Below are 72,089 nucleotides of genomic sequence, written 5' to 3' on the forward strand. Positions count from 1 at the left end.
TCTATTTCATCCATGTTTACTCTTTTTAATAGACATTATCTCAATAGACAATGTTCAGGTCTAGTTTCCTCTGGGTTCTCCGGTCTCCACTACCACTAAAAACATGTACAATAGGTCAGGATGATTGAGAGTGCTCCTGGGAGACGATGGCTGGAAATTAGCCTGCCCCTACCAAATTTTCACATTAGTTACCATATTTAAAATGTATTTTAAGTTTTTGCTTAAAGCAGTACTAAGTAACTTAGTCCATCTGGGGGTAATACAAGTGTTAATGGGATGATTGGGGGGTGTTTCATCTCCCCCTGGTGTCTCTGGCCAGAAAACCACAATTGCAACTTTCCTGCACCGAGTTGGAGTCACCAATACACACTAATGGAATCACAAAGAAGAAGCTAACAGGGTAACTGGCAAAGCTAACTGCGGCCTAGTGCCAACAGTATTTACAGCCATGTTTGAGTGAAAAAAATGATCTCCATCGTGTAATTGGATGTATAATATCTCTCTCACCCTTTGTCTTTTCTGTCAGCGTAGTATTTACTCTTACAGACAATTAATGAGTAAAGCAGGCTATGACACCTGCAGTGGCGCTTATGGCCTCTAGGGGCATGAGTTACTTAGTACAACACTGGAACAACACGATGCTTAAAAGTGTAATAAAATGGTAATTGTAGTAGTTGTTCTCCTCATGAAGACTGCAAATCATCAGAGAACATGGTGTTTTCGTGGTTATGCTACGGAAACTGTGCATCCAGTCGTTCCTATAGTTACTTTGCTGTTTCCATGTTATTGCTGTGCTGTAAAGTAAACTGCAACCAAAAAGTCAATTAAAAAAAAATGTCAAAAAGTGGCAGCGAGGGGTGGATGTCAGATACGGCAATTTCCATGGAAATGCCCGGATTTGTGTCCGTTTCTCCGACTCCTAATCAGCACCGGGGTCAGCGGTCGCGGCGATCACATGATTGGAACAGGAAATCCGTGTAACCGCATGTCGGAGGGTAAAAAAAAGGCAGAGAGAAATGGGGGGGAGCAGATGCCCGTTAATTAGGCGCAATGTGACGGACACGATTTGATCAGCGAGGGGTACGGAGCGCGGCAGCTGTTGTGAAGGGGGAGCGCCAGGCGGGAGGTGCTGGTGGGGGAAGTATGTGAGTGTGCTCCATCCCCACAGGGCAGCGCCACACTTCACAGACCTGCCAGGATCCCACCGCAAGCGGGCCAGCCACGTGCCCTACGGAGACAAACAGGGCTATTTACGGCGCAGCGCAACCCAACTCATTACACTCAGATTAAGTCGTGTTTGTCAAGGTTGGCGGGGGTACTTGATTTGTTAACTGACACTTTTCTTTTTTTTTGCGCTGAAACTTTTGGGATGGGAAATAGTTTGGGTGGGAGAGAACACGCTGGGGTTAATTTTCTGAATTATATTTTCTAATCTAGTTTTGTCTTCTGCTGCAATTTCAAATCATGCATGCCGTTTCAAAAATGGAGGGATTCATATTCTTTAATTTGATTTCCGAATCTCAGAGGAAGGGCAGGGGGGGGGAAAGAAGACCCAGGCATCGTCATTTGTTTATTTGTCTCGACAGAGGAGGTGTTACACTTACTGCCCATTTTTGTTTCATGTGGACAGCCTCCAAAACTACTGAAAAATTAAATCCGGACGTGAAGATTACTTAAAAAGCAGGCACAAACATGGAGATAATGAGCAAAGTCCAGAGCTTTTCTTAAAGGTGCACTATGCAACTTTTTATGTGAATGACGCTCCAGAATCAATTGTTTTTAGGGGTTCGTACCAGAAACTGACCAGAAACCCAAAAACAATTGATTCTGGAGCATCATAAAGGCCGCTGTGAGGGAAAGCAAAGGTGCCACTCTGTACCCATAACACCACTGAGTCCCTAAAAGGTCAAATATGTGCAAATATCAAGGTTTTTTTTCACATAAAAAGTTTCATAGTACACCTTTAAGATATCTTTGATTGCACAATTCTCTAATATAATCTCACTTTGTCACCACATTGCTACATTGCAATATCCTGGCCAGACAAACTGCTATCTCTGGAAGTGCCAATGAGCAATGAGCCAATGTTCAATCAGAGAATATGTATGGTCTGTCCTGTCCACACGAAAATGGCAGCTTACCTGATACTGAAGATGTTGAAAATGACTGATAAAAATCACACAGACTGAGAAACCACCATTTTCTGCCAGGTCAACAGGGGAACCACTGAATCATAGACGGGAGAAGTTACTAAGTTGGATTTGAGTCTTCGAGAGAGATGCATTAGGAATGGACACTTCTCTTCCCTTCAATGTAAAGTTCATTAAACTCTAAACCCCCACCTGAACCGAGCAATCTGAAACCTTCGTCAAGGACCATCAAAACAGCGACAAAAACGAGGATGAAAATACAACAAAAAAGGGACAACGAAAGGCAACTAAAGAACGACAAAAACGTGCCAGAAAAGCAACAATAACACAATAAAAAAGTGATTAAAAAACACATGACTAAAAAGTGAAAAAAATGTGACGGAAACACAACAAAAAATACAAAAAAATCAATGAAGAAAGCAACAAAACAAGACCAAAAACAAAAAAGTCACAATCAGTTTTGCAGGTCTTAACTTTCAAATGAGGTGTTACACTGGACTAGAGGCTGTGAGCTCCACTCAAGCAGCTTTTAGATTTGGGTAAAGCCGAACTGGAGAAAATGGTGCTCGATTAAGGCGAGGGTTAAGAGGTTAAAGTAAAGCGTTCGTACACCTTGCATTCAGTCACTATCTGTCTTGCGAACTCCAAGTCTCTCCCAGGTTCTTCACGCAGCCTGTTTGTGGTATTTAAGCTTCTCTAAAAATAAATCTTTTTTTTTTTGAGAGTGCACTCGAACCCAACTCATTACCCTCATATTAAGTCATATTTGTCAGGCACGGCGGGGGAACTCATCTCGTTATCTGACACGTTTGTTCTCAAAGTTTAGTTGCGGGAAATATTTTAAGCGACAGAGAAAAAAAAACGAAAAAAAAAAAACCAACCTACTGGGACTAATTTTCCACGTTCAACTTTGCGATCGTGCGGAGTTTCCACAATCTCTCACTCCGCGCTAAAAAAAAAAAATTATGCATGCGCTTGTTTACGCATCAAAATATTATTCCTTGCCTTTCCTAGACACCGGCGCGCTAACTCAATCCACTTTTTCTGATAAGTTTGTCACCCCCGTGCCGACGTATAGGAATAACAAGCTGAAAATAACGCTACGCTCGACGACGTAGCTTTGATAACCGCTTGACCGAGACATTTGCCGCCGGCGTTTTTCTTTTTCCCGGCACCTCTTTGCAGTCTATTTCAGAAAGTGTCCCACGCAAGTATCTGTCAGAGTAGTCCCTTTTTAAGCAGCCGAGACAGTGGAGGTTTTGAGTGAGTAGCAGAAGTTCTCAAGCCCGTGTGTCTGTCAGTGCGTTGCGGGCTTGTATTTGCTCCGCGGTGTTCATGCTGTGGGGTCCCTTTGGTAACGCTCTTGTAATTAGCATGCGGCAAGAAACAGACTGACAGGAGGGGTTTTGACAATATTGACATAACTTATCCACGTATGCACCGAGAAGGAAGGGGAGGGGGGGGAGTATGGGGGGGATCTCAAAATGTTCCCAACGTAGCCAGAAATAGTGAAGCGAAAGAGGGCTGTTGGTTTACTGCAGCTTTTTATAGAGGGCGATTCGAGGAAACGCAAACCGTGAGTCGTGTGTTCAGACGCGCACACACTCACGTCTGATGAATATTTTAAATTCTTTCAAAAGGGATAGACAACACAATGCAGTAAAACTATCAATACAAATTAAATAAATAGACACACAAATGATAAGGCACACCTACAAAGTTAATCATGAACTGATAATGAATGCACACTGAACTTATTATGGATACGTTTTTTGCAGGAATTGACACACACTGCAACACAACATGCTCTTATTGACCAGCTGATATAGAACATGCTATGTTTTTGTAGTGGATAATCAAAGAATGGATTTGGATGAGGACCTGATCTATTTGGCTGCCTTCAGTCACATCTCCATGGAGACAATCTAGAGACGTCCCGCTCCGAGTAAAGTTAGACTTAAAGGGACGATACAGAGTTTAAAAATGTTAAAAATATGTATTTTCCTCCCCCTACATGTTCCAGCCATGTCCTAATGTGTAGAATGAGCCCAGACTTATCCACCACAACTGCCACTCAAAAAGGTGTTAATTCGGGTCCGAAGCGCCGTCATGCACGAGCTTAATATAGAAGCTGCAGTTACGCATAAGACCTGAGGTGGCAGTAGTGAGCATAAAATGACTAGCTTGCATCTAGGCCCTTTAAAGCTGGGGTACCTGATTTTTCCTTAGCAAACTGTGACATTTTTTGATTTGGCTCAAACTTGTTGTTAGCTCTCACAATCCCTCCTGCATGTCTAAATGTTCAAGCAAATTGATCATAGGCACGTTTTAAGCCCGTGTACAGCTTTGAGTGGTGGCAAAGTGAAGGAGGGGGGACCATCCCCTAAAATAAATGTCACTAATTTAGATTCTACTTCTATATTCCATCGCTCAATACAAACTTAGGTGAAGACAATGCAATAAGGTCTGATTTTTGCTGTGTTTACAGCAAACTCTGTGGTGGTAAAAACAAATGTACTTTACAGCATAAAAAAAGTCAGTTACCCCATCTTTAAAGGGACTATACGGAGTTTAAAAACGTATTTCCCTTCCCCTACATATTCCAGCAATGTCCTAATGTGCAGAATGTGCTCAGACCTGTTCACCACAACTGCCTCTAAAATCCTGCACTGTCACTCAAAAAGCTGTTACTTCGGGTCCGAATTGCCGTCATGCACGCACTTAATATAGAAGGTGCAGCTAAACGTATGACCTGAGGTGGCAGTGGTGAGTAGAAAATGGCGAACTTGCATTTAGCCCCTTTAAGTCTTAAGAGAGGTGAGCTGCTCACAGACAACACACGTGTGTTTGTTAATATTTTAGGTAATTTCAACGTCTAACTTATCTTATTTATTATATAAAAATGTTACGCATTGTGGCTTTAAAGGTGCATTATAAAGTTGCTTATTTAAAGTTGCTATTAGTGTGTAACACTCATACAGCCACTGGGTCACTACAAGGTCAAATACACACAAATAGCAATTGTAATTTCTGAAGTTAATAATAATTATAAAATAAGTATTTCTCTACAAATTTACTATTAATCATGAGCTAGATCAGTGGTTCCCAATGTGGGGGTCATGGGACACTGAAGTGGGGGTCACAAGATGATTTTGAGGCTATTGTTTTTACATTTCTGACATTGAATTTGATCTATCTATCTATCTATCTATCTATCTATCTATCTATCGATCTATCGATCTATCGATCTATCGATCTATCGATCTATCGATCTATCGATCTATCGATCTAGCGAGCGAGCGAGCGAGCGAGTGGTGGTGGTCGGAGGGGCCGATGGCGCAGACTGGTTGCCTCGCTTCCGTCAGTCTACCCCAGGGCAGCTGTGGCTACAATAGTAGCTTACCACAACCGAGTATGGAGTGAACGAATAGTGCAATGTAAAGCGTCTTTGAGTGTCCAGAAAAGCGCTATATAAAACCAATGCATTATTATTATTATTATTATTATCTATCTATCTATGTGGCAGTGTCTTGTAAAGTTCACTGGGACAACCTGGATGAATTAAATAAATGAGTAATAATAAGTTAGGCTGATATGCAACACTGGAAAAAATCTCAAAAATCTTCAAAAATCCACCAAACTGTTTGACATCTTGAGACAATTTCTTGGGGATTTCAAGAGTTTGCGATTAGCACTGAACTTGGTCCTGACTCGAGTGTAAGTGTTGTTCCTGTCACTAAATCAAAAGTGAATTGAAGTTCACTTTTTCAGTCGATTTAAAACAAGAAACCCAGCAAAAGCCGAGATCCTTTTGCCTATACTGTTTCTGTGACTGTATAACAACATCTAATAATCCCAAACTAACTGCTTTGTGTCGCTGTATTTGAATAAAAGTCCCACTTGTTTGTACAACTTTCAAACAGCCGTCATTAACTCCAATATCTCTGCTGGCTTTGATGCGCCTTGGCTGTTTTTATGTTAAATTTATCACTTCTTTGTTACAAGCCGAGGAATCTGGCAGGTGTAAAAACATTATCTTTGGTGGAGAAGTGGCGGCCCCTCCCCTTTCCCTCAAACACCCACATCACCGGCAGCCGCGGCACCTATTAAAACTTATCTTTCTTTAATCAATTGTTAAATGTCATAGACAATCATCATTTAGCGGCGTCTTCCTGCGTGATTCTTTTTAATCTGGCTGTAAATAGGGCAGCCCTGTCTATCACTGCAGCTTGTGCCGTACACCAGAGACTTAAGGTGTTTCAACAATAGCTTGTGAGCGAAAAAACAAAGACCTTTTTTTTCTCCATCCTTATTCCTCTTCTCCTCCTCATCTCAAATCCCCGCAGAGAGCACCAAAGGTATGAAAAGTGAAGAAATGAAAAAAAAAAAGAAAAGGAGAGAAAAAAATATGAGCAATGATGAATAATTTGAATGTAGAAATGAAGCTGTTTCAGGAGTGGGGGGGTTAGATATACCGCACAAGAAGCAGCCATGGGGAGCACACAATTAGGTCACCCAAAATAAAGCGCTATCCTCCAGAAAGTCTTTCTTGGAGTTGTCAAATTCAATACGTCTCACTGCCAACAGAATTCTTGATTTGGCTGCTCAGCGAAGGAAGTTCTGTTTGAAAGCACTGGATGCAGCCGTAAGACCACTTGGTTCATAATTTATGTAAAAGAGGATCCAAGGCTCAAAGAAGGACAGCATCTTGAGCCATATGAAGATAGATCTATGGAAACGCAAACAAGAGGGGCACGCGCCGTTGGAGAGAGCATGGGACGCGCAGTCGCAAAAACTTCGGGGAAAAGTTTCCAAGACAAAATTGGGTATGCTCTTGCATGGGATAGCGAGGCTTCTCCGGAGAGCAAGGTGTACCACGATGATAGCTTCAACATGGCATCCAAAAGTGTGAGGAGTGACAACACCTCAAAGCGCCATCGGTGCAAGTGAAATGAGCCACCGAGGTCTTTGTCCTTCCCCAAAAGTGGACAGCCATCTGATAATCAATACTGCAACAGCTCCAAGTCTGTTTGATCATTTATGTAAATATCTGAATTGTTGCAGTCAGAAACAGCTCGGGCCATCCGGAGACATGTGCTATGTGTAATAAAATCACAAGAGAAAGGAGCACTGTTGGAAATGTCGCTATGTGTTATGGCACATAGCAACAAAACTTTAGGGAAAAGTTTACAAAGCATCAAAGACGTGGTGACAAAAGTCAACAAACAGGCAGGGAAGCCATCTATTCCTCTTTTCTCTCCATCACCTTCTCTCTATGCCCCCCAAACGGGACGGCGAGGCTTCTCCGGAGAGCAAGGTATACCGCCGGAATGCTCGTCTCCAGGTGACAGATATGTCACCGCTCCTAAAACCCCCTGGCACAATTATGCCTATGTCGCTCAGAAGGAGAGGGGTGGGTGATGTGGGTGGGGGTGACGGGGGCGTTGTGGGGGGGGGGTGAGTGAGAGAAGTGCTGGAAGAGAGTGGAGGGAGGGTTGGGGGGGGGGGGGGTGCGCTGGATCCTTTACTCCCGGCTTATTCAAAGAGACAGCCCAAGGGATGCCTCCCGCTCTTCTAACAAAGCACTTCCACTTCTATTTTTTATATTTTTTTTTGCCTTTTTTCCAGGCTGGGTGCGCTCCAGTCAAATCCTGCGGGCCCCATACTCGTCTCCCCTCCACTCTCCTTTTACTCTGAGCCATTTGCCTCAGAAAAAAACTTTTTTTTTCCCGCAGACACTTGGGCCCGTTTCGGCGCTGATGTTTCAAATGAATTATCCAATAGGGCTGTGGCCAAGTGGAGGGTTAGTCAGAAGTGAGGATAAAAAGATGGCACTGTGGTTTAATGTTGCACTTACAGCTGAGGGAGTGTCACTTTACACACGACAGGAGATTTCAAAGCCAACGCTAACCCCAAGCCCTGTCCTTTTTCCCCTAGCGCGACGCCGAAACCCTGACCCCAGCAGTCTTGTCTCAGGGTAGTGTTGTTTGTGATGGACTTAATGTTTATAATTAGCGCACAGTTTCTATTAGCTCTTCGCGACATGTGACAACTTTGGAGTGCCGAACGGAGGCCCACGGCTTTAACAATGCATGAGCGAGGGAACGAATGTAGGGACGCACTCGCTCTCCAACTAGGTCAAACTGTCGCAGGAACAAAACAGAACAGACCTCAAGTTTGCGCAAATCATTACGGCAAAAAACAAACTTGTCACTCGCTTGACACTCCTGACTGTTTTGCTTTCCGAAGCAGAGGAAACAGATAATAATAATAAAAAAAAAAAAAGGGGAAGAAATCTCCATTGCAAATTAGGTGTGGATGGTTTGTGAAGTTCTCCTCTGTTTGAAATGCATATCAAAAAGCCAGGCAAAGCCACAACTTACCTTGTCGTTGACATCGGGGGACAGGCAGAAGAAACGCGCCTTTTCTCTTTGCAGAGCTGGTTTCCGATTGTATACACAAGCCTCACAAAGGAAGATAAACCAGAGGCGCACATTCATAAAATATACATTTGCTGCTTTGTCTTTCGTTAAGATCTTCAACAAATAGTGCTGATGCAAGAAGGACAAAAAGAGGGAAGGTTACGGGGTTTGTTTGAAAAATGGAACGGCGGCGACATGACTTAACCTTTATCTCACTGTACTTGGGCGGCGTGATGATACGAATACTGTTGATCACGAAGAAAGATTAATTTATGCTCCGCTCGGATTTAAAGGCTTTTCAGGCGCTATCAGCTGCACTTGGCTGCTTGGAAAAGCGCTAACTCAAAGGGGCCGTGTGTCAGATACTAAACGCTCGCGCTCGTGGTTGTCTATGGAGCGTTTGCTGGAGTCTGGAGTCGCACATGGAACAGGCTCTGAGCTACAGCTGAGCTATTCGGTACGTTCAATTTCTACAGTAACTACATTTTATAAGTTTGCAGCAACCAATATGGCCATGTCAGTCTGAGGTGGGACAGTATTCGGCAACTCTTGAACTTTACGACATAGCTTAAAGGCCCCACACAATCGGGCCTTCATAAGGTGGTATAGATACAGACGGCATATCGTCATAGAAGGGGGCGTGGCTTCGCCGAGGGGGGAAATATAATCTTCTGGGAAACAGTTTTTCACACTTTTTGGCCATTTTCTGGCGACATATAAACTTATTTATCAGATACAAATAAAGTCAAGTCTAAACCGGGTCCATATGGATGTTTATTCACAGCAGATTGTTCAGTAGAAGCGAAAAAAAACAGCAGTTGTAGCTAGTGCAAGCTAGCGTTAGTGTTAGCGTGATGCTAACATACAGCATCAAGTTAGCATTCTCCGTTATTTATGTATTTATGGGCTGTTGAACCACTTTGCTCCTCTCCATGTCTTTGTATCTTTATTGGGTAAAAAACTAAATAAATAATTCTGCATTATGCAAGTAGTTTTTGAATAATTAGAGAAAGTTTAGATTTTTCTCCAAGTTGTTTTCCCCCTTAACTGTTTTCAAACATGACTATATATGGGCGATTCCAGAGATGCCGTCTATGATCAATTTAGGTTAACTTTAACATTTTTTGTGATTTCTCAGACCTCCTTCTCCCCGGTCACCTCCTAATGCACAGAGGTTCCAACAAAGGGTTTTAATGAGACTGAGATCGTTCCTGCAGCATCTCCACGAACACCTTCTTTGTGAGAAACAATGAACACCAGAATAGACAAACAAATCTTTAGCCAATTTTTGTCATTCCATCCTAAACATTTCTCTCAGAAGCTTCTGTTGCTGTTTGCAGTTGACACCCCTTGTAAAAAACAAAAAACAAAAGTGGGACACATCACAGCTTTATCAACACCTGTTCGCCGAAATTTCTCTTCTCATCCATTCCGATTTCATCGCTGCCCAGTGAACCCGGAGAGCCTCCGCTCTGCCCGTGCCTGTGTGCGCCTGTATACTTGGGTATGTATGTGATTGGTACAGGAGGCAGAGAGGCAGGAGTGACAGTGCCCCTCCCCAAGGTTACGTCCAAGGAGAGCCCAGCCAATTACTATGCAGATGTGAGCTGATGGCGTTTAAGGGGATTGCTCCGATGCAATCACATTAGTTCGGCCAGAGAGGAGTCTCCAGGATGACCCCAATCACAGAGGCTGCAGCGCCGGGTCAGGCCGCACGGAGGACTGACGCTCATGTTTTCTTTTCACAAAACACTTTTTCCTTATCTCGAGCGGGCACGTGATTATCAAGCCAAACAAGCCTCCCCCTCCGCACCACCTCTACCCAGGGCTTCCTACATGCATGCACTTGCATATATTTGTTTTGGAATGCATGTGGACTGCAGCACGGACAGCACATAGGAATAGAGGGGGCCCTATGGGGCATGGTAATGGCAATGATTATATCTGGATGTACAAATGCTTTGAGAGGTGCTGTCTTAGTAACAATTAGTTGCTTCTATTTGACTATTATTAAAATGTTGACTTATACATCAGTGACCTAAGTTCATTGATGTTTGAACATGTTTTAGGGCCTAACTCATATACTTTTGAGCTGGTATGTTTCTCTGACCCGATCAGTTTCTCTTCATCAGTCTTTTTTTTGAAATACATATATGCAGAGATCCCCTCCTCGAACCGCTACCTTAAAATGGTGGAGGGGTTTGAGCACCCAAATGATTCTGAGGGGTATGTTCTCGGGGGCTTCGTGCTCCTGGTAGAGTCTCCCATGGCAAACAGGTCCTAGTTGATGGGTTAAACAAAGAGCGGGTCAGAAGCCCCTTATGGGAGACCAACAGGCCCGTTTAGAATCATGAGGCCGTCCTGGGGCTGGTCGAATGTGGTGCAGCTCGGACGGCTGCCCCCACAACCTGGCAACGGGAAATGGATGGATGGATAGATATTCAGGGATATATAATAATGGCTAAGAGGGCCAAGTTGACCAGGTTTTGCCTGTAGCTCCCTCTGCAGGCTACAGTGTAAAGAGTTTCTGCAAAAAAACAGGCGAGCAACTTCTTGGCACAGGGCGTTGATAATGCAGAGGACAGTTTCATGTTTCATCTGATGTATTATAATCATGTACAGATAGTAAAACGTCAGCTAAACCTCCGAAGTGACTCAAAACTGTGTAAATTAAGTGGGAAAAACTTAATGTGGCCTTCCTGCCTTTGTTACCCGGTCCTACTGTGCTTCTGCTCAGTGTTTCCTACATGCCCTTCACATCCGTCAGATCCTGCTGGCTGTCACTTCCAAAGAGAACCTCTTCAGCTTGTGTCTTTACCTCAGTGTCTCTAAACCACACCACGCAATTCCACTGCATCCATTTTAAATCATCATCACCTATTATCATTCACTCAGGTATTCCCCATTGCGCCTATAGGCCTGGTGTTTCAGTGTTGACCACAGTTATCTAAATCCAACCGGACAGACGGACGGACACATTTGCACATTTCCATTCTGGTACTCTCGTCTTTCAGGTGCGCGCTGGCTGTGAACGGCGGCGGTCTTGGAGGGCAGATTGCAATTTACTCCTTCCCCGTGGGTGAGGCGTGTGTCCAGGTTGTAAATATCCCTCTCCTCCCTCTCCTCCTGCTCTTTGTGGGGCTGTGCTGCTGTGGCCAGTAATGAGAGCGGCTGTGATCAGGTCGCCGCGCTGTTCCTGGAAAGATCTCACTTGAGCCACTGGCCCGTAATGGAATCTGCATCTAATGCATACATAAATCACACCTCTTTCAGGACATTTTCATATGCATAATGTCTTTCAACCCCCCTGCTTTTCCCATTCCTCTTTCTGCCTCTTTCCACCCAATGAGCTTTGTATGAAGGCAGGGGGGGTTGAGGCGAGGGGCAGAGCACAGAAATGGCACGAGAGAAGAAGAAAGAGGTGATGAGTTCCTTCCTTTTGTGGCTTTTTAAAAGGCAGATAGAGACCAGTGTGTAATTCAGTTCTGCTCATTGTGCAGAGATGATGCCACGATCGGGACGGCTCTCCTTGAGGTGGCTGTTCACGCCGCATCTATCCAGTGTGACAGCGGAGGAGTGGAGCAGGGAATAATGACCTGAATCCAAATGAAAATGCTTTAATGTGCATGAATTCAAGCCAATATATTGTTACACAATGATTTTGAAAGAATGAGGTTTTGGTACTTCATTAATGTTGTCGACTGACACACGACCGTTATATTTACAGCAGGCAGAGTCTTTGGTCACTTTCTTTACTCTGTGACCAATGAAAAATGAAATACAATCATACATAGAGTAAAACAGCAGTTAAAAAATGGACGACTGTGTATTATTATATACATTTTTGCACAAGATATTTCAGATACTATTGTGTGCTAGATGTAGTCCACCGATATTTGGGGATTTTACAATATCAGCTATCGGCTGATCCAAGATAATCTATATTAGAGATTACAGCTCTAAAAATGTAATATGTTTGTATTACATATTCCTGTTTTGGAAATGTAGCTGAGTTAAACTACTTTGAGTTACTTTTGAGTTACTTTTGGCAAAATATAAACTGAATATAGTAATAATGCCACCCAGCATATAGTGCAAAACAGAGATTTCCTTTTCCTTCGCTTTTCCCCATTCTCTTGTGTTTTGTTTTGAGGACATTAACAACAGATTGCAGATCTTATACACCAGTGTCCAATTTGATTTGGTGCTGCATTGTATTTGGGGGGAGTTTGGCATGTTTTCGTTCATACATTAACGCTCTTTTAACTCAAGTTACTTGAAATGTAATGACTAATATATTACCGTATTTTGTTACAGTCCTTAAAGTAATATATTTTTGCAACTAGTTACATTTGTAATACCCCAACACTGTTCACGATGAGTGCTGTGCTAAATCAGGCCTAAACTAAACTTGCCAATAGTATTACTTTGAAGTGTAGGCATCGACTACTGGAGGATTTTAACGTGAAGAAGACCCGGCGAGTGATTGTAAGAATATAAAGAGAGAGAGGTGGACGTGCCGCTGTGTAGCTCTGTGTACATGTCCTGACTGACTGACGCTGATAGATTGGGTCAGAATCATCCTTTTGGTGGCACGAGTTCCCGCCACTTTTATGTGGTGCGAATATGCAAGAAAGGCTGAGCGGTGAAAGGAGACATTAATGTGAATCAACAATAAAAGCGACAAAAAAAAAAAAAAAAAAAAAACTCCTTCTTTTTGTCAATTCTTGGACATGTGTGAGGAGGGGACAGCGGCTGCGGCCTAGCCCGAGCTCCCTCTTTTCCCGATCGGCGTCGGCTTTGTTATGCTAATGCGGGACGGATGTGGCAGATTCGCCGTGATTTTTCATCCGGCGGTGAGCGGAGATAAAAGGCGAGTGACGAGGTGTCGCTATCCACGCTCACTGTTCGCCTCTCAGTCACTAACAAGCTCCTGCATTGTACCCCTACCACACTTTTTCCTTTTTTTATTTTTTATCTTGCAGCCATTTGCATCCGCACGAGCGTTTACTTCCTTTTCCTCACCCCTCCTAAAACTTTATGCCTTCTCGTTAGGGAGGTGTTGAGATTAAAATGTCGGGCTCCGCTTTCAACCTGTGTAAATCGCGCCTACTGTATGTGCATGTAAAGAAGACATTAGCATACCGCGACCATGCCACTGAAGCTATATTTATTTATTTGAGTGCCTGCTTAGTACGTGGCGCTTTTTTCCCCCTCCCCTCCTAGGTGAATCTCCGGGATGATACAAGCTGCCATATCAGCACGGGCTAACCCATTCTTAATCACATTTGCATTTTTATTTTGAGATATTCCTCAAACGTTTGCATTATTGAGGATTTATGACGAGCTCTTCGCCTGATCCTCCATCAACTTCACTCATAAAGAGGATTCTCCATAACTCACGGCCGACTGGAATATGCTGTCGCCCCCCCTGAAGTAATTAGATAGCAGAATTCTGATATGGAAAGTTTGAATAAATCACTTTGTTTATGAGTGCTGAGGCCTTGAGAACAGGAGGAGCTGTATTTGCGCGGCGGAAGGGTAAAGCCTGGATTGGATGCGTGCACTTTCTTTGGTTGATATTTGAGACTTATCCTTTGGTATTATGTGCTGTTGTAGTGACTTGCTTTGGCTGTAACCAAGCTGTAATGTTTGATATCCGGAGTGAACACAATTAATCGTAAACTGAAATGGCAAAGGATGCAATTTTTGGTGCCTAAAAAGAAAACATCAGAGCTCGCCATTGGGACTGATTATGTGTAAAAAAAAAAACCTGCAAACCACGTTGAGCAGACCTCTCTAAAAAATGTCTAAAATATACAGTATACTCAAGTTATCTCTGATACTATTGTGTGTTAGATGTAACCTGCTGCTGTGTGCGCTCGAATCATTTCGAACTGCACAGCAGCCTGGGGACCATGGCCGAAATTTTCGCATGGATTTGGGAACCAATCACAGAACGAGGAGGGACGACAAGACGATGACGATGATGAAAAATATCGGCCGAATATTTCGGCATCGGCCATTAAAAATTCCCCAAAATCAGCATCAGCCGTAGAAAAATCCATATCCGTCCACGTCTAGTTAGATGTATTGACCAATCGTGACTCAGCCGTTAATTAAGTTGTAAAGTTGTACTGTTGTGCTCTAATGTTACTCTGTAGACATTGTTTAATGTTTGGTTAGTTACAAATAAAACTGCCAATTTTGACAGAAGAACCGAAACTGTCAGAGAGGTGTAGATTTGAAAAGAAGAAATCACCAAATACGCCAAACATGTAATTAAATGGGTTGTTGTTATTTAGAACTTGAAGGTCCATCAACAGTTACAGTATGTCCTGTTTATGCCTCTCTCTGGGAAATCCTGCTGGCTGATGATCAGAGGTGAGTAGAGTAGCCAAAATATTAAATTATTTAAAGGGTAAATACAGAGTTTAAAAATGTTAAAATTATGTATTCTCCACCACTTACTTGCTCCAGCAATGTCCTAATGTGTAGAATGAGCCCAGACCTATTCACCACAACTGCACGAGCTTTATATAGAAGGTGCAGTTACACGTATGACCTGAGGTGGCAGTAGTTAGTATAAAATGGCCAACTTGCCTCTAGCCCCTTTAGAGTAGCGTTACTTTAAAATAATTTTACTCAAATAGAAGTAAAAAGGAGTGGCCCAAATTTTTACTGAAGCAAGCGTTAAAAAGAACTTGGATACATTTTTACTTTACTAGTAGTGTGAGCACTGATTAACTGTTCTGTTGTAATATTTTTGCAGTGGATAATGAAAGAATGGATCTGGATCAGGGCCAAGCCTGTTTAACTCTCATTCTACTGACTTTAGTCGACGTCTCCATGGAAACGAGCTGGAGACGTACCCACTCCTGGTAAAGTTATAGTCATGTTTTAGCAGAGGCGACCTGCTCAGAGCAAAAGCACATTTTTTGTTTGTTTGAGGTATTTTTCGATGGTTCAATTTTGTTTTTTGGGTTGAAATCCTATGTGGTGTGGCTTTAAGTAGGCCTAACACGTAGGAGTGAAAACTTGGGTGAATGAGTCTGAATACTACCCACCACTGGAAATGATTGCCCCTAGTGTATTTGTTTTTATAGACAGCTATTGCTATCTGCCGATTTTTGTTTCATGTGGATAGCCCAAGGAATTACAGATATTAACCACTGACCAGGACAAAACATTTACAATACGACACTTAAAAGGCAAATCCTAGATTGCATTCTTTACATTAATCTATGCTCTAATTTGGTTGTGACATAACGTGAAGGCAACCTATTCCCCATTATTGCCTATATTCAGATTTCACTGGTTTAACAACATTAGGTCAAACAATAAGGGCTTTTTTCTCTTACATCCTGTGATATAATATCCCATAATAATCAGCACCATCCATCGTGCCATTAAACATAATTCAATAAATGCCCCATCGCTCTGCTGCCTCCCTCTCACCTGCACCAAAAAGATGAATGTCACGTCTGCGCTTAAATATTGAACATCTAACTTTGGTGCAAGGGGCCTTAGACCTCAGCAAACGCTACTGTTTCATTTCCCTCCTCCTTCCGCCGCTAAAAATTAAAACCGTGTTAGCTCCCCCGAAACGAGACCGGGCGTTTTCTCGGCAAATCTACGGGAAAATGGATCAAGCCGAGTTTTATTAAAAAAGGATTTGAATATTCAGATGAACGCTTGACTGATCTTTTGTTTAAGCTCTGCTCCCTGTCGCCAGTTATTAGCTCGAGAGGGTGAAAAGTTTCCGCATATTTTTGTCTCCTCTTTTTTTTTTTTTTTTTTTTTTGTGGGTTTGAATTTTCACCGGAGGGAGATTTGATTAAACCATTTATTTACATTGTCTCATTTCCATTTTGGCTGCCTACAGAAAGTTGGAGCTGACATTTTTCGAACAAACTTTATTTATTTTTTGTATTCTTATGAGCCTTTTTATTATAGATTTCTGATTATGCCAAAAAAAAAAAAAACCTTTCTTCATTGCGTGTTTACCAAGCAGTAATTGGCTATCGCGAGGTATTTCGGAGGGAGCGTGAACTTTTGGAATCTCACGCACACAGTTGTTTTCCCTTTTTTCTTCTTCTTTTTTTTTTCTTTTTCTTCCTCTCCAAATAGAAACGCGCTAATTATTGCACTCTCTGCGTCTCCGCGGAAGTGTGAAGGCATCGTACATGGGCGAGGATCACAATAATGACACATGAGGAGTGGATTAAGAAGCGGGGAAAGGGGTTAGGCACGAAGGTTGAGCGAGGTTTTTCGCCGGTAGGATTCGGAGCAGTCACACACAACAAAAAAAGAAAGAAAAGAAAGAAAGAGAAACAGGACGGGTTGCCCTCTGTTAAACAAACCGAGTAATAGCGGCAGACTTCCCATTAATTAAGCTTGAAAGATTCGGTGTCAGTCGTGCATTTGTTGACGGGGATTGCATACTTCACAGCCTCTGCCCCTTTGATGGTAGTTTTGGGACCAGCAAATTGATTGATGGATCGCTATTTGCATGTTTCTAAAGACGGTGGCTTCGCCATAAAAAAAAAAAAAAAACCCGATGCGGAGTAGTGTGTGTGGGCGGGTCTTTGCCGGGGCATTACAGGGCTTGTTAAACCAAATGTATTATTTTTCCGGCAGATCATAATGCAAGCGTATTACAGTGGCATTCGGCGCAAAACACAACCACACACACAATAAAAAAAAAAAACACATCTCACTCCGTTTAAGAGCTGATTGTGTTATTCCATTTGACTGTGTCCTATTGGAGCGTGCAGCAGTCACACACTCCCATGCATTTATTCAAACGCTTACACAATTATTATGTGGCACTCGCTTCCTTTGGCGTCTCACTGTATCCCAGTGTTTTCCAGCAAAGTTGTCAGTGCAAAAACCTTATATTTTACACGTGCAAGAGATTTCGTTTCCATCGGTTATTGTAAGAACTAAGAGAGAAAAAGGGTATAAAAAGTGTGTGTTTTGTATTTTGTAAACCGCATTGTGTAATAATTACTTTTCTTCCGAGCAAATAATTGATAGCTGAGGTTAGCGCTCTTGCCTTGCAGTTTAAATCCTGGATTACATTAAAAAGTTGTCTCTTCGTGTGGTTTACCTGTCCTTCCAGTGTCTCCAACCTCCAAAACGTGCATGTCATGTTGACCCATGCGTGCCCAGTCACAGGGCAAATCCCTGTTGTCCACTTGAACCTATATAAATGCTAATAAAGCGTTTTCCTTTTAAATGATTGAGTTTTGTTGTTGCTCAGTGATGCCCTTTTCAACAGCTCTTCAACATGAATGGTTCAAACTTGATTTTGTTTGTGATTTTTAGTTCAGTGAACCCTAAAACAAAGAAAGGAAGACAAGAAGAAGAAGTCCCACTGTACATTTGTATGACTTTCATAAAAAGGCTTGTCAGTGATGTGTATGCATCACGCAATATGATCATTTGTCTGACTTCAATGGAAAAACAATAATGTAAAAATGAGCTAGTCTTTTGAATGGCACCTTAAAGCTGCATTATGCAACTTTTCATGTAAAAAAAAAAAAAACTTGATATTTGTGCGTATTTGACCTTGTAGTCACGCAGTGGCTGTGTGAGTGGTCAGCATGGCGCCTTTACTTTCCATCACAGTGGTCTCTATAACACTCCTGGATCAATTGTTTTGTATGTTTTCTGTGGAGAGTGTCCGTCAGCAGTGCAAACCTTTCAAACAATTCATCCTGGAGCGTCCTAGAGACCACTGTGATGGAAAGTAAAGGCACCATGCTGACCACTCATACAGCTGCTGGGTCACTACAAGGTCAAATACGCACAAATACCAACTTTTATTTTCACATAAAAAGTGGCATAGTGCAGCTTTAAGAACTTAACAGGAGCGATTGGTCAGTTATCTCTCAACCCTCACCTGAACCGAGCCCATTTTCTCGTTTGGCTTTAACCAAATCTAAAAGCTTAAAATAAAGCATCAGAATAGCGGTGAAAACGAGGATGAAAATGCTTCAGAAATGTGTCAAAAACGCTGTGACTACAAAGTTATGATCACTTTTGTAGGTCTTCGCTGTCAAATGAGTATTACACAGTTGCTCTCCAGTCCAGAAGCTTTCAAGTTTTGGGTAAAGCCACTCGGTAACAGGGCGTTAACCTCTCAAAGTCACTCCAAGATCGAAATGTCCGATACAAGCCTCTGAGTCTTCATTTCATATTGGAGTTTTTTGTTGTTGTTGTTGTACCCGGACAAAACCTTTTCTGAATTACATGTTGTCTCGAAAATGAAAACTCGCCGCAATCTCCCCTTAAGGAAATGCTTTTGATTTCTATATTTCATTATTGATGAAGCAGAGTGAATTGGCGGCGCGGGCCCGTGTGTCCAAAGACCTACATTAAGCGCAATATTCAAATTGTCCCCCCTCTTCCACTGCGAGCGGTGACCTTCGCGTGCCACCAAAGCGCAGCCTTATAACCGAGCCAGTTAGTTTGCCCAAGGCGTGTGAGGTATAAGCATATGTATATTGATATATTGAGGTAGTTGGTCCCTCGGCAATGCAATGAAGCATGATATATATATTTATATGAGGGTGTCCGGTGGATGCAGCGCGCCTTCCGTGTCCGCTGATGAGAATGGGTATCGGAGTCATGTGGCTGAAATTTACTCGTGGCGCCAGTGTATGCGGCCGTTTCAATCTCCCAGCAAACCATTTGAATATAGGCCCCTGATTTATTACCTTATTTGGTCTGTCTTCTGTATGCAAATGCGCTGGCAGGGGGGCGGCTAGAGGTAGGGGTTGCACGGGTGGCAGTGTGGATGTATATGAGGGGTGGGGTGGGGTGCTGTGGGGGGCACTTTGCTTGTATGCATAATGAGATTCCCAGGGTCATCCCTCCAGTGTGTCACGGGCCCCGCAGTGAAGCAAGCCTCCCGGGGACATGAGAGGAGGCGAGGGGAGAAAGAGGTGGGGAGGACAGAAGACGCACACACGGGGGGGAGAGGCATGGCACTGTCCCATTGGTGCCCCTCCCCACCGATACCGATATCCCTGCATCAGACTCCTGGAAAGCTCCGATGGACAATTTGCCAACAGTTCAATGTAGACATTTGGATTCAGATATGAAAAAATAAAATGATTTCCAACAGCTTTAAATGTGATGCAACACACCGAGGCATGCCAACATGTCACTCCAGATATACATGGGCCAATTTCCATCCACTGTCCCACACCAGGCTTTTATTCATCATGGCCTATTGTGCATGTTTTTAGGAGTAGGAAATTGCAAAACACAAGGAGTACAGTAAACTCCACACAGTAAAGCCCCAGGATCTGTTCGCTGCTTTGAGGCACGACTACTGTGCCACCACGTCGCCCAAGGTGAGCCGTTTTTAACATTTTTAAGACTCACAAAAATTCACTTTAACCTCCTAAAAAAGTTGTGTAAAATGTGACTAAAACAAAGCCACAAAAGAGCGACAATATGGGGACAAAAAAGCAATAAAAGAAAATGACAATGCAGAAACAACACAGGGAAAAAGATCAATTTAGATGAGTCTTTTTAGCTTTCATATCAGGTGTTACTGGCCTTTAGACTGCAAACTAAGTAACTTTTTTTACCTTAATAAATCCTTTTCGTAGTCCCTCTGGGGGTAATACAAGTGTTTATAGGATGATTGGGGGGGTCTTTCACCTCCCCCTGGTGTCTCTAGCCAGAAAACCACACATGCACCTTCCTGCCTGCGGGTAGGAGGCCCCAATACACACTAGTGGAATCATGAAGAAGAAGCTAATAGGCAAAGCTATCTGTGGGCTAGCGCCACTTAAACAGTATTTACAGCCAAGTTTGAGTGAAAAAAAATTATCTCCATTGTGTAATTGGATGTACAATATCCCTCTCTCCCTTTGTCTTTTCTGTCAGTGTAGTATTTACTCTCACAGACAATTAATGAGTGAAAAACCACAACATGCTACGACACCTGCAGTGGCACTTATGGCTTCTAGGGGCATGAATTTACTTAGTTCTGCTTTAAGATCGGGGTTAAGAGGTTAATGGTGTTAGTTTGGATACTATATTTATTTTTTTTGCTTAATTTCCTTAAATGATGCTGTTTTCAATCAAAAGTACATCAAATTCAATGTCAGAAATGTAAAATATATCGTCTTACCATCAGTCAATCCGGTGACCCTGACTTTGGGAACCACTGGTGTATACAGTAATAGCCTTCTCAAAAAGTGCACTTCATCACAAAAAGTAACAGAGGTTAAATTAAGAACAACATTCTGTAATGTAATAAACAGAATGATTAAAGTATAATTACTCACAAAAATTGGATCATTTCATTTCTTTGAATTTGACTCAACATGCATTTCACACCCTTTCCTTTTAACCATTGTGGAACATTTTGCAACCCAGTTTTTATCACTCACTACTTGGAATCACTCCAAGAAAAGAAGAGGAAGAAAAAAAAAACCTTATGTAAAAAGATACACGAGTCTTTTAATGTTCTGGCAATACATTACATTGCAATGGAAATATGCCTGGCCTCTTGGGATGCAAAACAAGGAGATGAAGAAATGAGGATGAGTGTGTCGAGGGGGTGCAGGAGACAAGGGCCCCCCAGCTAGACCAGGTCCCATAGGTGCCCCCTGCCCCCCAAACAGCATCCCCCCCTTTTTTTCTCTCTTTTTTTTTTTACAATGAACTCCTGGCAGCTGCATTGGCCAATCCCCTGCCAGCTCATCCTCCACTGCTGGCTCCATTGGAAGTACATTAGCCTCTTCTGACAATGTGCCCCCTCCTTGCCAATTATGGATCTGATCTGTGTGTTTAATAATTGCCCTCTTCAGACGCATTCAATTGTGTCCAAATGGGAGTGGAATTGATTTTTTGTAGGATATTAGCCGATTACTTTGAGTGCCCCCCTAATTTGAATCGATTTGAATAATGGTTATTCATGTGATCTTTGCCTCCGCTACTGCGCGGCTAAACGACACGCCCTCAAGGTGCTGTGCCGCTGCTGCGATAAGTGCACCGTGCAGCCCACTGTTGGCATGCACGCGGAGGCTGACACCACAAACGCTTTATACGTCAAGAAAATGTATAATTATTAACTAAGGACTGAGTTAAGATAGAGGAGTGTTGTTTGGAGAGTGATTCAGAAAAGCAACATCCTTTTTTTTCTTTCCTTCAGCCGTGAGTTGTGTAGCATGCAGCTCAACTATATATGTGCAGCTTTATCACCACATACAGTAGAATCCAACTATCTACTATCATATGTCTTTATTTGTGTAAAACAGGGGTCTATGATGCCGGAGAGTTGGTCACAGAGCTATAGGTTGGAAATCCCTGACAGAGAAAAGTAGAGTAGTAAAGTATTTCAGGCCCAGACTTTAGGGAGCAAAGAAGAGGGGGGTATGAGTTTTTTTTATTTCTTTTTACATTATTTACATTACATTGTCACAGAACAAAAAACTCAAAGGGAGTAGGCCGAAGCAAGAAAGCTTATAGGTGCCTACCCCATAAGATCAGTTTACTTTCCAGCTGCAGGCAGTGGGTGATAATAATAGTGTTACAAGCAGCATCTCGTGTTCATGAAATAAAAATCATTCATATCTGAGTTATCCAGGCACAAAACACAGTCTTACTCAGGCACATGGACAGCAGGAGTGCATGTGCCTGGTTGAGTACGAGTTATTAGTGAATAACAAGTTCTTATTTCTTTTTTTTTCCTCTTTTTTTCCGTATATGGGAATAAATCTTACAAGACAACTTACAAGTATGAAAGACGAAGAGCTAGTAGCATTGATAATGAAAAGCATTTACATTACATATATGGTGACAATCTCAAACACTCCTTTATCACTGTTTTACACTTTGTTGGTGAGAATGCACTACTGATTTGAAATAGCAGGAACAAAATATCCAATAGTCTGTTTCAATAAAGAAAGAGCCCATGTGGCTGTAGTGAAGCTATGGTTTCTATTTGCGATGAAAGGATTAAGCACGTGTTCGATATGTAGGGCCTCAAAAGGAGCTTTTTGGAAGCTGCAGCCATGGTGCGAAGAACAGCCCCTGATGAAGATCCAAAGAAGACTCAAAGATGTGTGAGATGCTCAAAACACAACTCCAGGTATGTATTTGATGAGAGAACAACATTGTAACATGGTAAAAAGCTCTAAAATGTTAATGTTGCATTATATCGCCCATTGAAGGTGCATTGAATAACACTTTCTTTGACTTCTTCATATTCAGGTGGTTTTGCAGTGGTTTGAACCAACATCTCTCACAGACTTTACAGGAACTTGCCACAAAATTACTTTAATGATTTCATGTTTTCAATATATCTTTTATTTTACCAGGCAGGTTAACTGTTAGGGCAGATCTTCATTTGCACAAGAGGAGACAGGAGGTCATTACATTCACATCAAAACAATGATATTTGTAATTACATCCTACAATGTCACAGAGCTCTAAAGCTCATTTGAATGAAAGATGATTTAATTTATGTTTTAGCAATGGATTACAGGAACATTGTTTTCCACTATAGACATGGTACACACTCAGTTTGTCCTAATTTAGGTCTCATTTGCAAAGATTTGCAGTAGAGAACTGAAAAGAAAAGACAAGCTAAAAGATGTGAAGGCGAGGTTGCCCTACCATTTAGGATCTGCGACTATTTCTAAATTAATTCCAAGTACGTACCATTCATAAGGGCATGAAGGAGCTAAATTTGTATATTCAAATATTTTCCTCCTGTTATCTTGTTGTGGAAGATTGTCGAACAAATTTGTGCGCATTACTAAACTGTAATTAGAATTGGGAGTATTTAGCAGTGATCTATTTTACAGACAAATGTATTCACTCTGCTCTCCTGCTGTTATTTACTTCGCCCTGATCACTGTGGCTTATTTCACCAGTGTCCTGCATGCGCGTTGAAAGCCGCACTTAATAAATATATGCCTTTCATTTACTGGCGTGCGCATAAAGCCGCCTCATCACAATGAAAATGTATGATAAGACGCGTGTCCTCTGTCGCGCATATATGCAAAGTGCAGACCTGGGAGCTGTCATGCGTGGCTGAGTGAGCGACGGCTGCCCGGGCCATCATAAGACGACCGCGGGACAAAGGTACTGATTCGCCCCTTCCCCTCTCACGCATACAATAGACAGACAAGCGGCCGGTCTGACACTTAAAATATTAAAGAGTGGAATATGCACCGCTGCTATCAATATTTAACATCCTCTTATGCATGTATGCTGAGTTGTCCAATTTCATTAAGGCCATTTGTCATCCTGGAGGGCACTGGTCCTCGGCCCGAACAGCCCTGGGACAAACCAGAGGGGGGAGCGTGTCACCGCCCCGGAGCCCGCGGCAAAATTTTAGTCTCGAAAGAACAAAAGAAAGGTGCAGGATAGTGGTTTAAGTAGAGAACTGAGTGCGTTTTTGTAACAGAGAGCATAAGTCAGGTGGCGGTCATGGCATCTGCTGAGTGGGTCTTAAACTCTGGTGATGGTGCAAAGTTAGTTCTTCACAATGTAAGACAAGACCTTGACGGGCCCTTACACAGTTCTAAATCCTCCGTTTGATGTTCCAACGTCAAGGGCCATCGAGTTCTTGGATCTAGCAACCCGAGAGAGGAGGCTTGCGCCATCAGTACAATCTTTTAAATCAGTGTTTCCACCTTCAACCTTTCCAGACAAGCCTGGACCCAAACATATGGAATATTCAGTTCAACTTACAATGAAAATTAAATGCTGATTTACTCTGTAATGAATATAGACTTCCAATATTTTAATCTAAACAGAACTGGACTGAAAACAAGTCACACATTTCATTGCTCAACATTGACACTCATTTTGCTTCTGTTGCTATGCTGTTGCTATGCAGTGACATCATGCTTACCCTGTATAGTAATTTGAATTGCAATTTAAGCATGGATTACGACACTGTCCAAACAATTTATCAACTTTTTTTTGGCAAGACCCGCTAAAGATTGTCTCTTAAGGGGGCTAAACAAAGTTTAAAAAAGTAAATTCTGAGCAATATCCTCAGAATGAGCCCAGACATATTCATCTCAATGGCCTCTAAAAGTCTGTGCTGTCTCTCAAAAAGTTGTTAATTCGGGTCCGAAGTGCCTTCATACACAAGCTTAATATAGAAGCTGCAGTTACGCGTTAGACCTGAGGTGGCAGTGTGGCAGTAGTGAGTATAAAATAATGAACTTGCATCTAGCCAATTTAAATTCTTAACCCTCACCTGAACCGAGCACATTTTTTCTCCAGTTTCTTGAGCAAAGCGTCAAAATAGGGACAAAAAACAAGACAAAATCGAGGACGACAGGGAAAAAAAAACTCACATAAAAAAACGTGACAAAAAATGGCAAAAAAGCGATAAACAAGGGCAACAAAAAGCTGGAAAAGTGGAGAAAAATGCTCTGGCCAGAAAACCGCAATTGCACCTTGACTGCCACCGGACCGGGGCAACCAATACACACTAATACAATCACACAGAAGAAGCTAACAGGCTAACAGGCAAAGCTAACTGCGGGCTAACGCCACTTTAAACAGTATTTACAGCCAAGTTTGAGTGAAAAAAATGATCTCCATTGTGTAATTGGATGAACAATATCCCTCTCCCGCGTCGCCTTTTCATTCAGCGTAGTATTTACTCTCACGGACAATTAATAAGTTAAAAAATCGCAACTTGCTACGACACCTGCAGTTGCGCTTATGGCCTCTAGGGGCATGAGTTACTTAGTACTGCTTTAAACTCTTAACCCTCACCTGAACTGAGCACATTTTCTCCAGTTTCTTCAACAAAGCATCAAATTATGTCACATAAATGCACAAAAAAGTGACAAAAGGGCATCAAAAAAGAGATAGAAAAGTGGAGAAAAATGCCATGAAAAAGGGTTAAAAACAACACGACAACAACGCAAGGAAAAAGATCTGTTTCGATCAGTTTGTTGGTTTTAGCTTTCAAATGAGATGTTACACTGGCCTCTCCAGTCAAGAAACATTTAGAGTTGGGTAAGGCCGAGCTGGAGAATTGTACTCGGTTCCTATAACTAAACTTCATTTTTGTTGTTATGTTTAGCTTGTGCCTTCTCTGACTGACAACAATGCCTCTCCATTGTTTGTGATGCACATGATTCTCCACGTTGGGTTTTGTCTCATAACGTTTAAAGCACAAAGTCAGTTGCCATTGTAAGCTGCAGCGTACCACTAGAGGGAAACACAGGCGGCTCGGGCAGGGCGCGCTTTTGCACACACAGGAAGTGGATGGGAGCACGTTTCCAAATGAAAAACATCTCCTCACAGTTTGGAGTGCTCCGGTGCGTCTCTCCTTGCGAGTCAGTTACACATGTGTTACAAATGCCTGTCAACTCTTCTGCACGTATCAACATTTGGTTTTCATTTACCCGGAATTACCCCATGAACGTCATTGTGTGGGTACGCGCGCTCCTTTTCGGTTGTTTGTTATGGGGGAAAACGTATGAGTGTGTAAGAGAAAAAAAAGAAAGAAAAAGGTGCAGCGAGGGAAGTACATAACCACAATTTGTGCATTCATCAGTTTTTTTGCGTCTTTTTCTCCGTGGGCGTCGCTCTCGGCAGCCGCGGCGGTAAGGCTAAGACAACGCGGCAGAACAAGCGTCTCTATTTGCCCCGCGCCACGTTCCGCCGGTGTTTATAACATTTCCTCTAACAATACGTCTCGATTCCAAAAGGCACTGAATCTCCAACGTGACACTTTAACAACCCTTTTCCTTTTCACGCCGCACCATTCGCTTTTTGCACTTTAGTGTCATTTTCATTCCAAACCTGAATTACCAATTTGTCTTTGTGGCACGGGCAATTTACATGCATCCGTTTCAGTTTTTTTATATGCAAAATGCACTAAAGTGTAGCATTTTTCCCATCACAAGGATATTTTCGCGGGCCTAATTTCATGGTTTTGATGGTGAGTGAGTCTGTCTCGGAGGAACTGTACCTCTTGTTCTCATAGCTCCTGGGTGACGTCTTGATGACAAGTGTCTTTAATATGCATGGAGAATGGCAGCTCCCACATTTCGTCCCCACAGTTTTGCATGTTGAGGCGAAATTGCCCAGCGCTGGGCTGTGGTTACTGCGGGAGATGGATGTCAGTTACCATTCAGAGAGAGAGCCCGGCTTTTTATGATTATTGCCTCTGTGTACCACCATTAAAAACCCAGAGTGGGGGGAATTGTCCGCGCTGAATATTTTTTGGCTCTGTACTCCGCTGGTGCTAAGTTTCTGTAGAAGAATGGCGCGGATATTTCCCTGTTTGCACAAAGAAAGGCCACCATTGTTGGGGGCACATTGGGGGCAAGTGCCTTTATACTATAGGGTCTTTACAGAGGGCTAGTATTTATTGTTAAGAAGGCCCTCATACATTTTAAGAGCTTTTTAGCTGTTGCAAACATCATAATAGCGTAACTAATTGTATGATAGTCAATGTTAAGACATTAAAGGAACAGACCACTGTTTTTACATACTGAGATAATGTTCTTTCCTGAGGTTAGACGAGTTTATACATACCTGTCTGGTCTTCGTGTGTGCCTGTGGAAGCGCTTTGTCGCTTCTAACTTCACCCCGTTTGGAGCTATAGGAATATACTGGGAGAGGCCAAATGCTAACAACATCTTTGGTCTTTTTCCGTGCCTGAGGGCACATAGTTCTTTCATGCTGTGATATGTTCTTACCTGAGCTTAGATGAGTTGATACGTACCTGTCTGGTCTTTGAGCGTGCCCGTGAAAGAGTGTGGTCGCTTCCAACTTCACCCCCGTTTGGAGCTATAGGAATACAATGGGAGAGGCCAAATGCTAAAAACATCTTTGGTCGTTTTGTGTGACTGAGGGCACGCACAAAGACCAGACAGGTACGCATGAACTCGTCTAAGCTCAGGTAAGAACATATCTCAGTATGTAAAAACAGTGGCCTGTTCCTTTAAAGCCCCTACAGTTAGTTATACTTTACTTGAATGGTATAATCTTGGGTGAGACCGGTGATGTTCAAAATGATATATTCTGGTCACCTTTTTTCAAACAACACTTTGATAAATCCTATAAGAACCAGCAAACACAAGTTTACAATTAGCTTTAAATTATACAATAATGGTAAAGAGCAAAGGACCACTGCCAATTCAGAGAATCATTTTCCTGTACATACACAAAACACAGGCTAATAATAACCAAGAGAAACGGAAACAAGTTATAAAAAGGGGAAAGAAATGGTAATCTTCCTGTTCATCAAAAAGACAGCTCGATTTCACTCGGTTGACTGTGACATGCTGGGTGTAATCTTTGCCTGACAGGGCTACTTTCAGTTCAAATGTTTTTTTTTATATTATGTGTAAAAACAGTTTTAACAGCCATCGTGGTTGTTCTTTTCACAGCTAAAGCAGTGAAATAACCACCAGAGCTACTACTCAGCATGTAAAATGATCAGCTGTGATCTTCGGTTTCTATTTATGGATTTCTCACTGACTGTCTGGTTGTAAACTCCCTGACGGGCAACACACACATATACAGTACATTTCTATGGCAACACTTATGCTGGCGATAGCTGATAAAACTGGACCTTTTTTTTCTGTTTTTGTTTTTCTAATTCACATTTTGATAATAAATGCTTGTCTGCTAAAACTCTCAGTTTTACATTCATGTAAATCTGATCAATCATGAGTTTTTTTTTTTTTTTTTCTCATTCAAAGGTCGACACATTTCTGATGTTACACTGGATGTCTACACCTTGGTTTTAGGATGAAAATGACACCTCTTTTGGAACTCTTGTGTCATTTTTTAGCACCAGCATCATGTCGTATAAAATGAAGGTCCTAAGTTTGGATACCCGAGCTTGGAAATCTCGATCTTGGCTCAAATCAGAAAAGGGTTTCAGGATGCTACACTTCAGTTGCCTCGAGTTCCCAACGCTCTGATTTAGTCAGATATGGCTGTGCTCACCAGAGCTCTATAACCCTGTTAACTGAAGGAGACATTTCATTAAAACAAACTTTTGTGAGCTTTAAACCATATTAAAATGTTCCCTCGTCAGACCTGGAGGAGTATTTCACTACATTCACACAGTGGTCAGTAATCCTTGGGTTAATCCTGTTTAATTTAGCTGTTTCTTCTTCTATGGTGTCAGCACTTTGTTCTGCACTTCCTGGATACAATTCCTTGTTAAAATCCATAAATGTTAAAAGTTCCTGATCCAACATTATGTCAGTCCTGAGCCGTTCTGTGCTCAGCGTGTCGCTCATGCTGTGCTGAAAGTGTTAACAACAAGTTATTCCCATTGCTGCCTGGAGGAGGAGCTCCAGGCAAAGTCTTCACCAGCTCTAGAACCCTTTATGTCATAGTTACTTCTTGCAGAGACATCATTTCAAATGACAAAATGTTGAGGCAGCATTAGGCTGTATAACAAATCCTTGGGTGGGAGGGGCTAAATGGGAACCATAGCTTTACAGTACTTGTATATCTTTTCTCTGCACTGTCCTATTTATTGAATGTTTTTTCTAGTTTTTTAATCTGTTGTTTTTAAGTATAATTTACAGTATGTGTGCAGCTGATAAACTGAATTTCCTTCAGGATTAATAACGTATATCGTATTGTATCTGAAATTATGTTTTTAAAGCAGTACTTAGAAACTTGTTTACCTGAATAAATCCTTTTTGTAGTCCCTCTTGGGGTAATACCAGTGCTAATGGGATGATTGGGGTCTTTCATCTCCCCCCTGGTGTCTCTGGCCAGAAAACCATAATTGCAACTTTCCGCCTTTCCGCGAAGTCCGCACAGTAATCTTCACTTTACTGCGCAGTAATCTTCACTTTACTGTGTGGATGCCAAACTACTCCTGGTATTACTACGCCTTACATTATAGTTCCCCCTTTTATCCGCTTAGAAAATCCACATTGTTTAATTTTGTGTAATTATACTTTGTAGTGTAACACTTCACGTAACCATATTTAAATAGGGAAAACGTGGAAGAGCTTGGTAGCTTCTATCTTGACCTGTTTTGGAGATATAGAGGAGAGAGGGAGAGGCTAAATGCTAACGCCGTCTGCGCTGTGTTTACGTGATAGAAGGCACGGGGGAAGACCAGACAGGTCCTAAAGAACTCGTCAAAGCTAAGGTAAGAACATATCTCAGTATGTAAAAACGGTGGCCTATTCCTTTAAAGTCTAAACATTTGCCTTCTTTTCACCTCTGCATTGATTTGCCACCTCACCTGTGCACCACTCTCTGCGGTCACTCCTCTCTCCCGGCACAAATGATCACGTCGCTATATCCACTCACTCAGTCCAGCCTCTTCTCTCACTCTCTTTCTCCCTCCCTGCTTTACCCGCACACACACACTCACGCAGCGCACTAGTCGCCACATCCGCCACACTTCTTACTGGCGCTAATCAATCTTACAATACATTCATCATCAGCTCCCCACCGCAGGCTCCGGTCCCGCTGAGTGAAATCTCATTTAGCCCTCTTTGGATGTTGCGCTGCGGAAATATGCAATTACATGACGGACACCGAGGGACCGGCAGCGGCGGGGTGCAGCCACTGACAATTAAACAGCAAACAGACCAGGTGTGAACCCCGGCACTCCGGCCTGCGCTGCGCCGCGCACACGACTCAGTATCCGTGTTATTGATATAATTAGTGCAGACGGGGAGATTGTGCGAAGGCTTTTTGAGGGATTCTGAAGGATTCTGCGGACGCTTAGGGGTGCAGGAGGACCGGGGGAATAGAAATTAACAAGTTTATTAATGATTGAACTATAATTACAATAGTGAAGAACTTTACCAACAAACTTTCAAATGGTCTTGTCGTGGATTTCTCTTTCTCTCATTTTTTGACAGGCTTATCCAAGACTTGAAGGTGTGTGTGAGCAATAATGCACAGTCAGCACTAGTTACAGTAAGGTTTTCTTCAGATTTCACTGCAGCTTTAAATCTACCTCCCCCCATCTCTCTCGCTTTCATTGAAATTACTGATGTGTTTGTGCGGGGAACTTTCCAGCATAGTAGGAGATGATCAAATGTCGCCGACTCTCTCCCCCATCAACCCCAGTCCAGTTGGAAATCTCGACTATGATACAATTTCTGACGCAGTTCTTCAACAGGAGAATGAATTATGTGTCTCATTAAACTGATGCAATTTCAGAAGAGATCTTTGCCCATGCCTGAGAGATGGTTCGCCTATCGTCTCTGTCGCCCATCGAGGCACGGTGTTGCCACAATGTGTTACTGGTGTTGCGTATACTGTGTGTTGGGTGCAGAGATGCTGGCCCTGATCTTTGCATGATGGGGCAAGTTTCAAGTCTCATGAGTTTGTATGTTTTCTCTGAGTTTAATCAGTGGTGGTGATTCTCCTCCAATATAAGAAACCTTTGCTCAGTAAATCTCTTACTTGATTTAACACATGAAGCGTTTTCTGAAGAAATGACTTGAGTAATCCAAGCAGACAGTGAACATTTTTATATGTTAACCTCTTAATCCTCGCCTTAATCAAGCACATTTTCTCCAGTTCAGCTTTATCCAAATCTAAAAGCTTACAGCCTATAGGCCAGGGTAACACCTAAGCCACCTGAGCACCCACAGGACAGAGACGCCACACCTTCACCTGAGCACCCACAGGACAAAGACGCCACACCTCCACCTGAGCACCCACAGGACAGAGACGCCACACCTTCACCTGAGCACCCACAGGACAGAGACACCACACCTTCACCTGAGCACCCACAGGACAGAGACACCACACCTTCACCTGAGCACCCACAGGACAGAGACGCCACACCTGCACCTGAGCACCCACAGGACAGAGACACCACACCTCCACCTGAGCACCCACAGGACAGAGACGCCACACCTCCACCTGAGCACCCACAGGACAGAGACACCACACCTCCACCTGAGCACCCACAGGACAGAGACGCCACACCTTCACCTGAGTACCCACAGGACAGAGACGCCACACCTCCACCTGAGCACCCACAGGACACACACAGTCACAGCCTATCACTGCTCCCAAGCCAAAGGGCCCCTTGCTTTTAGATTTGGGCAAACATTTCCCCTTCAAACACATGCTGGTAGCACCAAAATGCTCCACCTCTATGGCAACACCACAAGGTCAAACCTTCTTCCTGTTGACTGTACATCTGCACAGTGCCACCTACAGTGTGTGCCATACAAGTTTAATAAAATATAAATATAAATTGACAACATATGGCACAGAAAATGTTGTCCTTTATGGAAATGCCGTGGATTATAAAGTATGGTATTCATAGTGGAGTAATAAGTTCTCAACAATCAAACTGCTCAAGTAAAACAAAGATCCTCAAGTAAATTAACTTCATTACCGACCACTTCTGAGTCTAATACAACTTCTCCAGACCAAGATCCTGGCTCAAGATCTGGTCAAAAACCCCTGGATGCAGCACAGCAAACAAATCTCCCAACAGAGGCGATAGAGTCTGCTCCGTCTGTAATCATTTTGTCATTATATATGTGCATGTATTTTCACAGCTCTAATTTCCTGTATAAATAGTGAACTTAGTCACACAGAACAAGACAAAAGAATAATTACAGAATCAGAGGTGACGCACAGTGGGACATACAGCACAGCCAGAGGGAATCAAACACATATGTTCACCCATTAATTAGCACTTTCCCATAAGCTGCTTCGTTATAGTTCAATATTATAAATACCGCAGGTTATATATACACACTAGGAGGCGACAGTGTCAGCAGTAAATATGGGGTTTTCACTCGACACGCGACATAGTGTCCTGGTCCATAGGGCTGAACTTGTCTTAGCTGCCTCATGTCTTTTTTCTTGTAGGACAAAATAAACATACTCCATTGGAGATATGTTTGAGCCCCTGCTTTCACAGACAAGGGTTTTCAAGTGTGTGAGAGTAGGGGCACACGACTGGTCAGCCAAAGCAGTGTTTCTCAACCAGGGGTACAGGGAGCAATTGACAGGGGGTGTTTGGAATGATTACACTGGATAATATTTCAATAGGATTTTAAAAGTTGTAAAATGTTCTAATTTAAGACAATTGTTGCGTTACTTTTGTTAATGGTTCGTACACTTGTTTACTTTTGTGTGTACTTTGATTTTGTTGGTTGAGTTTGAAGTCTTTAGTTTTAGTAACTTTGCTTTGGTTAGTCTTTGTAAATTGTAAATATCCAGCCTTGGTTTGGTTATTTTTTGTATACAACTCAATATGATGGGTGTTATGATCCCGGACGAGCCCACAATTGTTACAACCAGTATCAGCTCGGTGGATAAATAAAGTTGTAATTTAATAAAACAGAATGTAAAAGGTAAATTTAGCCAAGGGGTAGCCGAATATTCAAAGAGGATATTTCCAATTTACAAAGGTTAACCAAAACAAAGTTACTAAAACTAAACAAAGACTTCAGACTCAACTAACAAAATCAAAGTACAGAAAAGTAAACAAGCGTACTAGCAAATTAGGCCCGACAAATATAAATATATATATAATATATCAAGGCACAGAACGTGTGGCCTTTTAGGTGTGGCTGCAGCAGGCGCAATCAGGACCAGGAAGCAGCAGCTCCTCCAATCACAGGCAAGGGCTCGCACAGCCACGTTTGCATGGAGGGAAAGAGGAAATTAGCACCACACACACACAAAAGTAACAAAACGGAGGGCGACCAGAGTCCTGGGGCCGTAACAACGTCGAACACAACACACTACTTAATACAAATTAAGTTTAGTTGATTATTTTGTAAATAATTGGCTGCAGCCTCGAGATAGGGGTACTTTAAGTAGAAAAGAAAGACTTTAAAGGAACAGACCACTGTTTTTACATACTGAGATATGTTCTTACATGAGCTTAGACGAGTTGATGCGTACCTGTCTGGTCTTTGTGTGTGCGCTCAGTTCCTATGGCTCCAAACGGGGGTGAAGTTGCAAGCTACCACACTCTTCCACGGGCACACACAAAGACCAGACAGGTACGTATTAACTTGTCTAAGCTCAAGTAAGAACATATCACAGTATGGAAGAACTGTGTGCCCTCGGCCACGCAAAAAGACCAAAGATGCCTCTCCCAGTATATTCCTATAGCTCCAAACGGGGTGAAGTTAGATGCGACCAAGCTCTTCCACGGGCACGCACACACACCAGACAGGTACGTATCAACTCGTCTAGGCTCAGGTAAGAACATATCTCAGTATGGCAAAACGGTGGCCTGTTCCTTTAAGGGTGCGCTTACAAAAAATGTTGGGAACCACTGATCTAATATCATCTACTGTATCTATCATCTGGGGGTACATGACTCCAAAAAGCTCAGGAACCATCACACGTATGTATGGCCTGTGTAAGAAAGGCTGAATGGTGCTGAATGCTGGGCCCAGAATGTGAAGGGAATCAGTAACATTATCAGTCTGTTTCACAAATGTACATTCTGATAATAACAAATAACTAAGGCGACAAAGTACAGTTCGACGTTAGCTCAACTGAATGCTGGCATTATAGAAAATCACAATATTTAGAGCGAAGACATCAGGGGACATGGGGTCGTTTTCTTGCTTGAGCTCGGGAATAATAGAAACGGAGCAGGTTTTGTTAATATGATCATTCTGCAGATGTGCATACAGCCTCGTGTATCTGATGTCCATGGACCTATATACTTGGAGGCGCTGCGACTTGCAAAGAAAAGAGGGAAAATGTCAAAAGTGACAGGGGTGGACATGGCGCCTTCACAATCACCAGTGTCCTTGGCTCGTGGCGAGGAGTGACAAAGAGTGTCTATATGTGGTATAGGCTGCCTTATGCAAATTGCCCCACGTATGATTGTGAATAACATGCAGCGAAGACACGTCGGCGCAGAGCAGGTGTGTGTGCGTGTCGGGTTCACAGGCCCCGGCTTTGACATTCACGCTACACCACCTACGCACTGGGGTCCCATCCCGGGGTCATTTACATATCTTTGAAAGACAGATTGAAAAGAAAAGGCAAAGGCAGCCAAAGGAGGGGTAAGGTCTTGAGGAAGTAAGAGATAGATAGAGCGAGGAGAGAGGAAAAAAAAAGAAGAAGAAAAAAAAGGGCAGATTACATCCCCCCATCTAGAAAATGAGGGGCGCGGCACGGTGCGTAGGGGCCTACTGGGAGGATCCTTATTCATATTTGTGTGTGAATTGTTTATCACGGTGACAGAAGCGTGCCAGGGCTGAGATAAAGGCAGCGCTCCATCACGGGGGCTCTGACAGCGGGAGGACACGATGGCGCGCACTCACCGAAGCAAGCCCCAGAAATATTATTAATAGATGCTGACTTGATTTGCCACGATTGCGGGCGCCTTGGCACCGCTTGATTGTGGCCTGTGAAGTTCCGTCCAAAGGGGAAGCTATTTTTCATGAAGTGACAGAAGTCTGCGCGATTTCTTACCGCCACTGACACCCCCTTCCTCCCTCCCCCCTCATCATCTTCCTCCTTTTTTTCCTTTTTTCGCCTTGAGTTGCATCTCTTTCCAGATATGCAAGGCTGCTTATTATGAAAGTCCTGTCAGATTTAGAGAGCACGGGGGGGGGGGGGGGGGGGGGGAGGCCGGTCGGCAGAAATCAGGCTTTGATAGGATGGCCTCCGCGATGGCCCGGTGGTTGATGCATCTGCGCGAGCAAAGTGAACATGCATAAACTTCACTGGCCTCGCGCAATATCACAGCTTTAAGAATATTGGAAAATATGTTATCGCAGTTGCACATACATAAATTCATAAGTTCACACAAAGCTGGTAAACACATGATACACGCATTAGACGGGGGAGCAGCAGTTTGCAGCACAGAGGAAGCACCGAACGCTTTCCATTAATATTTCCTCTAAAACATCCTCTTCTATTTTTTTTTTCTTCTTCTACCCCCCAGTATGTTTTCGGAGGTCTTGCAAACCATGGACTTTCCCTCTCCACTCCAGTGAGATCCCACACGAGAGAAGTGCACTTGTGCAGCCATGAGAGGGCATCGCAGTCCCAGATGTAGGCTCAAACTTCTGTTGGCAAAGTTCATTCCACACAAAGGCAGTGACAAGGCAGGAAGAACTTCAAAAAAGCTTTGCATTTTGGTCCGTTTGTATGGCAGGAAGAAGCTGCTCATTGTATGTGAATAAGGTAAGGATATTAAACACATTAATTAAAAGGCTGACCATTGGGGAAAATCATTTTGCATTCATTCATTCACTTCTGTCCAGTAACATAACCTCATTGTTTCATGCTGGTGTATATTCATCTTATTAAGCATACACATTTAAACCACATTAGTTTTTCTTTTGTGACACCCAAAGAAAATTATAGCACCCGCTTGACAACCATAAACTATTGTGCACAACAATACAGTTCTAAATGAGGAAGACTGGCAGTTTAGCCAAAACATGTCAAGGTAAAACATCTTTTCTATTGTATGAACAAAAGAAAGTTATATATAGTTTGACAAAAGTACAGTACTTTAATTGGATGAACTATTACTGACACAATAACAGGTTTGACAAAGCTGAGTTTACGTCTTCCTTTTTTTGTTAAACACCCATAAAACAAAAATGACATGGACATAAACTTGCAGCTGTACTCCTCTTTACCGACAAAGGCCTGTTTTCATATATATTCAGGCCTGTGGAAATACGCCAAGCCTCCACGTGGTACTTACTATTAAAGTGCATATGACAGATGTTAATGCTTTTGAAAATATGACTTATTTAGATGGATTACATCAGTTGCATAATAATCATTTTATTTCAGTGAAAGGGGCAGAAAAGTAATTTTTGTTTGAATTTTTAAGCTGCTGACAGGAAGTGACATAGATACAGATGGCATTGCGTCATAGAAGGGGGCGGGGCTTCACCAAGGGGGAAAATAGAATCTTTTGGGAAACACAATTTTAAGCCATTTTTGGTTATTTATCACACATAAATAAAGTCAAGTGTAAATCGGACCCATATGGATAACTTATCACAGCAGATTGTTCAGTAGAAGTGAAAAAACGGCAGTTGTAGCTCACGCGAGCTAGCCGTTAGCATTAGCACGATGCTAACATGAAGCATAGTGTTAGCATTCTCCGTTATTTATGTATTTATGGGCTGTTGAAACACTTCGCTCCTCCCCATGTCATTGTATCTTTATTTAGTAGAAAACTATATTCATAATTCAGCATTTGTTAAAGTATTTTTTTTATAATTAGAAAAAGTTTAGATTTTTCTCCAAATTGTTTTCCCCCTTAATTGTTTTTAAAAAATGACCATATATGGGCAATTCCAGAGATGCCGTCTAGACTCACTCATTTCCCAGGGACCGCAACATTTTAAAATTGTTTACCTTCTTCTATGTCACTTCCTGTCAGTCTTCAATAAGATAGTGAAAGTATAAACCTCTTAAAAATGGCCAAACTAAAGAAAGCTGGATACAATATTTAGTAAAATCTTAAATATAATCGTGTTGACTATATTTTACCAAAAATTGTGTCTAATGTGTCAAATGCACTTTAAGCAACAAAGTCAGTCCGATACACAGTTAGTACCATGCAGTTCACACTCCACAGCACAGGTAACACAAGTCCTATGTGTGGGATTATTTGACATTTTAGCATCTGCAGAACCTCGGAGTTTCATTCCTCTGAATTAATCGCTCTCTCCGTTTGACTCTGGTGGAAATCAGCTGTGGTGCAAATGATGTCACAACATTTAACATTCATATCGCCTCGAAAACAATCATAGATATAATTATGAACATTGTGTCATGGCCTCAATGCAAACTGCACTCATTGGTCGAATCTTGTTATGAATTACTGCTTTTACCATGTATTGTGTGTGTGGGGGATGGGTTACTTAGCTACAAGTTACAAAAAGTGCAACTAAAATAGAAAGTTTCACCTTGTGCGTTTTCACACTCATCTATTGAAACCGCAGACAGTGAGATCATAACCATGTGCGGCCGTCGACGTAACGGCATCGGGTCGCTCTCCCCTCTTATCAAAACGGCCCTGGGATCGCGACATGCCGGAGTTTCTCACACACACACACACACACACACACAAACACCTCTGCACCTGGAGACGCGTGCGGTTTGGTCCCCGTTTGGTGTGGAGAAGGGGAAGGGAGTGTGGTCAAAAAGTACAACACCAGACGGTGAAGCGTGTGTGCAGAGAGGCAGGGGCCCTCGCCTGTGCGAACAGGAAGTCTGCATGCTCCAACCCTTATCTCGATATGCGCTGCACTGGTTAAGCGACTACAAGTGCTACCGCTGCTGTTGACTTGCGGTATTGCCACATGAGCGGGTGACACCTGGGAGAGCGGGATACAGTGAGAGAGAGAGAGCGAGGCGGGCGCCTGGAGAGTTAAAGTCACCTACACATTTATTAATTACATGTCATTACAGCAAATTCAAGGGAAGTGTTTATGATCATTTGAGAGACGTTTATACTTATCTGTCACCTGGTGCGGGCTGAGCAATACGAGGCGTAATTCATTATTTTAAACAAATCTGTGCATCTGTTCATTCAATGTATATGAGGAAAGTGTATCATTGTAGGCAAATTGAGTTAAACTTGTGATGCATTTATGAATAATCCGATCATTTCCTCATATTGTGAGATACACCGCGGCATGTTTAACCATTGGATGGCAACAGCAGGATATGAATATCTTCACAAACGGAGGCGCCACTTTAAGCTTTGATCACGGTTCGCGTTTGCTGTGGCACTGTTTCGATAAGCTTCTGCAATGTCACAAGGTTTATTTCCATCCGATGCTGCGTTACTTCTTCCTCCAATACTTGTTTAGATGATGGGAGAGTCGGAGCACTATGTAAAGCCTTCTCCAGCACATCCCAAAGACTCTTAACTCCTCAATCCCAGACGTAACCGAGCACATTTTCTCCAGTTTGTTTGTTTGTTTATTTAATTCGGGACAGTGCATGTTAATGAGAGGTGGCCATACCGCCTTTGCTCTGCCCAATCCCATCAGACCTTGGAAGCTAAGCAGGGAAGGGCCTGGCAGGACTTGGATGGGAGACCGTTTGGGAATACCAGGAAGCCTAGCGAATGTAGTTAGTGAGTGTACGGTGGTCGGAGGGACCATTGCCGCAGACTGGTTGCCTCGCTTCCGTCAGTCTACCCCAGGGCAGCTGTGGCTACAATAGAAGCTTACCACCACCGTGTATGGAGTGAACGAATAGTGCAATGTAAAGCGTCTTTGAGTGTCCAGAAAAGCGCTATATGAAACTAATGCATTATTATTATTATTAATTAACATACATGGGACTCCTGCATGTAAATACGCCATGCCAGATTGTAGCCGTCGTCCCACACTCGCTCTCTCAAACACAGTCTCATTCACCCTGACCTATTGTGCATGTTTTTAGTGGCAAGGGAATCCGGGGTACCTGGAGGAAATCTACGCAGACACGAGGACATGCAAACTCCTTGGGTTCAGCTTTACCCAAAACTAAAGGACCTACAAAATCGATCTAAGAATTTTCCTCACGGTGTCACCGCATTGCATTTTTTTTTCTGCCGTTTTATTGTTTTTTTCAACACTTTTTTGTCACATGTTTTGTTGCTTTTTTGTCTCTTTTGTGCTTCTTTTTCATCGCTTTTTTACACTTTTTTGTTGCATTTATTTTGTGTTTTTGTCACTCTTTCTGATGTTTTTGGATTCTGTTTTTTGTTGCAATTCGGACACTTTTTTCAAGAAGCTTTTCGATTTTCGAAATGAGCTCGGTTAAGACGGGGTTAAGACGTGAAGGTTTTGACCCTGTGGCCAATATCCACTCTTTCACAATTTGAGTCCGGGGAATCCTGGCATTGTCACTTGAGACCACGCCCGCGCCATCAGGGAAGACAAAATCCATCCATGATTGGGCATTTTGAGCTTTTTTATTGTATGTATTTAATACTTTGCAGCAGGTTATTGCCATCATCAAGACCGCTATCATGTCTGGCAAAGCTCGGATCCAAAGCAAACCCATTACACGCCGACAATGATTCCTCTCATCATGTAATTAATTAAGAGAGTTAGGGCCTCTTTGGCTAAAATGAGATCATGTCTTCAATTATTCACCAAATTGAATTATGAGCCGTGATGGTGACATTAATGGACATTTGAATTTTCCACCACAATAATGTACTTTACACAGAGAGATCCCTGAGTGATCAGTACTGTACTGTAGTTACTGTATAACTTGCAGGAGATAAAAATGGTTCATTCATTGTGCTTTAGGCGCAGTCACCTGTACATATGACTGCATACTTAGATTTGTCTTTCCTATATTTATAAGTTTAACCAGCTACCTGCCATCCACCACCAGTACATTGTGTTTTACTCACACAGATCTATTTTCAAATGAGGCATTGCACTGGCCTATAGGCTGGAAACAAAAACACAAAACTGTGATAAAAAAGAAACAAGAAAGTGGTGAAAGAACGACCAAAAAAAAGATGTAAGCATGCCAAAAAAGTGATGAAAACATGATGAAAACATGTTGAAAAAGAGAAGAAAACACAATAAATAAACAGGTTAAAAACACGACAAAAAAAGTGATGAAAACACTATGAAAAAGGGGTGAAAACACTGCAAAAAAGTGATGAAAACACTATGAAAAAGGGGTGAAAACACTGCAAAAAAGTGATGAAAACACTATGAAAAAAGCAGTGAAAACACTGCAAAAAAGTGATGAAAACAATATGAAAAAAGTGATGAAAACACTATTAAAAAGCGGTGAGAACACTGTAAAAAATGATGAAAACACTATGAAAAAAGCGGTGGAAATATGGTGAAAAAATGATAAAAACACAATGAAAAAAGCGGTGAAAATATGGTGAAAAAAGTAGTAGAAACACAGCAAAAAAAGTGATAAAAACACGACAAAAAGTGACTAAAAAGCTAAAAAAAATAAAGCCAGAAGAATATGACAAAAACGTGACGACAATGCTAAAAAAAAGTTTAGATCAGTTTTGTAGGTCTTTGCTTTCAAATGAGGCGTTATACGTATAGCGTATAGGCTGTGAGCTCCAGTCAAGAAGCTTTAAGATTCGGGTAAAGCTGAAGTGGAGAAAATGCGCTCGGTTAAGGCGGGGGTTAAGGGTTTTTATCCTGCACTTTCAAACACATTAGCCTTTGTATTTGGCATTTTAAAACATTATGTATCTGCTGTATATGTCAAAAAACTGAATAAGCCAGTTATTACCAAGAAAAGTTATTTTTGTGACAGCAATACTAGGTCCAAATTGATCAGCATGAGAGAATGAAAAGGAGACAGACTCAATATGAAAGACTAATCAAACATGAACGAGAATACAGGGGGAAAATGACGTCCCGGTTAACAGCTCAGTTTGGGATAAAATGGACGCTTTTAAAACATGTTGTGTTGGAGGGGGGGGGGGTTCTTTCTTGTACCGCGCTTTAAAAAAAATTGAAAACTGGAAGTCATTTTAGTAGATCAGCATCACCAGGAAAAGCCCGGTTCCCTCTCGTGTCGGGGACTGCACATAATTTATCCCAAAATGTGGCGGCACTTCTCATAAAGGAGCATTCAGAGGGCCTTATCCCGCTCATAAATTACTGCGATAGTGCACGGATACCTCCAGTCTCCTGACAAATAGAGCGTGTTGGCTATCGGCTGACAAATTAATTCCAATAATATTCAAATCCTAGCGCAGTGCGGCGGGTGCGGCGGCAGGTCATCTTTATTCAGCATTATGCTTTCCCCGCACCAACATTGTTTATTCAATCTGCAGCGCGCCGTCTGCTTTAGAGTGTTCTGTTTTTCGAGCAATCTATTTCTGATATTGCTCTATTTTCCCGGCGACATAGTGATATTTTCGCGCTGGCCTGGTAATATTACACCGGGTCTAATGGAATCACAGTAGCGCCACATTCAAACCCCCCCCCCCGCCCCCCCTCCAACACCCCACACCCCGCTCCACGCCATTTGAATAAACGCACTCAATTAAATCAAACCTGGAATACTGTAGCTTTTAATTGAAAGGGAATTATCCTCTATATGATTTCAGGAGAACGATCTCTGGGGAGGTGCCGCCGCCTTTTCAACAACTCACCAATTAGACACTTGTCTCTTAAATGGAAACTACCTCCAAAGAAAGCGGCCCGCGCATTAGGCCCTAATGATTCGGGCACTTACCAATTACACCAGCCATGAATTTCTCTCTCGTTAAAACAAGACATCATTTTATGGATTCATAAAGGAAGGCGTGGGGGCCATACTGAAAGAGCCCGCATAGCATTACGCCATATAGGCCAGGGCTCGTTTCAATAACGTTAGGGTGTTAGGAACTTATAACCTCACGCTTAGGCTTTATGACACATGTTTTGTTTCACCTCGTTCAAAATTATGATATTAGTTTTCATTTCTGAAGTCTTTACTGATGTTTTAACGTGATTTCATCGGGCCTTTCGTGAAATATATTGGTTTGACAAAGCCTTAAGCATGGACTTTTAGGGAGTTTGACGGGGTTGGTTAGACCCAAGGTAAATTATACTTTGAGTTTTAAAAGCCGCCTTCTCCTTTAAAGGAACAGGCCACCGTTTTTCCATACTAGATATGTTCTTACCCGAGCTTAGACGAGTTGATACGTACCTGTCTGGTCTTTGTGCGTGCCCGTGGAAGAGCGTGGTCACTTCTAACTTCACCCCGTTTGGAGCCATAGGAATATACAGGGAGAGGCCAAATGCTAACACCATCTTTGGTCTTTTTGCATGACTGAGCGCTCACAGTTCTTCTATACTGTGATATGTTCTTACCTGAGCTTAGACGAGTTGATACGTACCTGTCTGATCTTTGTGCGTGCCCGTGGAAGAGCGTGGTAGCTTCCAAATTCACCCCCGTTTGGAGCTATAAGAATACATTGGGAGAGGTCTTTGGTTGTTGTGCGTGACTGAGCGCACACACAAAGACCAGCCAACGATGACAAAAATGAAAAAAAAAAAGTCACAACAACATGGCAACAACACGAGGAAAAAGATCCGTTTAGATGAGTTCTGTAGGCCTTAGCTTTCAAATGAGGCGCTACACTGGTCTATACGCTCCTACCTTTTGGGTAAAGCTGAACTGGAGAAAATACACTTGGATAAGAGGGATTCAAATAGCATTAAATTAGATCGAAACTGGCATTAAATCTAAATTTATTGGAAAATTATGACATTGCTCAACAATTTTTACTGCATATCGTTTTGTCCAAATCACTTTCCTCTGTTTGATTAAATGTCTGCAAATATATTCAATATGCCCAGATTTATTTTCCTCTGCATTTGTGGCATTAAAATAGTCTTCAGGAATTAAAAAAGTATTAAATTTGACTTGCTCTTGCCTGTATAAGCCCTGAAGTGCTCAAATATAGTACTTGTATTATTTTTATCATTGTCATTTGGTATATTTTTGTTTCCATTAAGGCAAAAAGGGACTTTTATTTTAAGCGGAATGAATGTCCTCCATATCACAGACAGTCATTGAGAACCACAGCTTTAGATACTTTTAGAATGCCATTTACAATTAAAGTTGTGCCGGTAGACAGATCTTCATTTGAGAAAAAAAAAAGAAAAAAAAGCATAATGGCTTAATCCATTTCTCATGAACACTGAACCGTAAGAGCCTCTCATTCAAAGCAGGTGTCCACACTGTTCTATAAACTTCCAGCTCACTTCCCACTCTCTCCTTCTGTGCTCTCCATTTAGTGCAGTCATAATATTGACAAAAGAGGGCAGCAGGCGGCTACTGATTGACCAGCCGCCTCCCTCCCTCCCTCTCACTCTGTAACAGTAAGGCTTCTGCGTGGCCACAGACACATGCTCTCCTCTGCCTGTTCCCTCCGAGCTGCCTGTCTGCGTGAGTGACTGCCAGATTGGTTTATTTTAGTTCATCATCCCCCTCATCAATCTTTTACATGGGACTGGGTCAGCAAAGATGACAAAAAAGTGAACGCGCTCCAAAACTTTCTGGGTAAACACACCAAAAAAAAAAAAAAAAAAAGTCGTCGTCTTCCCTCCGCGCGCCCCTTTTTCCCCACTGTGATATATGGAGGCGATGGCTTTGTGAACTAGGTGCCAGACCACATCAGAGCGGCTGTGCTGAAGGAGCAGATTGCGCCATGACGTTTCTCCCCTCGCTTGCGCTCTCAAGCTCTTATAAAACACAGAAAAAGCCATTGACCACCGACCGACACGTTCTTTCACTTCTAACATTCATTAACTTCTAACCCGCTCCATTGTATAAACTTTTATTGGCTGAAACATGTGTCCGGCAGTCCCCTCTGTGTCTTCTGGTCCTGGATGTCACTTTGTAGTTCATTTTATTGTCTTGTGTGACGCCATAGGGTTAAGACTTAAGAGGTCATTGTGGGCATTAAGACGTGGAGACTCAAAGATATTGCAAGTTGTTTCGCCCATCTCAAGAACATCAGTCTGGATCTTGGTCAGGATTACCAAGCAGGAGGATTAGCGAATGTTCTGGGTTGGATTCATGTTTTCTTTTTGTTGTATCGAAAGTCACCAGGCAAGAGTAAGGTTTGGAGGCAATGGAATCGAGAAAGATAATAGAAATGCTGAGGGATAGAATGAGTTAATCAGAGGAACATGTTTAGGAAATATGGTTAGGTTAGGGCTTGTGCTTCACTCCTAGAAGGTCCCGGGTTTCAACAAAAAAAGACCCAACAACTCTGTATCAGACTCATGAATGCAATAACCTGCTCCAGCCATTTGCTCTTTTGCGCTATGTGGTCTGTCCATTCTCATATCTGCTAACACTTAATGCACCTGCACATCTGTAAATGCACTCACGCAGTTCTCCGTCAAATTGTTGCCGTCTTTATCATATTTCATTTTCATCTTCTTTTTGCTTTGCTTTTTCCTTATAGTTTTATATTTTGAAGTGTTTTTAGTTTATTATTTATCTAAGTAATGAGTGATAGGTTTTATGTTTCATGTTGCACGATTGGAGAAAAAAAAAAACTGTGTTCTTGTTATTATGACATTGTGAGGACCAGTTTAAGTTTTAACCAACAGAGTGAGGACATTTTTGGAAAGTGCGGACGTTTTGTTGGTCCTCACTTCTTTGAAGAGTCAAGATGTGGTTTTAGGGTTAGGATTAGGGTTAGAAAAGGGTTAGGATTAAGGTTACGGTTTTAGGGTTCAGGGTTAGGGTCCGAGTAATACGTCTATGGGTGTCTGTCTGTGTGCGTGTGTGTTTTATTTTTATTTTGACAAACGTCTGATGGAGAAAAGATTTTAAACATGCAGGAAAGTCCTGAGGGTCGACTAAACTTGGTTTGAGGGCAGCATGGATATGACACCCCTGGTCCCGACAGAGGAACAGGAGCTTATTAGTTGGATACAGAGGTAGGGGTGTATGGAGGCTAATGATGTGCTGACATGAAGAGTAATTTTTTTTCAATATTTATTTTCAATATGTAGAATGATAATTCAGGCTCACACAAACTGATAGCTCTGTGCGTTTTAATGTGCAGTTAAATAGTTATTTGGGGCGCGCTAATCCAGTTCAAAATATATTTTGTATTTTGTATATTGTGTTTGTTTGATTGTAAATTTAGATATGAGAAACTAAAAAATGAGGCCTTAATTACACAATGCACAGTGCTGCTAGTTTGCACTTAACGTGTAAACAAATGTGTGGACAGATGACTCTTTCAGGTGCAACTGAACTGAATTATCCAAAAGGTGGACCTGGGCACAGTGCAATCATGCGCACTAATTTGAACAATGCATACGCGGTATTCACATTCATTCACTTATAATCCACGTGGCTCCTAATTAATTACCGGGGTTTATTAGTCTGGGACAGTGCAATTAATATAAAAGCCAGTTTTAGTGTCTCAAGGCTGTTTGTCCGCAATGGCGGCAATTAAAAGTTTTCTTTGTTCGCGCTACCTTTTCAAACTTGGGCCGATGCCAAAACCAAAAGTTAAAAAAACAGGAGCACGGGAAATGACAGACAGTTGATTCAACAGACACAATCTTTCAAATAGATCCACGGATGCCGGGTTTAAGCCCTAGATACAATATTGCATTTTATTTCTCTGCTGTGTTTTTACGGTCTTGTTGCATTCATTTTAGTTAGAACTTCCCCTGATAATATTGTCAAAGTAGCAACAATGCCATATCCAGGAGCTTTACTTCTATAACTCTGCCCGGCTACTGTTCTCCTCCACCTCAGAGTGATGATGGCCCTCTGACGATCAAGAATATACACAGCCGCAGTGAAGGAGAAGAAAAAAAAAAAATGGGGGGGGGAGTATGGAAAAAGCACTTGGCCTTTTGGATTCAAACACATGTCAGATGTTGTAAAGACCTGTCAAAGCGGGACGGGGGAAACTCCGGCGCAGGGGAATGAAACGCTGGTTAGTGAGTGTTATTAGTGAAGCCGGGGCCCGAGACATCTCACTGCAGGTCTGTATGAAATTACGGCAAATGGAAACCACGTTCGGAGCCTCCCCAATGCGCTATCTGTCCAGACCACAAACTGTATATGAAGGACCTGGCCTTTCTGGACAGTGCGGATCTCAGTATGTTAAAAGACTTTTATTTTTCCTCGTTTTAACAGGTTCAATATGGGGCGATTTTTAAAAGACATTGAGCGCGTTCCTCTTTGGAAGTTAGAGCAGACCATGGCTGTGGTCTCATCATTCGTCTAGGCCGGTACCACTTCATAAAATACTTGACCTTTAAAGTACCACAAGGCCTAAACAGGCTGTAAATCTGATTTTATTACATGCATTTAGATATACTTTTGCACTTGAAAGGCTTTCTATGAGAAACCTCTTGTTTCTATGACTTGATTGCGCATTTGAGAGAGGATGTAATAAGTGAATGTTTCCATTGTGAGATCGATAAAGTCTGATCTGACCTTAAAACTTGTTAAACTAGAAAAAAACAGAACAATAGTGAGAAGCTGGCGCTCGAGAAAGCGGTGAAACATCCTTAACCTCTTGACCCTCGCCTTGACCGGCATATTTTCTCCAGGTGGCCTCACCCAAATCTAAAGGCATCTTGTAAAAAAGTCAAAAATGACAAAAAATGTAAATGAGGATGAAAACGCACGCAAAACAAAGCATCAAAAGGGCAACAAAAAAAGGTGTGAAAAAGCAACAAAGCAGACGACAAAATAGTGATGAAGACGCAGCAAAAAAGTGATGAAAACGCAATAACACAGGCGACAAAAAAGTGATGAAGAAGCAACAAAAATGTGATGAAAACGCAAACAAAACAGGTGACAAAAAAGTGATGAAAAAGCAACAAAACAGGCGACAAAAAAGTGGTGAAAACACAACAAAACGGGCGACAAAAAACTAGTGAAAAAACACAAAAAATACAACAAAAAAAGTGACGACAACGTGAGGAAAAATCTTCGATCCGTTTTGTAGGTCTGAGCTTTCAAATGAGGCTGTATGCTCTGGCGGAGAAGCTTTTAGATGTGGGTAGAACTGAACTGGAGAACGAAGTTTGGTTAAGGCGAGGGTTAAGAGGTTCACTTAATCATCGCAGTCCGGTTGTCATTATTTGAAACTTATACAACAACATTGTCCACAGAATAACATTAAAACAATACGAAAAGTAGTGAAAGTTGTCGTTATGTATTAATCTTTGCTTTTGCTTGCTTATCATGACTCGTGCCCCTTTACCCGAAACAATCCTGAGTTTTTAACTATTACTTCTTTTCGCCCCGTCCCTCTCATGTGACACTGAAGCCCAAAGCACCACAGAAATGCAGTGCCCTTTTGACTTAGACACAAACGAACACGAACCTGAGGCGACTGGAAAGAACAACTCGGCAGCATTCGCCAAAACTGTGAAAACATACACCACCAACATCATCATCATCATCATCGCTGGAACATGTGACTCACCAAACAAACTGTTTAGCCACGAACGTGATGTGCTTCGTTCCAATCGCGGGCCTTTTTTTTTTTTTTTGGAAGGGGGGGGGTAACGCATACAGCACACACAGAACACGGGCGCGCTGGGTCGGGCCGGCGCACATGAGAGAGACGCTTTGAAAAATAAGCCCTCATTTGGGGAGAGTGGATTCAGATGGCTTGGCTGGGGCTCAAAGCCGCGCAGCTCTCCGGGTCAGCTCGCTTTTTTTTTTTTTTTCATTTTTTTTTTTTTTTCAATGGGGACGCGAGGCGCTGATGTGCTCAAGTGTGGTGCACTTCAATCAAGCGACCTGGCAACCCGGCACCAGGGTCACAACTCCGCAGTGTCATCTATCCAAGACCAAGAGCAAGGATAGCGCCGCCTTTCAGCTCCTTTTTTTTTTTTTTTCACAAACTGTCAAATACTGACTCTAACCTTGAAGAAGAAAAAACTAAAAAAAAAAAACTAAATTGAAATCGGCTGCAGCGAGGGAATCCCAGACCTGACCAAGAAAAACGAAAAAAAAAAAACCCAAAAAGAAATCACCGCGAGCCAAGTTCGGAGGTAGAGAAAAGACAGATGTTTAATTTTCTTCACGGAGAAAGCAAGAGTAGCGGGGTGCGAGGTGCGGATTAGCTGCGTTCTTATTCAGTGCCAGAATATATTTTTTAGACTTCCTCAAATTTAGAAAGGCAGTAATTACCATAAGCAGAGTCTCCCTCAAACAATAACAAACAATCAGGTCACATGAGTCACAGAATGTGGAGATAATCTACAGTTGTTTTGTTTCTATCAAACGCTCGGGACTTGAAAGATTCCCTGTCCATGCGTAGTTAAATGTGTTTGTGCATCTGAGGGGAGAAAAAAAAAAACATTGTTGAGCTTAATGTTGTGTTGTGGAGTCTGGGGTTGGTTGTCACATGGAGTGTAAATGGTGGGAGACTTGTGTTAAGTCCAGGTTTATTGGGGTGAATTCCTGTCCAAAACATACTGGGCATTGATTGATGAGTATTTAAAAACAAAAAGGGACCAACTCCACACAATGTGACAACACAGGCCACACTGTCAGTCATTGTCCTGTTTTAGACAGTTAGTCACTATTTGTTGCAATAAGATACAAAAAAGAAAGAAAGTCCGACTTCAAGTTTAGGATTTGAGCTTTCATTTCAATATGTGGACCCTTAAAGGCACTATACCTGATATGTCTTTGCTTGTAATGGAATGGAATTTGTTTTGTCCTCCTTTAATATATTGTAAACTCAGAAATCTGTGGGGCAAAAACATACAATGTGCATCTACTAAATGCATTTGTATCAATTTCATAAACTTTCAGGCGAGTTTTCAAGTATTTCTGTGAAAGGGACCTTGCAAAAATCACCCTGCAAGTTGGGAAATGTGCCTCTAAACTCGCCTCTTTGAAGAATTGTGATGCTACAGATATGTTTGGAAAGTTAGGAATGAGTTCAGACCACGATAAACATTATGATTTAGTGACTTAATTTTTCTGTGTTGTTATAAAAAGACACTGTACATACACTTTACACAGGCTACTTTCTGAAAGCACTACTGTGACAGTAACCCTGAAGAGATAAGATAATCCTTTATTGATCTCTCAATGGAGAAATTCACTTGTTACATTCGGCATTAGATAAGATCACTCAGGGTGTGAAATAATAGACAGGAAATATGCAAACAGTTAAATAGTAAAAAAAAAGAAAAAAGAAAGAGGTGTCTTATATCCAATAAGTAAATGCAAAAATCTTAAGGGGCGGAATTATAACAATAAGGAAATAAGATCAAATGAAAATAGAATAAAAATTAGAACAGACTATGAAAAGAAAGTTGCTAAAACTTGCTTATAAACTCATATTTCCTCGTAATTGGGGTGTTCTGGACACAGCTGATCATTTAAAATATACAAATAATAATAATAAAGCAGACAGAGTAAATAAAAAAAAAACTGGTATATGGATTTTTAAAAAAATGTGACAACCAGCCCCGGACTCCTCTAAATAAACTGACATGAAGGAAAAAAAAAAAAAGCCATAGAGGAACTCTTTTCTCTGATGCGGCACGGTAGCGCAGCAGTTAGCGCTCGTGCTTCACAGTTCAAAGGTCCAGAGCTTCTGACCATTAGCCCGGCCTACCCTGGCGGCTGTCTGCTCCTACAAGTTGCCCCAGTGGCATTGAGGATAGGTCAGATATGTTTGTTTGTTTGTTTGTGTGTTTGTTTGTTTGTTTGTGTACTTTATTGTCCCTGTAGGGAAATTTGTCTCTGCATTAAACCCATCCTTTGATGCCACTGGGGCAACCCGTAAAGGAGCAGTGGGCGACGACAGTGCCCACTGCTGAGTCCGGGGACCCATCTCCAGATGTTAAGCCAGGCTCATGGTGAGAATCACCTGGCTGGAGGATTCACCTATTAGACATGTTTTTAGAGGTAGGGGAAACCGGAAAAATGCAGAGAATGAATTTCCCTACGGGGATTAATGAAGTATAGTCTACCTTACCTGACCTTACCTTACTATAGCATTAGCTTTAAAACCCGCTTGAATATTTCACATATTAAAACATCCTTGAGTGCAAGAAAATACAATACAAAACATCAACACAATCCGATCTCTGTAGGTTGTAACCCTTTGAGCAGTCTTTCCAACCTCAGTGACCCCCCACTTATCACAGTGGATTATGTATTTAATTAAGTCATTCTCGCACTGACCACCCAAGAGCAATACAGTGCACTCACTCGTACAAAATGAGGAAAAGCACACGGGGCGAACACTAATAAACAGTTAGCACAACAGAGTGTAACAACATCATCAGAGAATGGGGGCCATCATGTGCGCTTGACCGACCTGGGCCTCTTTGGCTGGTCAAATGCAGCCTAGCGAGAAGGTTAACTGGACGATATCTGTTGTTATTTTAGCGCGGGCATCTGTTCCACTGCTTACATTAGCAGTTATCGAGAGCGCCGATATTAGTCATGGCCCCGGAGTTGTGTAATTCAGACTTACCAAAGCGTTTCCCCACACAGCCAGGCCCTGATAGGGTAATGTGGGGTGTAATAACGGACAATTACGAGGGATCACCAAGCAGGACACACAAACACAGGGACCATGGACGAGACCCACGGAGCTGCAGCGAACAATGGGGTGGAGAACGCTGCAGAAAATCATGCAAACACTTGTTTTGCATGGAGAACACAGAGTTCACACTGAAACAGATTTGGAAATGAAAAACACCGCAGAGAAAGAGCAATTTTCAAGCATACGTTGCACACTCCACGAACCCAGGACCGTCTTGCTGTGAGGCCAAAATGCAGAAAGTCTTGGCTAAACAATTCAGACCAGAATGGAGGAAAAAGTGTTCCATCTCGGCCTTTTTTTATGCTGTCACCTACTGTGGATTTTTTGGTTTATTTGGTTGGGACAGTGCATGTTAATGAACACGCCGGATGGGCTCATTTGCATGCGCTGTCCCACACTCGCACTCTCAAACACACCTTCATTCATCCAGGTTTATTGTACATGTTTATCGTAGGGGAAACCGAAGTGTCAATGTTTCATTAATTAATTAAAAATGGAAAACTGAGAGACATAGGATGTTAATGTGCAATCGTTTGTGTTCTTGGGGCGACAGTGGCGCAGATAGTAGAGCGGATCGTCTTGTGACTTGGAGGGTCGGTGGTTCGAATCCTGCAAGTGCACACTGTCACTGTGTCCTTGAGTAAGACGCTTCACCCACCTTGCCGCCAGTGTCTGCGTACACTGGTGTATGAATGAGCATGTGAATGGGTGACTGGTTCCTTGATGTAAAGCTCTTGGAGTGCCTAAAGCACTATATAAATGGGACCATATAGCATTTTACCCGGAGGAAACCTACGCAGACACTGGGAGAACATGCAAGCTCCACACAAAAAAGGCCCCATCTGGCCTAGGATCAAACCCAGGACCTTCTTGCTATGAAGCATGAGCGCTAACTGCTGTGCTACCGTGCAGCCTAGATGGAAAACCAGACAAAAACAAGACTTCTAATAAATGACCATACAAGCTTTAATGTCCTGACACATTGTATACAAAATATCATTTGAAATAAGCAGAAGCAGATTTTAATCAATCAATCAATAGTTTTGCATAGCCCAATATCACAACAGGAGTTGCCTCATAGGGCTGCACCGAACATTAAGGCAATAAAACAGAGCAATAAATATGACAATGTAAAGTTCCGGTGAATGAAGTATCCAGGCAAACATAATGTCCAAATAAGCGTCGGCAGCAGGTGGCGATGAGCGGCGCAGGTGTCACCGGTCCTTAGACTCTCCAGCACGGTGAGGAAAAACTCAAAAATCCACGGGGAAAACGAAGAAACCTCAGAGAGAACCACAAAAGGAGAGATCCATCCCATGGATGGACAGGCTATAGACCCAGGGCTGATGGGAGTCCCTCAGCAGACGGGCCCATTTCCTCAGTACATCAAATAAATATATTTGTAAATCTCAAAGCTTTTGAGTTTGTCACAGCAATTCATCCGTGTTTTTATGCTGGATTTCTTTCTTCATCTTTTTTTCCCGTTACCTCCAGTCTGCCTCTTCATCAGAAAACAATACTAATACTAATTTATACTTTATAAAATTGCACAGAAAGTAAGTGGCACAAGTGGGATAATCTCTTTGAAAGACGAGGCCTTCATGAATTTTATAAACTTTACGAAGTGACTCTTACCTAAACAAGGTTATAGTGATGTTTACCACAGGTGCCCTTCTGAAAACCGACACAGAGAGAGCCTGAGAAAATATAAAGTAGGAGGAAATTCTATTGGATGTGCTTCAGCATTGACAAAAGTTGGACTTTTTTACATTTGTTGCAATGATAACAATTCCATACAGCTTGCAGTCAAACTTATCTTTACACACTGGTAGTATGGTAGTATAGACCCAGACCCAAGATGTTCTGATGAAAAGAGAAATTGGTCAAATACATGGTAGGTACCGTCAAATTTGCTAAGCTGTGCAGGGAATACATTGAGACCACAGACAGGACCATCCGTTATAGGCGAGAACATTGATACACCTGCTCATATTTCTTATAAACGCAAAACCTGGTCAGATGGAACTGTTTTTTCCCGCCCCTTACATTGAATAAAAAAGTGCAACAACCTTGTGCCATGTGTGGGCAAATGTGTGCGAATGATCACCTAATTAATACCCTCACCTAGTCCCACAGTGAACCTTTGTCCTCTCTCCGGTGCTGGGCAGTGTCAGACGGTGGACCACCCAAACCTCCTCCACGCAAGCGGCTGTTAGCGAGCTGGTGATGTGGAGCAGCGCTGGTGGGTGTGAGGCAGAGAGAGAGAGGGAGAGCGGTATGTGGCGAGCGCAGATAACCTCCAGCGCACGGCTCCGGTAATTGGCCCTGATGAATTGAGCAGCCGGAGAGATTTGCGCTGTGAAAATTGAATAACAGTTGTTTTCCTTTAGTAGATGTGGTAGATAATGGTAGCACACAGTGACCCAAGCACGCACAGCTCTGGTCTGCTCTGTGTACAGTGGTGCGTTGATATCTTGCAGACGTTTTGTGTTCTGTTTTTTTTTTGGGGGGGGGGCCAAGAGACTTCACAAAGATCAAGATATTATTTCTTTATATTTTTTATGTATCAAGGTCAACAATCTCTACAGGCAGAATGAAGGCCCACGTGGGTTTCTCTCACGGACAACATGGGAACTTTTCATTTGCACGTTCTCCCGGGTCCGAACGACTCACCACCAGGTATTTGCTTGCTCACACTCCGGTATGCGTCACACAGAGACATGTATTTAGTTTCTTAGAATGTTACGCTGGGCTCATACTGACTCACGTCGACTACAGTTTTGTGTATGGTTTGTGTACAGATCGTAGCCCTTACAACAAATTCACAAACTTCACAGCATTTCATAGCCTGGGAATGCCCGTGCTGCTGTGTGCGCTCGAATCATTTCGAACAGCAGCCTGGGGACCATGGCCAAAATCTTCGCATGGATTTGGGGACCAATCATAGAACGAGGAGGGACTTCAAGACGATGATGCACTATTCGACATATATGCATTTTTCGATCAAGCTTTAGACCGTTTAGAAATAGTTAAGCTTGAAAATGTACAGCGGGTACGTCATACGTTATCGGATACAATTGATACGATTGGCTTTGGCTCTGTGCAGATGCATATGATAGACATTCGTAGAGCCTAATAAACGGCTATGGACAATCGTAAACCACACCTCTCCTAGAAGGAAATGAATGGTGGTCCCTAAAGATTAAATATAACTTGTGATATTTCGTCTGGCGATAGCAAGCCTAGGGGTTTCATGCGATATGTCATCCAAGACAGATCAAGCTTTCAATTCACTGACAGAAGTCCAGCTAATCCACTCCATGCCTGCCCCTTCCTGTTGCGGACCTCATGAATCCACATGATCCAAATACAGCGATAAGTGAAACTTTTCCTGCACATACTGTATATCCTCTCTGATCATCTCACAGTTCCTTCGTTTCTTCATGGCCATGTGTCTCTGTTTTGCCATATCGTTCACATTAGACAAGTTAGCGCGAGTTTGTTGCTGACCTTATTCTGAAATTCAATGTGTTTCTTCCCCTGACTGGTGCCTGACGTCCAGTTGGCTTCGCATAATTCCCTGAGCCTGAGTGACTGGACCCGCTCTGTGTGTGGCTAATGACAGCCATCAACATTGATTTGTAATAAATTTTGATTTCTTGCGGAGGCCGAAGGGACAAGATCACAAATACAAGCGGCCAAAATGAGCTTCCTTCACAGGGTGGCTGGGCACACCCTTCGAGATCGGTTGAGGAGCTCAGTTACCCGGGAAGAGTAGAGTTGCTGCTCCTTCACATCGAAAGGAGCCAGCTAAGGTGGCCAGGGCATCTGTTCCGGTGCTCCAGGCATGTCCTATTGGGAAGAGGCCTCGTGGAAGGCCCAGGACACGCTGGTGGGACTATGTCTCTGAGCTGGCCTGGTGTCGCCTCGGGGTGCCCCCTGAACAGCTGGAGGAGGTGTACTTGGATCGGGAAGTCTGGGTATCTCTGCTGAGACTGCTGCCCCTGCGACCCGGCCCTGGATAAAGCGGAAGAAAATGGATGGATGGATGGAGGCCATACCGTAACCACTCAGGATATAGACTGTCCATAGTGCGTCTCAAGTCTCTTCACTGCGTAGATTAGCCAATGGTACGTATCTTCTTTTGGGTTTTGGGGTTCGTTTTCCACTGCTCTCATCACCAAAGCATGAGTCAGAAATGTTCCCTCTGCTGGTGTGTTGTGTAACTGCATTTTATAACATCTTAAATCTAAGCGTATTTTCTTGACGCACACATCCTTTGAAGTTTTGCTGCACAAAATCCCTAGGCTAGCTGTAAAAGCCTGAATCAAGCCTGATATACAGTAAGACCTTTAATTCCATTCATTTATCCCGATCAGTCAGACTTGTACCATTTATAAAGAAACTGCACACTGTGTATTCAAACATATTTGACTTTGTCCCATAACGTTGGACCACACATCCCAGCATGCTAATTTGTGATGTTTATGACAGAAATCATCTGGAGCAGAAACAAGTGAAAAATGTGTCTCTCCCTTTCCTCGCTCGTAATAAAGACGGTTTTAAATCTGTCCGCTGTTAACAGACTTCGCCACAACACAGAGCCACTGCCTTGAGAACTGTCTACCCCTCGTCAACACATCATCTGCGCTCAAGGCACCAGTGGCGTCGCGAGTGTCTCTGGCCTTATTTGTAGCTCGGAGATTAACTCATTCGAAAATTGTGTGGAGCCAATAAACAGAACCATATGAACAAGTTACAGGGTGGATTTAGCCGTTAATGCTTTAAAATCTGACTCGCATTTGCTGGAACATAAGACGGGACAGACACCCCAAAGCCTCAGATGTTTTAGCAGGCAGTTTTACCGTCACTTAAATTGCTTGACTTCATGTACAGTAGTGGCGGTGCGGAGAGGGGGGGGCCTAACATGTGGGCAACTGGATCCGGGTCGGAAAATGTGTAAAATAAGATGAGAGGCGCGTGTGGTGACGAGTGCGGGGATAAGCAATTATAGCAGATCGCACTGAGATCACACGTGGAGCACCTCCCGTGAAACAAAGCAGGCCTCAAAGGGCAGATATCATGCAAAATCTGTTCGCTTTAAAGCTTTTAGCCATGTTACTCCCTCATCTGATACCCATCATTCGTTTGAGTAATCCTGTTTACTTTGGTCAATACAACTTGCGTAATAGGGTGCGTCCTCCATATTTTCACTGCCCCCAAAACCATCACCATGTCTGTTCCGCACTCAAACTGGATTTACCACAGCATGATTGATTTGTTAGCATGCCGTTGGGGTGGCCTTCTTTTTAGTTTAACCATGGTTCATTTCCCTTACTGCCAGCGAAGGGCGCTACCAGCATGAGATGATTATATGAACAGTCACAACACAATCATATAAAAAGTGAAAAGCCAATGTTGCATGACAAATGTAAAGAGTTACAGAAATAAATGTTTTTTTCAGTAACGGAGGAATACAATATATTGCTATAAATAATACGGCAATATATTAGTCGTTAAACATGTTGTACTGTTCCGAGTTACAAGTGCACTTATATGGTTTGCAATCATCATCAATGGTGTAGTCTACGTGACACACAGGTATATGCTGTAAGGGTGGGCCGAGACACAAATTCCATGAGACGAGATTGGAGTTACAAGATGAGATTTTGACATGATTTGTAATAATAAACAAAGATGAAATATTTTCTTTTCCTGAACAGTTTACCAAAATTAAAATCTATTGAAAAAAACAAACCAATATATTACGTAACTAACTTAACTAAATATTCCTTAAGTACCTTTAAGCCGTCTATAATGAGTATATTGGAATAAAAGGCAAAAACTCCATAATTTGAATCTACTCGGGACTGAAAAATCTTGTGCCATTTGATCTTGCGAGATCTTGTGGCTTATTAATTTTACAAGATCTTGGCCCATCCCTAATATGTATAATCATTAGAAATCCTGCAGGATAACTGTATGCCCTCTACAAATTGAGCAAAGATACGAATCAATGAGGGAAAACATGTATGTGTATGAATGTGTTTTTTTGTGCTGTTACTCTTGTAAAATGTCAACTGATCAGTTATAGTTTTTTTTTTAGAATGCTGTCTCATGCTTATATTGATATTTTGACAAAAGTAACTCAAAGGTAATTAGTAGTGTAACTCAGTTACATTTTTAGACAGTGTTCGAGGATAGCATTAAATCGCTATTTATCATACTGGGTCAAGCTGTAAAGTCGTACTATCTCTGTCATAGCCTTGACTGTGGTGCTCAGACTCTTGCGTATCAGTATGATGACTCTGAGAGGGTATTTATCCCTTTTCTGTGGAAGCATAGACAGACTTGAATGGTAGGACTCGAGTTCATGTCTCTGGGTCCCGTACTGATGGTAAATAAACATTTCCTGTATAAGACATCCAGACTGCTGCCTATTCTTCATCTATCCTCTCGGACATCATTGTAAATTCTCTAACAGACGTTAATATGTAACGCTTGAGCTGTAACTTGTAATATAGAATGTGTTACAAATGTAAAGTACCTTACCCAACACGCTTTATCAGCCACAGACTTTATTAGCCACAGAACACCAGTGGTGTTCTGTGACCCACAGTCGCACGTTTTCCAGTCAAACTACATAGATAATATGTCGCATATATCTGCCGGCCTCCTTAAATTATCTGGAACACCCATGGAGTCCTGACCATCCAGGCTGAGATCCACTGGTCTAACACTTTGGAGTTTAATATGACCAAAGAGGATATATGGATGCTGCGAAACAAGGGTTGGCAGTGCAAGAGAAGTGGAAGCCGAGAATACAGTCGATGACATGTTACAAGGAGAAAGATAAACTATTTAGGCATTATTACATCAATATCCATATACCTCTGCAGACTGTATCTGTTCTTCAGTACACCCTTGTTGACCTTTGTTATGGGATAGTCCACCGTCAGCATATCTCCCCCAGCAGTTTTATGCTCCCCATCTGCAAAAGTTCTTTGTCAATCCCTTCTCTGGAGCTACATCAATTAGCTCTCATGTATCTATAAATCCTGCTCTTGCCTACACAGCTGACGTGCTGACATCCACTGGTTTCAACTTCAGTGACCCCTGCTGCAGCCTGTGAAGTAGGCACAGAGTCAGGCCCTGCAAATATGTGCGGTCAGCTTCACTGGGAGGAGGGAGAGAGAGAGAGGAAACTTGCTTTTAATAAACAAGATAATGGCTGCCATACGCCCCTTCTCACACCACGAAAACTGCCTCTGCATCACTCTATGGCTACTACTCTTCTTGATTCTCTTATATAAAAAAAAATGAGACTCATTGTTGAAGAATGGGGCTGAATGAGAGTGTGAGAAAAGAGCAGCAGAGGGATCTTCAAACTAACAATTAAGTGGCGTCAGGATGTTTATGGCCATGAGCTTGTTAGTGCGGACAGGCCGTAACTGGGCCTTCGCGGTGGCCTTTGGTTTAATGCGGACATTTTGGAGAGAGAAAAGACGCAGGGATTTTATTGCGAGAGTAAATTGGTTTAATTGAGTGGTTATTGAGCTTCTTTTTATGATAGGAAATCCTTCTGCATGTGGGCTATTCCTCCACACATTTTGAAAAATACATATGAAATGTTCTTTTTTTTTCATGAAAACAGTAAAACATAGATTATGATTAAGGATTAAGATGAGGACCTATAAAGTTATCAGTTCAATATGTTTGTTTAAGCTCTCTGGAGTTTCATCGTAGACAAAATCAGTCATCTGATTTTTGTGTCAGCAATTCATGATCTGATATCTGGATAATATACAGATCTAGCAGGGGGACTTTGGTTCCACCCATTTTATTTTACGAGTTACAAATGTTATTTTACAGTTTATTCCACATGTTAAGAGACACTTTATCTTAAACCCCACCTTAACCAAGCACATTTTCTCCAGTTCAGCTTTACCCAAATCTAAAAGCTTCTCGACTGGAGCTTACAACCGAAGTCAGTGTGACACCTCATTTGAAAGCTAAGGCCTGCAAAAATCTAAGATTTTTCCTCGCATTATAGCCGAGTTGTCACTTTTTCGTCATATTTTTTATGCTTTTTTGTTGCATTGACGACATTTTTCTGTCACTTGTTTTGTTGCTTTTTCATCGCCTTTTTGTTGCCAGTTTTGCTGCGTTTTTGTTTCTTTTGTGCAACCGTTTTGAAGCTTCTTCATCACTTTTTTGCTGCCTGTTTTGTTGCTTGTTCATTGCCTTTGTGTTGCCTGTTTTGCTGCATTCTTGTTTTTTTTTTGTAACCGTATTGTTTCCTTTTCATCACTTTTTTGTCGGCTGTTTTGCTGCTTTCTTTGCTGCGCTTTCGCGCGGAAACGTGCTCGGTTAAGGCGGGGCTTCAGAGGTAAAGATTGGTAAATCAGTCAATGACACTAACATAACCAATGTGTCCATAAAACATAATCAGACCTTTAGGAAAAAGTCAGATTTAGGGCCTGGGGTGTCATAAAACTGTTCTTAAAGTTTCAGACAGACAGCTGTGGTCGCTCATGAGGCCTGGCACACTTAAGAGTACTGACATGTATTTGTATCTACAGTATACGCAACACGACAATGTGGATCCAAGGAGGTGCAACAAATCTTCACCCAAAAGTCACACAACACTGGCCTGATTCAAATTAGCAAAGGATTTCTTCATCCCCACAGTGAAGGGTGTGGAGCCCCGCGCCTCACTCATCATCTACAATACAATTATGCAGCTCATTTTGATTTATTACAGAATAGGTTATGACCCATACAACGAGATGTGACAGTAATAATCCAATTCATCTATTTGAGCCTTGATAAGCGATTGAAGATTGAGCGAAAGTGCCCAAAGCCGCGACCCTCGCCGTACGCCTTCTTTTGTCTTAAGATTTACAAACATGTACAAAATTAACAAGTTCCTCAAAAAGGCAGCTCACACGAGATGACTTTCTGTTTGAAGCACAAATTAGAGCATGAATGGATGACCTTGTTATTTTTGTCAACGCGGGCTTCCTTTTTAATCAGAGCTTTTGTCTTACATGGTAGTTGTAGTCTCAGATTGTAAGATGTTTGAGATAGTTTTGATATAAAACCAAGTGACATAAGAAAGTTGGTATGTGATGATTAGACTGAGCGTATACCCTCATTTTTACTTGTTCACTCATTCATTTTATCTGCGGATATAAAGCTCTGGTGACCAACCTGTGTGACTAAGCTGGCATGGCTGGACACAAGTTTAGTTCTCTGCATCTGTGTGTAACGTTTTCTACACTTTCGTAGATGGGCTGAAAAACCAGAAGGAGAGGTGAAGAGTGTGGCTTTCTATAAATGACTTGAAAGACTGAGAGGTGGCCGTCTGTGATATGCTTAATTTATTTAATTAATTTATTCACTCAGCAAACTACAGAACAATGGATTAGGTCAATGGAAATCTGACTCTTAAAGCAGTACTAAGTCACTCATGCCCCTAGAGGCCATAAGCGCCACTGCAGGTGTTGTAGCAAGTTGTGTTTTTTTTACTCATTAATTGTCCGTGAGAGTAAATACTACGCTGACAGAAAAGACAAAGGGAGAGAGGAATATTGTACATCCAGTTACACAATGGAGATATTTTCTTTCACTCATTCTTGACTGTAAATACTGTTTAAGTGGTGGTAGCCCGCAGTTAGCTTTGCCTGTTAGCCTGTTCGCTTCTTCTTTGTAATTCCATTAATGTGTATGGGTGGCTCTGACCCGGTGACAGTGAAGTTGCAATTGTGGTTTTCTGGCCAGAGACACCAGAAGGAGATGAAAGACTCCCCAATCACCCCATTAACACTTTTATTACCTTTAGAGGGACTACGAAAAGGATTTATTAAGGTAAACAAGTTACTTAGTACTGCTTTAAAGAAGAATGGGATGATTGGTGGGGTCTTTTATCTCCCCCTGGTGTCTCTGTCCAGATTACCACACTTGCAGCTTTCCCTGCCTCTGGGTCGGAGGTGCCATACACACTAATAGAATAATGAAGAAGAAGCTAACAGGCTACCAGGCAAAGCTAACTGTGGGCTAGCGCCACTTTAGCAGTATTTTCAGCCAAGTTTGAGTGAAAAAAATATCTCCATTGTGTAATTGGATGTAGAATATCCCTCTCCCTTTGTCTTTTCTGTCAGCGTAGTATTACTCTCACGAACAGTTAATGAGTAAAAAACCACAACATGCTGCGACACCTGCAATGGCGCTCATGGCCTCTAGGGGCATGAGTGACTGTGTTCTGCTTTAAAGGACGTATGCCAGACTTTTCATGAAGTGGAATAAACATGTGTTGTTCAGTGTACAGTATTGTAAAAGCTGATGTTTGTGACAATAGACCATGGTGCTCCATGTGTCTAATTATTAAGCCTTTCATCTATTGTGAAGTGACAGCAGTGATGTCAGAAAAGCGTTATGAGAGGCACGTGTTTGGATCACACCTAATATCAAATTCATGTACTTCCTCTTTTGTCAGGTTTGGGGCTGTGAGCGTAACAAAACCTTAACCTTAACCAAGTTGTACATGTTTTTAGTGGTAGGGGAAACCGGAGTAACTGGAGGAAACCTACGCAGAAATTGGGAGAACATGCAAACTCCACACAGAAAGGCCCCGTCCAGGTGGGAATTGAACCCTGGACCTTCTAGCAGTGAAGGGACAGTGCTAACCGCTGCGCTACCGTGCCGCCCAACAGTACTCCTTACAACCCCTATACATAGAATCATATCTAAGGAGGAAAAAAACAAGATGAAGACTTTTATTATTGAGGTCAAGTCATAAACAAAAGGATCCATTAAAGGATATCAAGCAATTGTTTGTATTGTCTGATTTCAATACATTCCAAATTGCCTTGTTTTTTTTGCTTATTCATAACTAAGCAGCGAAAACAGGAAAGCCGCCCCTTTGTCGCAATATTTATACATTACAATTTGCACAAACAGCAAACAGCAACTGCACCCCATACAATCACCAAAGGCTTATTCCCCAGCACCACTTCAGGCTCCGAACTCACTCCATTCTTTAGGCTTTATTCGGGACATTCGCAGAGTGAAAAACCTCCCGGATGAGTTTTTTGGACAGTGCTAATGTCCCAGCTCATGGTTCTTTATGAACACATCATTTACATCCCAGGCAGCCGAGTGGTTTTCCCCCCCCAAACTCATAGCTGCAAAACCGCGGCCAACTTGCTTGATGTGGAGCCCATGTTTCCTGTGAAATATGCTATCCCATATGACCTCCATCTTGGCCCCGCCGCTGCACTGGGACCCCGTATATTTCTTTATTAGCATGTCTTTCTCATTCTTCTCTCCTCTCCATTGTCTTCCCCTTGCTCTGTTCTCGCTCTCCCGGGGGCTGCTGCTGTTAAGCCCAAGGAGACTACCGCTGTGGTGTCGGGCCAAGTATTTTTGGCTCCGCTGCTTACATGCAAAATGCAAATCGGTCGCCCGGCCCGATCTAATTTGCTGCTAAAACCGCATTTTACAGTGATATCTTTTCTGTCACTCTCGCCGACATATTAGTTATAGTGGCTCATATTCCTGGTAACGGAGCATCTGTTCTATTCAATTATCTCACTTGACTCGGAATTGACATTTGGTAATGGATACGGTGGAGATATTAAAGCGTCGACGCCCGTCCGAGCTGATCTGCATTGCATCCTTTTATGTGATTTGTGGAGTCTATTACAGATCATGGCACGATGAGCACAGGGTTTCCCAGGTAGATCACTCTCCGTGCACTGAAAAGACAAGATACAAATCAGGCGCTTTTGCTTTTGGCCTCAATTTCTGGCAACTGACTTTTGAAAAATCTCATGCGTTGAGTTCTTTTAGAAAGACAATCACTAACACACAATAATGTTTTCAAATGTATGATTAAATTTGCTAACTTGCTTGTACAGATCAGACTTTTGGCTAATGCAGTTTAAACACTCTAAATCTAATACTGCAATCCTTTTTACTCACATTATACAGTGCATTGACATAGGTCTATTGTCTTGGACCTACATGCAGGCTGGGAATCCCCGCGCCCGTGTTTATATGGTATTACTGAGCCCTTTGGCCAGACACTTGGCCGGCCTCCTGTGTCTGGCACACTGTAACGCCGGGCTTGCCAGGACATGCCGGAGAGCCAGGCTGTAACAGCTCTGCTACAGGAATGTGTCAGTCACTGCCAGTCCATCGCTGCTGATAATTTAGGATGACAATATAATGAAAGCACTGAGGTCCAAAGTGCTGTGATACTGCAATGTGCTACTTTCACCCTCTCTGCCGATCATGTGCAGCGCCGGAAAAGACACATAAAAGGAGGTGGTGAATGGAGGAGAGCGAGCAGCTCGGCCAAATTATTTGTGGATCTCAACCGTTTTGGCCCTCCGACGTTTTTGGCCAGGTTTGCTCAGACTATCATGAGCGCTGTTCCACAAAGAGAAAGAAAAGCTGCTCTTTTTGGACCATTATGATCAAATGTTTTGTTTCCCGTTTTGAAAGATGGTCGCCAGAAAATGACATCAGACTTTGACAGCAAGACAAGGCGCAAACAGGGGATCAGTCTTCCTTTGAGAAACAAACTCCTCACACATTTCCCCATTAAGGAAAGAAATATTAAAGAAGATGGATTGCCGCGCGCTGTGGTGGCTGCACTGGGACATTACCATACCCAAAGCCCTTTCAGCGCGCCCATTATTCCTTCTTTGAGATTCCACCTTGTGGCTTGTGTCAAGCAGAGAATACCTCTGATGGAGGTGTCCTAGTGTGTCTGGTGCTAGCTGCGGTGCCAGACAGATGTTGGCATTTGAGTGAGAACCCTTAGGGGAGCGGCCTGTTTCTCTGGGGTGAAGGGGAGAGCAAATTATATTGACAAACATGCATGAGATTCATCCTCAGTCAGACAACCTTTTCAGCAGAGGAAACTTTGACTGATGCCGGCACCACATGAATATTCTTTGTAATTATTTTTCCACTCTCTTGGCTGACTGACAGATTAAAAAAATATATACTTTTGAAAAACAAAACATCTTGCAACCAAATTTCTGAAAGTTTCTCTTCCGCAACAGCTCTAATATTATCTCAGCGCCCCATGTCCCGGTGAGAGCAGTAGCCGGTGTAATGTGTAGATAAGTACGGCCACACTCCCCTGTACGGTGATTCCTCCCGTGGGACGTCCTGGCGCGGCCGTCAGCGCAGGATTAATTAGGAGCTGCAGTGTCCCCAAAGACAAATTAGAGCGCTGAGCGGCGGTCAAACAGCAGCCACAACACAGGCGAATGCCACGCTCCACACACACGCCCCATACACAGGCAGGTAGCGTAATTAATAACACCTCTGCGCTCCGGCATCACCAGTTATTATTTAGCACCTCTGACCTTAAGACATTTCCTCCCGACTGTTGTGAGAGAAGAGCCGTTTCCCTCATCGCCAAGGGACCTAACAGCTTATTCCACCTCCAAACTCTTCATGTATTTTTAACTTCAACGGGTTTCTTCGCACAAACAGGCATCCAGACTTCCAGACAACTGCAGGTTTGACCGTATGCAGAGTAAAAGGCTACCCTTATTCATTAGGATTGCTGCATATTTTGCATTTGTAGTACAATACAAGAGCGACGTCAACATTAAAGTCATACCTTGTAACGTGTTGTCAGTAAATAAAAGCACAGACTTGACTTGTAACTGTGCTGTGATCGTCTCCATAAAGATAATAATAATAATAATAATAATGCATTGGTTTTATATAGCGCTTTTCTGGACACTCAAAGACTCTTTACATTGCACTATTCGTTCACTCCATACCCGGTGGTGGTAAGCTACTATTGTAGCCACAGCTGCCCTGGGGTAGACTGACGGAAGCGAGGCAACCAGTCTGCGCCATCGGCCCCTCCGACCACCACCAACCACTCACTCACTCACAACATTCGCTAGGCTTCCTGGTGTTACTAAACGGTCTCCCATCCAAGTACCGACCAGGCCCTTCCCTGCTTAGCTTCCAAGGTCTGACGGGATTGGGCAGAGCAAAGGCGGTATGACCACCACCAGATGTCACTGCTTACTTTTGACTTTTGACGTTAAATGTCTTCCTCTTCCAAAAGAAAGTGTAGTAAGTAGTGATTACTTTATTGTTCAGTCAATGAATAAGTTTAGACACTGTTATAAACATTCCCAAACCATTGTCCCTGACCTTAAAAGGGACTATAAGGAGTTCAAAAATGTTAAAATGATGTATTATCCTTCCAGCAATGTCCTAGTGTAGAATGAGCCCAGACCTATTCACCACAACTGCCTCTAAAATCCTGCACTGTCACTCAAAAAGGTGTTAATTCGGGTCCGAAGTGCTGTCATGCACAAGCTTAATATAGAACCTGCAGTTACACGTAAGACCTGAGGTGGCAGTAGTGAGTATGAAAATGACATCTAGTCCCTTTAAAGGAACAGGCCACCGTTTTTCCATACTGAGATATGTTCTTAACTGAGCTTAGACGAGTTGATGCGTACCTGTCTTGTCTTTACGCATTTAGCCTCTCCTCCTCTCCTCTATGGACCCAAATGGGGGTGAAGTTAGAAGCGACCAAGCTCTTCCACGTTTTCCCTTATAAATGCGGTTATTTGAGTCTAGTCACACAAAATTAAACATGCAGATTTTCTAAGCCGATATAAAGGGGGACTATATTGTGAGGCGCAATAACACCTTAGGAGCACTACTGTGCGGACGTGTAACTACTCACAAAACCGTATTCAAATAGGGAAAACGTGGAAGAGTTGGACGCTTCTAACTTCACCCCCGTTTGGGTCCATAGAGGAGAGGAGGAGAGGCTAACGCTAACAACAGCTTTGGTCTTTTTGCGTGACTGAGCGCACGCGTAAAGACCAGACAGGCACGCATCAACTCGTCTAAGCTAAGGTAAGAACATATCTCAATATGGAAAAACAGTGGCCTGTTCCTTTAACGAGACTCGGGTATGGTGCACAATGTCACTATTCTATCTATTTAGATGCTAACCGTGGGTTAGCAAACTGTGTGAATGTCTTATAAATGATGAATTATGTAACAATGCATTACTAACTGCTTGATAGTATGCAGTTTTATTACACAATAAATTAAAATTGTGATTCCATTTTGATCAGTTATTACGTAATGCAGTGTTTTTTACAAAATGCGGCTTAACAGGCTCCCATCAGGGATCCCTCCTTTGTAATGTCAAACAGGAGAAAAGTGGACACTGTTAATCCTTTCCCAGTGCTCCCAGGATTCAGAGAGAAGTGAGCCGTCTGCCTGCTTGTGCCCTGTTCCACGCAGAGGCTGAAGAAGTCATTGATCCCTGGGGTAACACAGCTCGGCTCCTCACAGCCAGATTAACCGGACTGTGCCCCTCTAATGTGGCTCTGTGGACCGGCGGTAATCTCCACAGAGTGCTGCGGCTGCTTGGACTGCGGACGTATAATGGACACAGGCTGCACATCACCAAACTGCTCTGCGGGCGCTTTCACCGGCACTAAACGGACATTTTCTCCTCTCCTCTTCCCCCTGTGGTCACTGCACTGGTTTACTTATCTCAGCGATTCTCAAGTTTCTCGCACTTGTCAAATGTACATCGACTAACATAAAGCATAAACTGGAGTTTCCCAAACCATAAACATTAATAGTTTTAAGTAATAGTCTATAAATCATGAAAGAAAGCGTTTCTGCGGTTGATTCCGTCTGCTAATCTTAATCAACGACACTCAGAGATGACACAATGGAGGAGAATTGACATCATTTGGAGCGGTTGTAAAAAGCAGCTCAGCAGTGGGAGAACAGTGATGGTATTAAAACATTTCACACAAAGAAAATGAATACGCAGTGATTAGATCCTCAGAGAGAAGCCTAAAAAGAGGTGTTTTCTTTTAGACAAATGCAAAATGGCAGAAAGATAATTTAGTTTGTGCTTTATTAATTCAACAGAGATTAATACCAGTAGTTTTCTAAGAACAAGATAATGTTCTATTTCTGCAGCACGTAGCCTACTTTCCATACAGTATCTATCTATAGGCAACACATTAATGTATCTAGTTAAACTCAAGCCATTTAACTGTGGCTCATATGAGTATAGGAAGACAACTTACTCAAAATCAGAATAGCCTTAAAGAACAAATAATGTTGTAAGCTCATAAAGAGTTTTCATTCATTCTTTATAGTTTCACCTCTGATCCAATAAGCATTGCCCACAAATAAAATTATGAGACTTGAAGCTTACAATACAAAACAACATGGTAAATAATGCATATTGGGCTCAGCAGGTCAAATGTCTAAATATTGATCGATAGACATAATGAACAGTCAATGCTTAAAGTGATAGTCTGTAAGTTTGCAAGGTGAGGAGAGATGAGAAAGTAAACAAATTTGTCCCCCCTTTAACCAGAAAGCCCCTCTTAGTTTGCAAAATGAATTTTCATAAGTAAACGATTAAGCTCCCTCCCCCTCCCTCCTGATTGGACTTGACTGTTGTCTCATTGGTCAAAGTTGTATCCCAGGGATTCTCATTAGATGCTGAAATCTTCAAAGGAAATTTTGAAAATATATGATTATTTAATATTACTTATATTTCAGGCCCAGGTGGTGAATCTATTCAATTTGTAAAACATTTAAACTTACAGACTGTCACTTTAAAATGTTTCTTAATGTTTATTGCAGATCCATGCAAAATACTGTATATTTTTACAGGAGGGCAAGAAAAGTTGTTTGAGAAGGCAGCCACTGAAACTTAAGGATGGGTTAAGGCCATTATCTGTGAGTGAAATCATGTCAGCCACATTTGCCAAGTTCATTTTTTGGCCATGAGTTGTTTTTTCTTCCATTTTACCCATAAAACCATAAAATAATCCTGCTAGGAGGCTGATGAAATGATCACGTCTGTTCCTCTGCGTAACACCAAATTGCTCAACTGGTCCTGTTCTGATCTTTGGTAATCCTACTTTGATAACCGAGTACTGTATACCTCATCATCTAAATAAAAAACGGCAAACATCGATGAAGTGTAAGTCGAGCCATCTTTTTTTCCAAATGTCTCAAGCTTGTTGCCTGGTCTCGTGAATAAACATGCTCTCTGAAGGAAGGGGGATCAGGGCGGCCCGGATTGCCTGGGGTTTGGTGAAATGTCAACGCCGAGACGAGCCGAGGTAGATACCGGGCTTGTCCTGCTTGATCACTCAGTCAAACCGCGTCCACTGAAGGTTGGGAGATTTAGGCGGAGGAGGTGCATGGCTCGCGCCACTTGAATGTATTCAAAAGCAAATTCAGAACGGATCAAGTCATATCCTCGCTGCCCTCGCTACAAGGAGAAGAAAGGACGCGCAGACCTGCCATCCCGGGGTTACAGGACTGACCAAGGCCTTTGAAGGGGACTGGAAGAACACATAAGGCTACAGACAAGCTTTAGAGTAAGTCCTTGCAATATTAATGTCCAAAATGTCATCGGAAAGCTGCAGTATCATGCAAAAGGCTACAAGTCGAGCGAGGGCCATGGAGTGACACTAAAGCTACACAGAATAAGTCCTGAATAATGAACCTGCTGCGGCCTGGGCCTTCAATCCCACTGGACTGAGCTGAGACACAGGATACAGGCAGTTCTATAGGAAGAAACATGATGAAAATAGTGCTGACCATTTTACTGATACAGGAAAAAAAACATTACAGCAAAGGACATCATCATTATTGAAACTATTGTGTCAGGAACTTTATTCTTGAATTGTATTAATTGTATCTAATTTTGTAAAAGTGTAGTGTTTTGTGAGCGTCAAAAAGTGCATCACATGACCTCATCAGTGTTTTAATAGCAGCATCCAGAAACCATTAAAAAAAAAAAATACTCCCATGACAAAGATGATTTTCATTTACAAAAAAACGTATACATAAAGGCCACACAATGGCTGATTTTTGTACTTTACACCGAACGTACATTATTGTAGCTCAGACTCATTCCAACTTTTATACCACATATTTCCATCCCGATTCTTCAAAGGTTTGAGTTTACAAGCACATTTTGCCATTTTATTGGAGCATAGCTGTCATGGTAATGGAAACAAAAACAAGCCTATTCCTGATCGATAAAAGGGCTTTATAATTAGATGCAACATGCACAAAGCTCTATTAGTTTTACCCCTGATAATACCCTTTTTGCCCATGCATATGACAACTGAAAGTATTCTTGCCTTTTATTGTAATTTATTCATTTTTATGTTGATTTTATCTGTTTTCTTGTAATTTTTTTGCAACTGTGAAGCACTTTGAATTGCCTTGTGCTCTACAAATAAACTTGCCTTGACTAATGTCTTTTTAACCTCTTAACTCCCGCCTTAACCAGGTGTATTTTTTCCAATTCAGTTTTACCCAAATCTAAAAGCTTATAGGCTAGAGTATCACCTCTCTTTTCATTGCTTTTTTATTGCTCTTTTGTGGTGTTGCCGTCACTTTTTCATCACATTTTTGTCACTTTTTCATTACTTTTCTGTTACTCTCGTGTGGGGGTTTTGTTGCATATTCGCCGATTATTCTTTTGTCACAATTCTGTTATTCTTTAGGTTGCTTTTTTGTTGCGTTTTCATCCTCGTTCGCCTCTTATTTTTAACACTATTTTTCAAGAAGTTTTTAGATTTGTATAAGAAAATGTGCTCAGTTCAGGGGGGGGGGGGAAGAGGTTAACAATATAAAGAAAGATAATTTCACTCTATAACTGAAAAAATAAAATACAAACATATATAGGCTCACCTAATATTTTCCCAGTCCTCGTTTTTGAGGAGCATGAGGATTTCGAAAACTCCCTTGTCACCTCTGAACGTAGTATTGTATTTTTATATGGTCTCCTGTGGACAGCACCACACCCGCTCACATCTGGCTTCCAACAACGCCAAAATAGGCAATTCATTTGTACTATAGATACATTTGTTTACTCGAAGTCCACCCTCGCACGACGCTGATACATATTTATTGATTTGTTTTCAAACCGGTTGAAGACATTGCCTATATAAGTGTCCAGTTCAAACACACTGCGACTCTCCTCAAGCGCCTTAATTTGCTGCCGCGCGCCGCCCCGATTATTTTCTGATTGTTCCCGGATGAGAAATCTGTTTATCCGCCTCAAATAAAATGCCAATTTGGCCTCTCTCCTCCTGATCACCCCCCTCCTTTGTAAATGAATCCGAGGAGGCGCGCATGTGTGTACATTGATGAGCGCCAACGCTGCTACATGTCTTTGGAGAGTGTGTGATAAGCCTCTTATATCAAAACGCCTTGTTTGTCCCTCAGTCACAAATCATTAACTGTTTTGCACTACTTTCTGTTTTTTTTCTTTCTCCCCCCCTCTCCATCCGTTGCTCAGTGGATTGTGCAAAAGCGTGAGAGGAGCCCCTATCCCTCCTGTGTACAGATTATGAGCGTGTGTTTGTGAAGGTCTAACTCTAATGGGCTAGTAATTACAGTTTGTTTATGAGTTTATCCATGCATACCGCCGGTGCCGCCATTCTTTGCACGGGTTATGGGCAAACGCTAGATAAGAATCACACATTTTGTTTTTCTTCACCCCCGTCCCTGCCCTCCCGCATCCCCCCCCCCCCCCCCCTCCTTCACACCACGAAGTCCCACCGAGATCATGTTACCCAACCCGATAGTTCTGATCTGAACACAGGTCCGGGCCGCGGAAAGTTGACGGATGTGTGCACGTGTCTCCTTCTCACTCCGATGTTGACACAGAGCTGTGAAAAAGCAGCGCCTTGTTAGAGAACGTCCAATTTACACCTCTGTTGTGTTTTCGGGCGTCATCATTCATGCTAAGTGTTTGGGCTGTCGCTGGCACTTGGCGGAAAAGGTGGAGATGGTGACCAGTGCGTTGCAAAAAAGGTGAGAAAGTACAGGGACTTGGACCCATGATAGCACTTAGTATGTTAGTGTGGGCAGTTAATCTAATTTGAATCCACTCAAATTTTGTAGACCATGACCTCTCTTTTTATTGCATCAAGCAGAATCAGAATTGGTTTTATTGCCTTTGTCAGTGAACAGGTTCTCAAACTAGGATTTGTCTTCGGAGCAATCGTGCAATATGAAACATAAAACTTAGATAAATAATACACTATAAAAACGATAAGGACATGCAATATGAGTGTGGACATACTAGTGCAATAGAGCAGTGCAAATGTCTGGAACAGGTTATTACGATCATGAGATGGATACAGAGTTATTAGGTCATTTTATTTTGTTCGAGTCTGATGGCGGGGGGGGAACTGTTCTTGTGGTGGGAGGTTTGGGTTTGAGTGGACCGTAACCTCCTACCTGAGGGGAGAGGGGTGAATAGTCCGTGTCCAGGGTGAGAAGGGTCAGCTGTGATCCGACCTACACGTCTCTGGGTCCTGGAGGTGTCCAGGTCCTGGAGAGGTGGGAGGCTTCAGACAATCACCTTCTCAGTAGCACACACAATGCGCTGCAGTCGATACTTGTTCCGGTCTGTAGCACCGGGGTACCACACGGGGGAGGTGAGGATAGACTTGATGGTCGTGTAGAATTGCACCAGCATCCTGGTAGGCAGCTTAACTTTCCTCAGCCGGAGGAAATCATCCTCTGCTGGGCCTTCTTGATGAGGGAGCTGATGGTTGGCTCCCATTTGAGGTCCTGTGTGATAGTGGTGGCCAGGAAACGCAAGGAGTCCATGATGGAGGTGGGAGAGTCTGTCAGGGCAAGGGGGGACTGTCCACGATCATCTCCACTGTCTTCTGGGCGTTCAGGTTGTTGACGTTGCACCAGGACGCCAGCTCGTCCACCTCCATACAATCATGTTGATTGAAAAGGAGTCCGAACTTTAGAGGAATAAATTAAACTTTTCTGTGTCAATAGTTGAGTGGAGAACTGGTTTGTCTATGGGCATGAGCAGAAAGAAAATCATAGAAAGATCAGCAAGACTGATACATGAACTAGATGAGAAAACAAATACCACATCTACATGGCGTTTTTATGTTTGAACCTACTACAACAACATAATATCTTGTGGTATCAATACCCTTTGCAAAAGTGTGTAAGAAAAGAAGCAGATACAATTGTGTCCTTTTAGAAATATAGCCAGCAAACTGTGAGTGCTATGTTCCTCTCACTTCTTCTTACCAGCCAGCCTTTACCAAATCTATTCCCAACCTGACTGCGAACATCCAGACTAAAGTCTTTAACATGTCCTCTTTCCTAATGTTTACACGACTTTCCATGGCCGGCTGTTAGGTCAGACCCTGGTGCTGTTTGTGAGGCTCTGCGGGCATTTTCCACACTTGTATTGTTGTCAGCATTGCACTAACAGCAGGAGGCCTTCAGATCCTTCGCCTCTGCGTTTTTTTCCCCCCTCCCCGGCTCTCCACCGCGACCTGCTACGGCATATGCTCTGGGAAGGCTCTCCGCGCCCCCGAACCCGTTCTCTTTCCATTTGTGATCGCGCGGTCAAATTTAATCAAGCTGGCATCTGTTGGTGTTTAATGTGAGTAATTGTCTTGCACTGTACAG

This window comes from Gobius niger (genome assembly GCF_951799975.1).
Source record: "Gobius niger genome assembly, chromosome: 15".
NCBI classification, from domain to species: domain Eukaryota; kingdom Metazoa; phylum Chordata; class Actinopteri; order Gobiiformes; family Gobiidae; genus Gobius; species Gobius niger.